Source organism: Miniopterus schreibersii (assembly GCF_964146895.1).
Source record: "Miniopterus schreibersii genome assembly, chromosome: 2".
Lineage (NCBI taxonomy): Eukaryota > Metazoa > Chordata > Mammalia > Chiroptera > Miniopteridae > Miniopterus > Miniopterus schreibersii.
In genome coordinates, this window is record NC_138102.1 from 144591678 (window position 1) to 144663766 (window position 72089).

The 72089-nt window shown below is 38.6% G+C and overlaps 1 protein-coding gene across 1 annotated transcript; it reads left to right on the forward strand.

The window, feature by feature from the left end:
• Nucleotides 1–327: 327 nt before the first annotated feature.
• Nucleotides 328–31047, forward strand: RPAP3 (RNA polymerase II associated protein 3). The gene is made up of 17 exons (XM_081129540.1): nt 328–416; nt 3538–3721; nt 4461–4601; nt 7403–7525; nt 8342–8469; nt 11877–11998; nt 12703–12773; nt 13779–13904; nt 14921–15048; nt 18365–18486; nt 19839–19909; nt 20025–20126; nt 24033–24271; nt 25487–25670; nt 26697–26794; nt 27252–27352; nt 29726–31047. Exons 2-17 carry the CDS (start codon nt 3569–3571, stop codon nt 29809–29811), a joined length of 1995 nt encoding a protein of 664 aa, XP_080985666.1. The 5' UTR covers nt 328–416; nt 3538–3568; the 3' UTR covers nt 29812–31047.
• The last annotated feature ends 41042 nt before the right edge of the window (nt 31048–72089 follow it).

The following is a 72089-nucleotide window of genomic DNA, read 5'->3' on the forward strand; positions in this document are numbered from 1 at the left end:
CACGTCAGAGAAACAGTAACATGATGATCATCCCGCAAAGATAGTGACACCCGCAAGGCAAATATTAGAGATTACATTGTTCGAGGGAAGTCCAAGGAAATATTCAAGGCGCTACTATTTTGGCAAAAAGTCAGGACGACCCTGCAGGTCTGGGGTTACTTTCTGTGAAGTTTAGTCATATTGGAAGGGGGGAAAGCGTCGGACTTGGCTTCCACACACTCGTCAATTCCCTCTTCTGTTTCTCCGGGGAGACGGCGCTTTGTATCTCCCCTTCTGCGCACGCTCCGGGGGCGGGGCGGGGCGGGCGGGGCGAGGGCGCGCGGGGCCTTGTGGGAAGGAAAGCCCAGGAAGGCGGGGTCGGGGCGAGTGGCTGCCGGCCGGACGCGGCGCAGTGTGAAGCATAACGGCCTCGTGAGGTGAGCCGGCTTTGCCATTATCGCCGAGGAGGTTTTTGGGGTCGCCTGGCCGGTGAAGGGAGCGCGTCCGCGCGCCCTGGGTAGGCGGAGCGGGAGAGGGCGAGGGCGGGCGGCGGGTTGGCGCGGCGGGGTCCTGGGTGGCCGCGAACCGGGGGGCGCGCTCCGGGAGGGGCTCGCCCCGCGCCGCCGGGGCCTGGACGTTCTACTTTGCTGACGGCCCCTCCACCCCGGCTGCCCCGGCATTGGGCGATTTGCGGTGGGCAGGACCGCAGGTCCACCCCGCGGAGAGGTCCGCGGTGGGGCCCGCCCCCTCTCGGCGTGAGTGCGCGGTGGCCGCCTGGATACTGGGTGGGAAAGTGCCCCCCCGCCCCAGCGCTGGAAGTTTCTGGTCCCCTGACTGGCCCTCACGCTGCCCCCTCGCAGGTTCCGCGCGAGTAGGTAGTTGGCCTGCAGGGGTAGCAGAGGTGATGGGCGAAGTGGAAACTGTGCTGACCCCCTGCAGCATCTCAGTGGCTTGCTGCACTTCTATTCCTATTTTTGAGTCCCCAGCAAAGCATTGTATTAGTTTTGTTTTTTAATGAGATATGCGATCAAACATTGGCACTGCCCGAAAGGAGCTTAAACTTAGTTTAGCTTCTGAGTCCAGGCTGGGGGTCAGAGGACCTATCTGCATTTGCAACCATCTCTTCCTTCCCTGAGGAATCCCTTTTCCAATCACTTCTCTCCCCCATCTTACTCCCCTTTTCCCCTCCTCCTTTAAGCTTTGAATCCTCTCCTATCACCCTTTGGTGACCTTGTACCATCACTTATCCTCCTTCTTATATCTCCTTTTACCGTGTTTCTTCCCAGACCCCTCCAGCAGTCATGCACCGCTTAATGATGATTCGTTCTGGGAAAAGTTGTTAGAAATTTGTGATTAAGCCATTTGTAGTCGTGGGGAAGTCATAGAGTGCGCTTGCACAAACTTGGTACAGCCCACTACACACCTAGGCTACATAGTATAGCTTATTGGTCTTAGGCTATGAGCCTGTACAACATGTTACTATACAAAACAACTTAGATTAAGTCAAGCACAAGAGAAAATGATGGAATGAAGAAACTTAGTAAACACGAGATGTATGAGGCTGCTGGTGTAACAGCATACTGTTTTGTAGCAGACTTTTTTTTTTTTAATAAGTAGAAAGAGTACAATAATGATAAAAAGTATAGTATAGTAAATTAATAAACCAGTAACATAGTCTTTTATTGTCAAATATTATGTCCTGTATAATTGTATGTGGTCTACTTCTATACAACTGGCAGTGCAGTAGGTTTACACCAGCATTACCACAAACACATGAGTAATGCATGTGTTACAATGGCTACAATGTCACTAGGTGATAGAAATTTTTCAGCTCCATTATTTTATGGGACCGTGGTTGTATGTGTGGGTTGTTGTTGATGCAAATGTGGTTATGTGGCACTTGAGCAATCTTATGTTATCAAAGACAAAATTATGTTAATTCTCTTGTAGTAATCTCATTTACTCAGCTCATTTTATTTCCATCCTTTTAAAAAATCCCATTAAAACTCTCAATAATCTTTGTAAGACTAAATATAAATATTATATTTTAATCTTTAAAATTTTCTTTCCCCTGTATGACCTCGGTGGCATTTGGCACTGCTAACCCATCCCACCTTCTTGAACTCTTGAAAATACTCTTCTGTGATGGTGCTCTCCAAGTTTTCCTCCCATCTCTCTAGGTGCTCCTGCCTGGTATTTCCTATGTCAGCATTTCTTCCTTGGTTTATTTAAGTATTAGTGTCCTCCAGCAACCTCCCTCCCACCCCCTAGTCACAGTTTCCACCTTTATGCCAGTGACACCCAAATTTATAACTCTAGCCCTGTGTAACTACCTACTAGATATGTCCTCCTGATGTCCCATAAGCACTCAAATAAAACATATCCCAAACTGAAATACCTGTCTTTTATTTGTCCTCCAATCCTGAAACCTCGTATCCTTTTAAAATTGTGATTCCTGACTCAAAATGTCACCACGAACCTTACCAGGCTCCCAAACAAGAAATCTAAGACACTGACTGAGTCTTCTGTGCTCTGCAGTTCCTCAGTCTAATCAGTCACCATGTCCCTTTTATTTTACCACCTTAGTACTTTCACATAGCTTTCTAACATATCAAGATCTGTTTCAATTCCACCTTGTTAGCCTTCTCTTTCATGGAAGAGTCCTTCATAGTTCCTCACTGTGCCTGCTGACTCCTACATGTAAATCACTTGGCTGGCCCCTTTTGAAACTCCCCTGAAGTTGCAGCACCTCTGGGATCTATTTTCTTGAACCTACCACTGGCAATGCAGTAGGTTTACACTGTCCTTTGTGGTCAGTCCCATAGCATTTGTATGTATCTCTAGCACAGTGCTTCTCAACCAGGGGTTATTATGCCTCTCAGGGGACATTTGACAATACCTGGAGACATTTTTGGTTGTCACAGTCTAGAGGGGAGGTTGTAACACTAGCACCTAGTGGGTAGAGGCCAGGGATGTTGCCAACTTTCCTACAATGCACAGGACAGTCCCCCTCCAAAAAAGAATGATTTTGGTCCACAATGTCAGTAGTTCCAAGGTTGAGAAACCCTGCCTAACATAATATTTTGCTACTCAGTATTTGATTGTTTTGTTTTTTTTCTCCACTAGACAAGGGACTTTGTCTTACTTGTTTTTGCATCCCTAAATTTTGATACAGGACTTATCACATTGCAGAAGTTCAGTAAATGTTGAAAGAAAAAAGAGGGAAGGAGTTAATTAGGATAATTTTATTATTTCTCGAGATGAGTAGCTAATCCGCTACAATGGTTACTTGCTAATTTCAGTGATTCCCTCCCCATTGCCTTTCATTCGTATTGCATTGTGGGGATGCCCAAACTTGTTTTTAATTTTTTAAATTTGTTTATTCAGCAAACATTGACCCATTTAAAAAATAACATACTGATACTTTCTTTCTTCAGTATCACTTTAGGCTGTTCTCTATCCATGTTTCTTAGCCATTTATGACAAGGTAAAAAGTAATTAATTAGTTATATTTTAAAAAAATAAGCCAAGCAAATAATTCAATTTAATTCTTGTTAGAGGTTGGTTGGTTAAAACTCAGCAGGCCATAATGACTTCAACTAATAAAGCAATTGAATTACAACTACAAGTGAAACAAAATGCAGAAGAATTACAAGACTTTATGAAGGATCTAGAAAACTGGGAAGAAGATATTAAACAAAAGGATATGGAATTAAGACGACAGAATGGTGTCCCTGAAGAGGTAAATTTCTTGATTAAATTCTGACTTCAGAATCCAGCAGAACTATTTATTTTAAAATAAAGCACCTTTTAAAATGGTTTGTGAAAATACTGAAATCGAAGTGATTTGCTTCCTGCCAACATTTTGGAAAATCCTGCTTTTAAAAGTTTTTGTATTAGTTGTATTAACTATAATAAGACATTTTAAGTCTTAGTGAATAGTTACTGAAAGGAGGACCATATGATAATCCTTAAAGTAAATGAATAGCATCATAAAATATATATGTATATCATGTATATCATATATAATTATATATTTAATGACATTCACGTAGACTATTGCCATAAAAATGTAGATAGTACCTAGGTTTAATCAAATGTTTTTCTAAAGACTGCATTTTTCATACTATATGTAATGATGTGGAGACAGTTCAGTTTGCCATTGTACTACTGCTAATTCATTGTATTAAGGCTGAAGTTTGAATTTAGGATTGCAAATCAAGTGTATAATTAAAATTATGAGTAATACTTTGCTTGTGACTGAACAGTGTTCAACATTTGTCAAAGGATGAATTAAACTTTTCAAATGTAAATTATCATTATAACTGAAGGTGGTAAATTGGTATTTTTAAGCACTTGAAAATTAAATTTAAAAATACTTCTTACATGAAATATAATTTAGTGATAATTTAAAACATCACTAGTTATACAAAAAATTAATAGGGTGGTGCTCAAAATGTGTTTTTTTCCCCCCTCCTTAGAATTTACCTCCTATTCGAAATAGGAATTTTAGGAAAAAGAAGAAAGGTAAAGTGAAAGAGTCTTCTAAAAAAACCAAAGATGAAAACACAAAAAACAGGATAAAGTCTTATGATTATGAGGCATGGGCAAAACTTGATGTGGTAAGTTAATCTAGTTATGTGCTTCTTAGTATTTGAGTAAAATTTTCTTGGCATTAGCTGAGCATCATGGATTAAATGTAAAGTAATGTCGAATTCTTACAACCTGTTTCTTTCTCTTACAAACATTTTATGTGGAATAAAAATAGCACATAGAGGTTCAGTGTACTTTTCACCTACTTTTCCCCAATGATTACATCTTAACTATAGTATAGTATCAAAACCAGGAAATTGACATTGGTACAATATATATATATTACATGGGGTGATTTGAGTAACCACCAATGTAATGAAGATACAGAAATATTGCATCACCACAAAGATCTCCCTTATGTTACCCATTTGTATTTGCACCCACTTCCCTCCTTCCCACCACCTTTAATCCCTAAACAGCCTGAATTCTAAGGTAGTAATATTCCCAGGAAAGAATGACTCTGCCATTACCTTTTTTAATAAACGGAAAGACCTATTGAATATTGGCTAAAAGAGAATGCCTTTGTGTCTAGTCTTAGGGCTGGGACTGTAAGACAATAAAAACAGATCTTTCTTGATCCCAAAAAGGTGGGAGACCAGGTATAGCAGAAGTGTAGTGCGCGCTTCCCATCTCCCACTGTGACACAGGTGTAACTGGAGAGCCAGTATTCCACCTCAGAACCGTCTATCAGTGCTCCAAGCAGCCACTGTCAAGTCAGGGAACCTGTTGGCCAGCCTTATTCTAGGGTCTGACCCATCTTAAGGGTTGATTTGGTTAGATTGATTTGTAATATACATTCCCTTTTATTCTTTTAAAATGTGTTTATTACGTAATATGTGATTCATACAAAAGAGCATGTGGAGATACATGTTCTAAATAATAAAATGAATACAGAGTGGGGCAAAAGTAGATTTACAGTTGAGAGTGCATGAAACACAGTTTATTTTTGTATTATTATTATACAAACAGCTGTAAACCTACTTTTGCCCTACCCTGTAAAGAAACAAACCTGATGCTGGGAAAGAAATTGAAAGGCAGAAGAGAAACCAGTCAGACTTCTGATGGTGAAGAGTCAGCTGATGGCTTAGAAGATTACTACATATTGATTTTCTGCCCCCCTGTGTGTCTAAAACCAGAAGTTCTTTTGGTGAATGTACAAACTGTAGCAATAATGTGGGCACCCATATTACACTGACCAAGACAAGTGCTATCTTAGTTACCAGCCTGAGAATAGCCCAGCTCAGCAAAAAAGTTCAGTGTACTATGTGAATGCACCATCCAATTTAAAGAAAAATTTTCTAATCCTGTTGAAGCGCCAGTTTGCTCCTTCCCTATTCCATCTTCTTTTCTCCTACTCCCAGATGTAACCCCTATTCTTATTTTTATGTTTATTATTTTCTTTGCCCTTCTTTGTTTAATTTTTTATTGAGATGTAACATACATCAAGTCCAAAAATTTTAAGTGTACAGCTGCCTGAATTTTTACGCAGGTATTCACCTGAGAAACCACCATCCAGATCAAGATACAGAACATTTCCAGCATCCCACCAGCCTCCCTTTTCAATTGATTACCTCCAAGGGTAGCCACTGTTGTGATCTTTAATATTATAGATCAGTTTTGCCAGTTTTGGAATTTCATGTACTGTAAATGTATCATACATATGTAGTCTTTTGTATTTGGTTTCTTTTGCCAGCATTGTCTGAGATTGATCCATATTGTCAGTAACGGTAGTTTGTTCTTTTTTAGCGCTGATCAGATTTTAACTGTGTGAATATATAACAATTTGTGTATCCATTTGGGTTTACAATTTTGGGCTATTATGATTAAACCTGTTATGAACATTTTTGTACGTGTCTTTTGATAGATATAAGCACCTGTGGTGGAATTTGCTGGGTCATAGTTTACATATACATTTAGCTTTAGAAGATACTGCCAAATGTTTTTCCAAATTAGTTGTATTTTTATTAATGATACCAAGCAAGGCTAATTGACTCAAGAGAGATCTGGCACTATTATTTAAGTACTCTGCCTTCTGTTTCAGTATTGTCCTGATGTAAGAGAAGTATGATTTGGGTCTTGAATTTATTGATGTTGAAAATGATACTTTCTGAACATATGATTTGTTCTCTGCTTAGTGTATTATATAGTTTGCTTGTATTTTTTGTAACTTTTCCCCTTCTTACATAGCCTTTTTCTTTTTTTTATACTACAAGACAATATAAAATAGTCATTGAGAGCTCTCTGGAGAGGGCAGACTACTGGTTTCAAACCCTGACTCGGCCACTTACTAGCTGAGAGACCTGGAGTGAGTTAACTAACTTCTATGTTTCAGTTTCTTTAACTGAAAATCAAGGATAATTATACCTACTTCATAGGTTATTTTGAGAATCAGGAGTTAATGGTGCTTTACAAGCAGTTATTGTTGTTTTAAAAATAAGAAAGGAAAAAGGCTTTTAGAAAAAACCCTTTCTTTTCTATTGGTTGTTATTAGGTTAGTTTGGGGTTATTTGCAAACTTTGATTCCATCAAACCATAGTACCTCACTGCTAATAGATTGTGATTTAGGGGTGGCTTGTAGACTCTATAGACTTAGCTTATTTTATGAGTTCAGAGTCATATTCTTTAAGTGGTTTGATCTTGGTTTTCTAAACAAGGGTAGCTTTTTCTCTGGCTCTAGTCTTAACAAAGAGATTATTTGCTTTGCTTTTATAGGTCTTTAGGTCCTTAGATAATAACAACTTAAGTTCTGTTGAGTGTACTTTTTATTGTATGCTTTTTAAAAAAAATGTTCATGTAATTATGAGCATTGTTCTTCTATTTATGATTTCAGGACAGTATCCTTGATGAACTTGACAAAGAAGAGAGTACCCATGATTCTGTGTCTCAAGAATCTGAGTCAGAAGAAGATGGAATTCGTGTAGATTCACAAATGGCCCTTGCTCTAAAAGAAAAGGTATTCTTTAGGTTAGCTTTAGGTTCCTTCAGGTAGGTAGGAAGTATAGAAAATCATGTAGATCCCAAGATTTCTTCAATGTAGTTGAGGGAGTGTTCACACTTTAAGTTGTTATTGGCTTTATCCCTATCGGAAGGCAGTATAGTTTAGTGGTTAGGAGTGTATGTTCTGAAACCAGATTACCTGGGTTCAGATGCTGTGACAAGTTCTTTAAATTGCCTATACTAAGTTTTCTCAACTGTAAAATAAGATTAGTATTATTAATAAACCTCAGTGGGTTGTTGTGAATATTAAATGAATTCTTGCATGCAGAAGTGCTTAGACCATTAGAGAGAGTTGTTTCGGGGTTTTAGTAGTAGACTGAATTAACTTAAGATCAGCGTGTGACTCTTGGCGTGAATATTCTGTTTCACTCCATATCTCAGGCCACTTGTGGTTCCTTCTGGAATGTTCATCTCTGAGGAGCGCAAACATCTAGATATACTGCCTTTGAAAGAGAGGGCACTCTTTTCAAATTAAACTTCATCTTGATACCTTTTTTTGGTCACATTTCTATGGATTATTGTCAGTAAAAAGCATATAATGTTCAGTATTTTACTCACTTTCCTGCCAGGACTCTGACTGTGACCAAACTATGACTGCATAGTGAATTTCAACCTTTGTAAAAAGACCATTTTGCTTTATTCTTTCTCGTTTCTTTCCTGTTAGCCTTGATCACACAGCTGGTGAATTACAAAGAAATGGATAATGCTGAATAAAGATTGGGCCTGTAATTCTGTGCCAGTGTATATATATCTGATGTATGCTTTTTTTCAGGGCAATAAGTACTTCAAACAGGGAAAATATGATGAAGCAATTGAATGCTACACCAAAGGCATGGATGCCGATCCATATAATCCCGTGTTGCCAACAAACAGAGCATCAGCATACTTTAGAATGAAAAAGTAAGGAATTTCCATAATGGGTGCATATTTTATGTGTATATGGAGACTGATATATATATATATTTTTAATGTTTTTATTGATTTCAGAGAGTGGGAGGAGAGAGAGAGAGAAACATCAATGGTGAGAGAGTCATTGATCGCTGTCTCCTGCCCCTTGGTGGGGATCGAACCCGAAACCACAACCGGGGCATGTACCCTGACTGGGAATCAAGCCTTGATCACTTGGATGATAGGTTGATGCTTGATCGCTGAGCCACACTGGCCGGGCTGGAGACTGTGATGTTTTTTAAAAAATTTATGATAAAATGGGTGGGAAAGATTGAAAAAGTACTACATTTCTTTTCAGCTGTAAATTCTTATAGCTCACTCCCTCTTACTGAGTTATTTTATTTAAGCTATTTTAAAACACTCAGGTGCTTAAACTATGCCCCGAAACTCACTTTACTGATATGTTCCTCCTCCATAAATCAAATAATGATGTTTTTTACCCAGTTCTCAAAAGTAAAAGGAAGTTAGCTCAGTAAAAATATTTAGAAATTAATTTTCTTCCATTATTTTGAAAAATTACTTATCCACTAATTAACCTAGAGAACTTTCATTATGGTAAACTTAAAATATGTTCCAACATTTTTATTTTAACTCACACTGACTCTAAATACATTCTTACTGTTGAAGAACATAAATGTGTTACGGTATTACCATATGCAGGGAACTAACCTATTAGAAGAATTTTTAAAAAGACAAATACCATCAAGGAAGACATTCTTACTATTTTAATTATCATTTGGAAATGTGAATTATATTGATGTCTTGAGTTTTTACTATTTTAAATAGCATATTTTTATTTATTTATTTATAAGCCTCACTGAGGATATGTTTTTATTGATTTGAGGGGGTGGGGAGAGAGAGAAAGAGAAGGGAAGGGAAGAGAAAGGAAGGGAAAGGGGAAGGGAAGGGAGGGAGGAAGACATTAATATCAAAGAGAAACCTTGATTGGTTGCCTCCCATAGGCGCCTGACCAGGGATCAAACCCAAAACCTAGGTATGTGCCCTGACCAGGAATTGAACCCCATGCTTTCTGGTGCATGGGATGATACTCCAACCATCTGAGCCACCCACCCAGGGCTAAGTGGCATATTTTTAGATGTTTGAAATTTATGTTATTAATATCCTGACAAATTAAGGGAATATTTATATTTGATAATATTTGATATCTACAATATATGTAAGTGATGAAGAATAATTTAAAATAATCTCACATGAACCCATCACACAATTTAAGAAGTAGAATGTTATTATTTTGAGGCTACTTTGGTACGCCTTTCTATATCCTGACCCTTTTTCCTCTCAGACAACCACTACCTTGAGTTGTATATTTATCATTCTTTTAAAAAAGTTCATTATATATGTATCCCTACATAATACATTGTATAACACTTATTTTTGAATTATAAAAGAATATTATACTGAATGTAATCTTAAATTTCTCTGAATATTAAATTTCTCAGATTTGTCGTGTTTTGCATGTAGTTGTAGATCTCTCATTTTCACTGTTACAGTTTCTTTTTAGGAATATACTGTTATGCACCCATTCTCCTGTTGCTGGATTGTTGGTTTATTTATTTCTAGCTCTCCTTCCTTTCCTTCTCCCCACTCTCTCTACCTCCCATTCTCCTTTCCTTCCTTATTTAAAAACAGTGATACTATGAACACTTTTGTACATGTTTCTTGGTGTTGGGTTATAGGGTGTGCACACGTTCAACTTTAAATGGTGATGAACAGTTGTTACGAAGGTAGTTGTACAAGGTTACAGTTCCCAGTAGCAGTGTATAAGAATGCCTGTTCTGTATATTTTTTTTTTCTTTTTACTTTTTTATTGAATTTATGGGGGTGACAGTGCTTAATACAATTATATAGATTTCAGGTGTACAGTTTTATAATACGTCATCTGTATATTGTGTGTTTACCATCCCAAGTCCTGTTCTGTATCTTTACCAATACTGGTATAATAGGGCTTCTTAATTGTTTTCAGTCAAGAGGTTGCGAAATGGTATTTCATTGTGGTCTTAATTTGCATTTCCCCAGTTTCTAATGAGGCTGAGCAGCTTATTATAGGATTATTCACCACTTGTATTTTCTGTGAAATGCTTTTTTTGTCTTTTGGCCATTTTTTTGTTAGGCTGTTTTAGTATTGATTTTTAAGAATTATTTTGTATACTAATCCTCTAGTGTTTGTTTATAGTAATTATCTTCTCCCAATTTGTAGCTTATCATCTTTCCTTTATGGAGTCTTGATAAGCAGAAATTCATAACTTTAATATGTTTTTAAAAAATGTTAGCACTTTTGAAACTATGATTTGTTAAAATAGTTTCCTTCCTTGAGCTCGTAATAGTCTCCTATATTCTAAAAGTTTTTATGTTTTACTTTTCACAATATCTTTTTATATATGCTAAAGATAGAATTCCAGTTTCATATCTTTTCATATGAATATTACAATTGTTCCAGCCCTATTTATTGAATATCCATGCTTTCCCCATGGATCTGCCCTGCCACTATGTCATATGTCAAGTTCGCATGGATCTCTTTGTCATCTCTCTGTTCTTTACATTGATTTGTTGCCTATTACTATACCCATTCCACACTGTCATTAATTACTGTAGCATAATTATAAGTCTTGGTATTTGTTGTAGGGCATGTTATCCTATCTCATTCTTCAGGAATGTCTTGGGTGTTCTTGGACTATTGCTTATCAATATAAATTTTAGAATCATCTTGTCAAATTCCTTGAAAAATTCTGTTGGGATTTTGATTTCAATTGCTTTGTATTTATAGATTAGTTTGGAGAGAATTATAGTTATGTTTTTGTGCCTTATAGATGAATGTGAAATATCTGCAGTTAAGTCTTTAATGTTTTTGAAGACAGTCTTGCAGCTTTCTGCATATGGGACTTGGATATCTTTTGTTAGATTTGTTTTTTGTTGCTGATCTCTAGTAAAGTAGCCACCTTGCTAAGTTTTGTTATTTCTAACACTGTCACTAGATTGTTTTGAGTTTTCTAGGTATACCATTGTATCATCTAAGAATGTCAGTTTTATTCCTTCCTTTCCAGTCTTTTTAGCTGTCTTTCTTTCTTATGGAACTATATTGACCAGGACTTACAGTACAATACTGAGAAAAAACAGTGATAGTGGGCATTCTTTTTCTTTGCTTTTAAAGGTACTGCTACTTAACATTTTATCATCAAAAATTACTGCTTTTAATAGGCTTAACTAAGTAAAAGGAGGTGGGAAACATCCCGTCAGTTGGGAAATTAATCCCCTTTTTGGGGATTTCAGAAACAAATTTTGAAGTTTTAGTTTAACAAATTATTTTTATTAACATAACTTTAAATTTTTTTAAATTGCAGGTTTGCTGTTGCTGAGTCTGATTGTAGTTTAGCAATTGCCTTGAATAGGAGTTATACAAAGGCTTATGCAAGACGAGGTGCTGCTCGATTTGCTTTGCAAAAATTAGAGGATGCCAAAAAAGGTATTAATATTTTCCAGGTCATCATTATCTAAAAAAATTAAATAGTTTAATAGATGTTATACAAAGGATATTGGATAATCAGAGTTACTACCTTCAGGGAGCTTCCTGTATTTGAATAAAGTTCATTTTTTGTAATTTAAAAGTTATCTTGATATTTTGGGAAAGATTGCATAATTTGCCACCAATTAGACTTTGGTTCAAATTCTCATTCCACCATGTATTAGCTGTGTCACCAGGGAAAGGTTATGTATCTTCTCTGATTTTCAGTTTATCATCTGTAGAATAGGGGTGAAAACATCCTGTTGGCTATTGTGAGGCTAGAGATAATGCATGTAAAGCTCTTAACACATTTTTATTTATTTGTCATTTGTAAGCATTTTATTATTCCATAAAATTGGTTTATGTAATATAAATTATAGTTTGAATAAATTTCACGTCTAAAAGATTCGGCTGCTTTTTGGTTTTATGATGTGCAACTTATGATAGCAAGAATCCTTCTTGGGGCTGGTGGAAGAAGGGGATCTGTCAGGATTTTGTCTGTCCTGGGGGAGAATGAGAGAGCCCAGTAGCCTAACGTTAGTTTCTCTTAATTTCTTAGTGTCTCTAAATTTTGCTATAGGACAGTTGCCTGTTTGTCACATGTTGCAACAAATGATTATTGTTTTTAAATATTTATCTTTCAAATACTCTTCTATTTTACTCAGATTATGAAAAAGTATTAGAACTGGAACCAAATAACTTCGAAGCAACAAATGAACTCAGGAAAATTAATCAGGTAAATTAGTTATTTAAATTAATTGCATTACTTATATTTGATGAAGTAAAGGTTTTAGCACAGACTTTGTACTACAGATTATTTAATACAGACATTTTTCTAATTTTAATTCTTTGTACTATAGAGCTTTACCAAACAGATTTGCAAACAAGAGGTAGTATAATGGTATTTAAAGATCCATAATTAATCTTCATTATAGAAAGTTGTCTGAGATCTTTAGAACTACTGTTACTTTGGTTTTTCCCAGGTGACAGAATTATTTTTCATTATCCCACTGATTTTATTTTTTTGTTTTGGCTTGAGCTTTGATTTCTGTACTAAACTTTTGCATATTTCTTTGATTTTGTAATTTTTAAGTTGCATCTTTGTAGTTTATATCTTAGCATATTTATATACTATTTCTTTAACAGTAAGGAAGTAGTTATTACTTAAATGTAAGATTTGCCATCAAACGATACTGAACAGTTACAGATTCCTTTCCCTTTGCTGTTGAATCAGTTATAATTATTTTGCCATCTTTTGAAACTGAGAAAAAAATGACAATGATTGGGGAAAATCTGCTTTTAAATATGGCCATTATTTATTGCACATAAAAATCTGTTGGTAAATATATCAACTTGATTATAATTGTGAACTGTATTGTATATTTTTGTATTTTGTCTTAAATCAAATAATGACTGTGAAAATTAAATTTGCGAAATTTGGTGATGTGGACTTAATTACCCATTTTATTTTTTAAAATAGTTCCTAGAACAGTACCAGGCCTGTGTAGAAATTCAATAAATATTTTATGAATAAATAAAAGAACACTTACTTTTAGTGGATACTACTTATTTTAATGGGAATAAGGTGCACATTTAACTTTATTATAGTCTGCTTTTTATTTTTATAAGTAGAAAGACTTTGACTTAGTAAAAATATTATTTTTTGAAATGTGGCAGAAATTCTAATATATTTGAATATGTATATATATTTAGTATATATATCAGCGTCTTTGTCTCCTAGGCTTTAACATCCAAAGAAAACTCACACCCAAAGGAAGCTGACACAGTGATTAAGTCAACCGAAGGAGAGAAAAAACAATTTGAAGAGCAGCAGAATAAGCAGCAGGCCATTTCAGAGAAAGATCGGGTAATCCAGAGGAATTCCACCATATGTATTTTGCTGAGTTTACTCTTAGTTTCTTACATATCAGTTAAGTTTTTGTCTTTTCTAATATTATAGTAAAATTTTATGTCAGTAGGAACTTAAATGTAATAAAACTTCTGGAGCCTACTAATTCAAAATTTGAAGCATCAATGACTTAATACATAATTTAAAAAAACAAAACTTTTCGGGAACAATTACTTTGAGCATTTTAACATATTTACATGTAGTTATAAATTTAACAGAAATAAATTATAATTCATTCTTATTTGTAATTTTTTAAATTAGTTACACTGGACTATTTCTGATAAAAATTCCAATAGGAATTCTGAGTTGAGATTTAATTTAGTATATTTATAGCTTTTCATGGACCCACAGAAGACTCCTAATAAATACTTATGGAATGATTATTGATTGTGATATACCTGACTTTGATTATAAATGTTACAGTGAAATCTAGCATATACGTTTTAATACAGCTTCATTTATCCTATATTTAGGTGTATGAATGTGACTGAAGAGTGAGTTGTACAGTTCTGGTACTCTGTTCTTTCACAAAAGTTATTTGAGTTATGAAATTCTTTTGTACAGCTTCAAGTATAACTAAAGAGTATAATATTTGGGCCTGTATTTATTGAAATGTGCTTTTAAATTTAAGCTTTGTTTAATACTTAACTAGTACAGTAATGGTTAGTGCTGCAGAGTAATAGAGTAGTTTATATATATACGTATATGTGTGTGTATATATATGTGTAAATATCTGTATATATATATATTTATTAAGTATCTAGTACTGAAGAGAGTAACACCATTCTATAAAAGAAACCAAACTAATGGATTCTAAAACATGTATCATGGACTAGATTTTTAACAATTAGAATATACTTTAATTATTTGTATAATAAATTGATGAATAGTATCCTTGCAGTGTTTAAGATTTTAATTTAACTAATTTTTTTTGCATATGTTTTCATTCTTCTCCATACTTTCCAAAATGATAGGGGAATGGATTTTTCAAAGAGGGAAAGTATGAAAGAGCAATTGAATGCTATACTCGAGGGATAGCAGCAGATGGCGATAATGCCCTTCTTCCAGCTAACAGAGCAATGGCCTATCTGAAGATTCAGAAGTAAGTATTGTGGTTTTTTTAATGTTTCCAAAGGCATTTTAATGACATGGAGAAATGCTTATGAGATAATGTCTGATGATGCTTTTCAGGATGAAAATGAAATTTACCTTAAATTGGCATATTGGCTAAATAAATTAAAGTTTATTTACTCTTAAGCATTAAAGTTAAAATGAGAGAAAGTGTTTCATAGTATATATTAAGTAAATTTAGCTCTTGTAAATGTTTTTACACTTAAGTAGTCTGGCATTATACAGTTTAGCACTTTTTAAATTGCTTTATGCATGTTATTCTGAATTAGTGATTTGAAAATTATTTTTAACCTTAGAATCCTTTGGGCAAAGTCTTATCTGAAAGTATTTTTTGTATATATATTTATAAATATGTTTATACATATACGTATATAACAAAAGGGAATTGCTGTTCATTGAGACTGCTAATTGATTATATATGGCATTAAGACTTGGTCCTGTGATATTCTCCAGCTATTTCTAGATACACTCTGGGGCTCCAGGTTGGGCAGTCAGCATAATATCTGATGGCAGAAACTATGTCTTACATTTCTTTGTATCTTTTGTAATAATACTTTACACACTAGTGACAGAATTAAAAAAAAATGTTATAAATATTATAAATAGGAATTTTAACGTTTTGTGCCAGTGACCCCTTTGACTGCCTTGTGAACCTTTCTCAGAATTATTAAGTATATACTTATACATTTAAGATTATAAAGGAAACCAATTATATTGAAATATAGTTTTAAAAATATTAAAATTTGTGATATCCTAGGATATATACGTTTTTAAACACACTGCATAATGAGAAACTACATTTAAAATATAGGCACATTAAAGTTAAAATTTTTTATAAGATATTAATGTGAAGGTTTGAATAAGGACACTAGAATTTGGGGGTGATCTTTGACACATACTGATTAATAAGTGTGGATTAGGACTACTCTGAAAGCAACATTGATGATTATGTTACTGGTATGATAACATATGACTTCACCCTTTGGCATTGAGTGACTACCAGGGATCGCATTGCCCAGTTGTTGGCTAGCTATTTCATAGAAGCATCTGTAAACAGGGATGCTATGATCACATTCAAACAAGTAGCAGGTTAAGTTGCTACTGTAATTCTGAAATGGCGATATCTGAAAACAATATTTTGGAATATCTGTAACAAATATAATGTGATATGAAAACATCTGTAATTTTACTGTGGATTGTTATCTACAGTTATAATCAAAAGAAAAGTGAAATTATATTTAAAAGTTAGTGAAAATAAGGATGTAATATTTTTCCTACCCAAATTTTCAGGTTCCTCAAAGGGCCTCAAGTTAGGAATCCCTGTTGAAGTACATTCTGGTTGTATATTTAACCTCACTGAAACTAATAGACATAACTTAGAGATATATTACTTTGATTAGTCAGAGTAAAGATCATTGCATGTCTTACTAGCTTATGAAAATTTTGGTGTTTTGCTATTCAAGAATTGCGCATGATTTAAAAATTGTAAGACCTGGATTCTTAGGTTTGACTAATGCCAAGAATAATACCTTCTGATAGGTGAGAGATTATATCTACATTTATGAGAGCTCTAATTTATTGTATTATTTTATTGTTTTAGTTGATAATCACATTAGTATATTATAGTAAGTTAACAATATATTTTAAATTAAGTTAGACTCTTACTTGTATTTTTTCTAGTGTATCTTTTAGATTCACACTTAATATAGAAGTTTTCTCTACCACATGGTGACTGTTGTCATACAATACAGACTAGATGAGGAATATAAAGAGAGGCAACTTTCCAAACAGGGATGCGAACTTGACTGAGATCTGAAGGGTTAGACTGGTGAAAAAGCAGGTCGAGTGTCCATGTGGAGTTCAGAGGCTTAGGAGAGGGAAATTTCATGGTAACTTCTCTTCTGGAAAGTGCAAGTCGTCCATATTATGGCTGTTATTCTGGGAATAATGGCAAGGATAATGCTGGAGAGTCAGGCAGGCCCCTGACTTTGTGTTCGGCAAAGGAGCTTGACTTTATCCTGCAGAGTGGGGGGGGCTGTGCAAGTATGGATGGGAGAATGATATGATCAGTCAGGTAGAAAACATATTGGTAGGGGCATGGATACTCACACACACAGGCACATTCTTTCTTGTTGAAAAATGAATTAAAGAATTCAGAGATGTTTAAGTTCATTAGAAAATTTGATTTTGTTCACATTAGATCTTGTTTTGAGGGTAGTATGATATTTACTTCGGTCTTGGGGAGAATGTAATCACAGGAGATTGTTTAAAAAATTTTTTTTTATTTTGAAACTTCTCAAACTTTCATGAAAGTAGTATAACAAGCTCCGTGTACCAAATCATCTGATTTCAAAAAGCCATACCTTTGTTTGTCATATTTGTTTCAGCTTTTTTTCCCTCCCAAATTGTGAATCGTTGCAGACATGACATTTCATCTCTAAAGGATAATTCATACGTAACTGCAATACCATTATGCCAAATAAATTCACAATAACTATTTTTTAAAAAAAATGTATCTTTATTGATTTCAGAGCGAGGAAAGGAGAGGGAGAGAAAGAGATAGAAACATCAATGATGAGAGAATAACTGATTGGCCGCCTCCCGCACGCCCCGGACTGGGGATCGAGCCCACAACCCCCGCATGTGCCCTGACCAGAAATCGAACCCCAATCGCCTGAATCCTAGGTCGACACTCAACCGCTAGCTACGCCCGGCCAGGCCACAATAACTGTTAACATCACTTTAATATATAGGAAGGTCTCAAGGTTTTTGTTTCAGCTCTTCGGTCCTTGTTATCGTAGAGCAGTACCCAGTCAGACTGAATTGATTGTTGGTTGCATGACTGAGTAGAATTCATGAAGTGCCAGATGGTATACTTTCACATGTATAATGTTTTGTGTGGGTTGTTTTTCCTTAGGTAATGTGTACTATAGGTAAATATTAATGACGTTTTATTGGAAAATCAATGGCAGGCATAATTGTTAACGTAATGTGCGCTTATTGAGGTTGGGGGTGGCAGACAACCAGCAGTGCTGTTCTTTCATCTGCTCTGCTCATTTACCATCCAAATTCCATCCTCTTCTGACTTTCCTTTAATCTGCTGCCTTCTCCCTCCCCGAGATTTGGTGAGAATATAAAACTTTACAATCGTTTTTTCTCTCAAACAGAGATTTGGGGGTTGGTAATTGAAATTATATGCATGCTTTTTTTTTATTAGAAACTCAGTTTATGTGAAGTTTTTCTATAGGCTGCATTTTCCCAGTTGGTAATTATATTATGTTTAATAGATATGAAGAGGCAGAAAAGGACTGCACACAAGCTATTTTGTTAGATGGCTCATATTCTAAAGCTTTTGCCAGAAGAGGAACTGCAAGAACATTTTTGGGAAAGTTAAATGAGGCCAAACAAGGTATGACTATTTTTATAACAACAGGCACTCACTCATCCTGATGAAACTCCCAACTTGTAGAAGCAGAGATTTTCGTAGCCTTCCCATGGTTCAAGGATACAGAACTTAGAGAAAGAAGTACATTTTCTTTCTCAGGTTAAATCATGAATAGGTTTGCAGATTTGAAGGAATGCAGCTTCTATATTAGACCTGATTATCTTTTGATAGCATACAATACAATCTGGCTTGTTGCCAATCAAAATTACTGAAGATTTGAATTCTAGGTGAGAAGAAAAAAGCAAGAAAAAGGCAAGAATGAAAAGGAAGGGAATCAGCCACTGGTGGGTAGAGGATAATGTGAGATCTGTAGTGATGTTCCCACTCCCTTTTTTTCTTGATACTAGTTATTTTATTTTTCCATGATCTGTCTTTTAAGTATTTGTTAGTTGTCTTAAAGAACCAACTTGTTTCTGTTGTGTATGTTTTCTGTTTCATTTATTTCTGCTCTTTATTTCCTTCCTTTAACTGTCTTTAGGTTTAATTTGCTGTTTTTCTCATTTTTTAACATTAATACCTAGATAATTGATTTTCAGTCTGTCTTCTTTCCTGATATATGTATTTAAATCTGTCAGTTTCTCTCTAAACCTGGCTTCAGCTGTAGCCCCTGCATTTTTTCATTATGGTAAAATACACATAACATAAAATTTACTGTTCTATTTTTAAGTTCAGTGGCATTGAATCCATTCACCTTGTGCAAACCATCACCATTATCCATCTCCAGAACTTTTTCATCATTTCATTCTGAAAACTCTACTCATTAAACAGTAACTCTCCATTCCTCTCTTTCTCCAGCCCCTGGTAACCACCATACTTTCTGTCCCTGAATATGACTATTCTAGGTACTTCATATAAGTAGATCCATACAGTATTTTGTCCTTTTGTGTCTGGCTTATTTCACTTAGCATAATGTCTTCAAGTTTCATCCATGTTGTAGCATGTATTACAATTAATTTCCTTTTTAAGTCTGAATAATATTCTACTACATGGAATTATTTTAGATTCTCTCCTAAGAGAATCTAGTTAGGAGTTACTTTGTCATTTGTTAGCAGTGTGAACTTTGGTAAGTTAGGTGACCTCTAGGCCTTAGTCGTATAATCTGTAAAGTGAGGTTGTAGTGAGGGAAACAGGAGAATTCATACAGAGAATAGCACTCAGTAAATGTTAGTCTTTGTTATTGCTCACCTGTTTCCTAGCATACTGAGTAAAACTTCTCGAGATATACATGGGGTTACTAAACTAACTAAATATATCATATTTTGAACTTTATAAAGTATTTTCACTAATTTATTATATTTCTAAAAAATTCAATTTAGATTTTGAAACTGTTTTACTTCTGGAACCTGGAAATAAGCAAGCGGTAACTGAACTTTCTAAGATTAAAAAGGTAATATATTCTCTTCACCAAAATATGCTTATATTTTCTGCAACATAAACACATTTATTTGTTGCATAATTAACGAGAATATTTTTATAGTCATGATTACAAATCTATTTTCAAGGAATTAATTGAGAAAGGACACTGGGATGATGTCTTTCTTGATTCTACTCAAAGGCAAAACGTGATAAAACCCGTTGATAATCCACTTCATCCTGGATCAACTGTAAGTAAAACACTTGTCTTTTTTTTTTTTTCTATTTAGGTATCAGTGTGGTATGAATAAAAGTTGAAAACAAACTGTTGAATTAATAATCTCTTAAAAGAAATCTCTTTTTAGAATATTTAAAAAATACTTTTAAATTTGTATAGGCAAGGTTATATTTTACAGTATGTACTGCACATTTTGGTATATCATATTGTTTTTCATTAAGTCTAACAAAGCCAAGTTTTTTTCCTGCAATACTGGAACAAAAAAAGTAGCTGTCATGAATTTAGCAGTTTGTTTTGTGCTAAGCTTTATTTATTTATTTATTATTTATTTTTATTAAATTTTTTTTTTAAAAATATATCTTTATTGATTTCAGAGAGAGGAAAAGAGATGGAGAGAGAGCGATAGAAACATCAATGATGAGAGAGTCATTGATCGAGCCCACAACTTGGGCATATGCCCTGACTGGGAATCGAACCCTGATCGCCTGGATCCGACACTCAACCACTGAGCCACACCCGGCCGGGCTATTTATTTATTTTTAAAATATAATTTTATTGAATTCAGAGAGAGGAAGGGAGAGGGGGAGAGAGACAGAAACATCAATGATGAGAGAGTCATTGATTGGCTGCCTCCTGCCTGCCCCCGACTGGGGATCGAGCTCAGAACCCCGGCATGTGCCTTGACTGGGAATGGAACCTCGATCTCCTGGTTCATAGGTCAGTGCTCAACTGCTGAGCCACACCAGCCAGGCTGTGCTAACCTTTTAAAATTGAATTCATTTAAGGCAAATAATACAATGTGACTCTGGGGAACTTTCCAAAATTGATATAGTTAAAATATATATGTAAATTTTTGAAAGATAAAATACGTACAGAAAAGTACACAAGATGTGTTGATTTAAAGAATAATTATAAAGTGAACACCCATGAAACCACCAACCAGTTCAAAAAATTGAAAGACATCAGCCCCTCCCCCCAAATTTCCCTGCCTCCCCCCTCACTGATCATGATCCTCACTCTGCCCTCTAGAATTAACTGTTACGCATGGACATTGCTTTGAGACAAATAACAATTTTATAAGAAGTCAGAGCAGATATTTTTATCTTCTTTTTTACAAAGAAAGAAAGTGAGGCAAAGAATGTTTAAGTTTTGCCAAGTTCATGTTTCAGATTAGTAGCAGATAGGGGAACCTTTGGCCTAATACTTTTCCAGTGCTCTTATTGTGACTTTATTCTTGAATTTTCTGCGATAGTACTTGTTTTATGTGCCAGGCATAAAGCTAGTTGCTTTTGTACATTATATTCATTTTCATTCATTATATTCATTTGCTATTTTATTCTTTTCAATAGGTGATTAAATATTTAATTAAATGTGATTTAAACTTTTAAACTTTGTAAACTTCTTCACAAAAACTAATTCAGGTTTTAAAAAAGACTTTGTCAGACTTTGCTGTCCATAATTAAACAGACATTGCCATTCCATAAATCAAATATCTGTATGTGTAATGTCCCATGGCCAAGATACCCTCAACAGCTTTTATAAATCTGTTGGGTTCTCTTCTGTCTCACTTTAAAAATCAGTTTATGTTAATGATTGTGAAGAGCAATATGAATTTAAGTCTCTTGTAGCTTAATCTCAAAACAGAACCCCTCTGTACAGTGAGATCTGGGAGTAAACCATTCTGTAAATGATCCAGCACAAACAAAATTATTCTAGTAGGAAAGGGGGGAAAAGGCTGTTTGTTTTTATAATAGGCCTCCATAATAAAAATGTGGACATTTATTTAAAAAATGGAAGGTGCAGTTTGGCATAATGCTTTTTAGAGTTGATTTGAACCCCACTTTATAAACTTTGAAGTCAGGCAAGTTACCCAATCCCTGTGTGATCCTTGCTTTTTCTTGAGTTTACCTCACAGTTTAGATTAAAGGAATAAATAAGGCAGTGTCAGGTGAGACAAATGTTAATTTCATTCTCAGTCACATATTTGTGAGTCTACCTGGTCACTGAGAAAATTGGTCTGGAAAGGAAGAAAGTCCAGAAAGTGGAGAGAGGGTTCTAGGGTTGTTTACTTTATTGAAATGAGAGGCTAGGCCAAGGTAGCCTGTGCGTCAAGGGCTAGCAGCCTGGGAGTACTTCAGGCCAATCTCCAGAGAGAGTGTGGGAGACCAGTGATGGACGTCAGCTAAGCAAGGGCATGGGGTTCCCTGATAGGGTGGTAGCAACTGAAAGTTTTCCTTGATCTCGTAGTCTCTGGTAAAATATGTATTTTATTTTCATTTTTCTGTTTTCCCATATCAAAGCTTCAAGATCTTTCTTTTGGTACTTCGCCTTTTCTTTCTCCCTTTCTGTTTATTCTTACTTCTCCTTTTTCTTGAAATGGCCGTAATAAAGAGCTAAATAAAACATCATGTTTCTAAATTTTAATTTTAAAAAATTAATGACTCGAACCTTTGATATCTTTTCATAAACCTTTCTATAATGGTATCTTTTGAGTTTTACATCTGTTACCTGCATACTGTCATTCCCCCATCTCTCCCAAGCATCATCAATAGCCTTTAGCAGCTCTCAGTACCTACAGGTCTGCAGTTAACAGAGATCATCTATTTGGAAATTTGTTAATTAGAATCATGCTTACACATCTATTGTCAATGAAAGGATTTGGTTTTAAGTGGTACTGTATAGATATAATTCAGTAATTATTGCCTGTCAGATTATAGTCTATTTGTTTAACACTAACAAAGCTCCATTCTTGGTCAATATCTTACTAGAAAACTGTTGCTGATGATAGTTCTCAGCAAAGCAAAGGCCTTAGCTTTACATGATTATCTTTTAAATAGAACTGCTAACAGGATTCTTTTAACAAACTTGCTAATAGCTTTCTTATGTGCATTTATCCAGTAACAATTGTTCCCATTAGGTCTTAGCTTAGCTATGCTAATATAAATGTCTGGTTTTAACATTGAGTTTAGTATATATGTCAAAGTTTTTATATGTATAACTTTTTGATTTAAAATTCAACTATACAATTGGATTGAACACTTAACAGCACACTGAAGAAAGTTTTTCATTAAAAATATGAGTACTACTGTATATGTAAACTTTAGAAGAAATTGAAAATGTTTGATACTTGTAATGATTGAAAGAGTGAATGCAATTTATTTTTTTAAATTAAGAACCATTATTATGGTCAAGTACTTACCTAGTGGGTGAATATTATTTGGCAAACCTTTAATCCTGGGCTGGTTTTGTCCAGCTGCCACTTATATAGAAAATGTATTCCGGTTTTAATGTTGGTCTGTTTCATACAGAATGCTGGTTAATCCTAGCCTTGCTCTTCTTGCCTTCAGTTAACCCACAATACTGCTCTCAGTTTGGTCATATTTTTTCTTGGCTTTATTGGCTCTAGGATAAATTCCAAACTCCTTAACATGGCACACAAGTCCTTTTATAAGCTGTTTTAACGAGCCTTTTAGGCTTTGTCTCCATCACTCCTCCCCTTGCACCAGCCCCATCGGACTTACCACCTTTTCACTGACCGACCATACCATAGTTAATCTTCCACATTGTCATTCTTGGGGAATTTTTCTGTGACATCTCCGCCAATGCCAATATTTATCTACCTTCCTCTGTGTTCTCTTACAGGTTTGTGCTTTCACCTTTCATGGTGTGTATCCCATTGCCTTGTAATTATTTATATATACATCTTCTTTCCCCTATTTAGGCCTATATATGGTAGGTGCTATGCATCTTTTTATTTGTGTTCTCAGACAGAGTATGACTCCTGCGTCTGTCTAGCCATCAAATGAATTCACTTATAACTGGCATATTGGCTGTAAGAACACTGCAACCTTTTAATTTATAATCCTAAAATAGGAAACCTTTATGTGTTGATTTAAGGAATTGATTTTAATTGTTTTAGAAACCACTCAAGAAGGTTATTATTGAAGAAACTGGTAATTTGATACAGACTATTGATGTACCAGAGAGCACTACCGCTGCTGCTCCAGAGAGTAATCCGATTAATGAAGCAAATGTAGCAGCAACCACAGGCGCTGCCAGTAAGAAGAATTCAGGTCAGGACGACCTTTTGCCCACAGGTGATATTCCAAAAGCAAAAGTATTGAAAATAGAAGAAATCAGTGAGACTTCAGCCCTGCAGTAAGTAGAAATACTCTCATTAGGTAATCTCTAGAATGGTAAAGCCAGACCCAGGATTTAATAATTCCACTAGAAAATGGATATTGCTGATGAAAGTTTTAGTTTGTACTCATCGCTGTAATTTTTTGAACTGCCCAAGCTCATGTTCTAGTTCTTCTTTTTCACTTGTTCTTACTCTTCAGAGACGTTTTTGCATAAGGAATGATCACTGTTCCTTTACCATAGTGGGGAATTTAGAGATTGTCTTTAACATTGATTTTGTTCATTCCCCCCCCCCCAGAACTTCAGTATATTGTTTCACTTTTAATTCAGCAAAATTTTTAAATTTTTTTAAAAGGAAGCTTATAAAAAATGTAGAATTCAGACATTATTCTAGCTATTCATATTTAAGATTATTTGTAGGCTGTTTAAATTTTGTTTGGAATTTTAAAAAATAGTCACTTGTTTCCTTAATGATGAGAATATAAAAGGTACAGACTAGGTTTGTTTTGGGGTCTTGACACTTTATTCATTTTTCTTGCGTTACACTCAACAATCCTATTAGATGTGTTTTTTTTAACATTAATTCTTTAAAATATATTTTTTATTGATTTCAGAGAGAGGAAGGGAGAGAGGGAAAGAGAGATAGAAACATCAATGATGAGGGATTCATTGATTGGTTGCCTCCTGCCTGCCCCCTACTGGGGATCGAGCCCGCAACCTGGGCATGTGCCGTGACTAGGAATTGAACCATGATCTCCTAGATCATGGATTGATGCTAATTGCTGAGCCATGCTTGCCAGGCAATTTCGAATAATACGGATTGTGGGAAAACACTAATTAGGTAGGTTTTGTTTTTTGAGGAGGAAGCATTTCTTCCTTCTCAGAATGTCTTTCTTGAAACTGATAATTCAGATTTCTGAAAGGCTGAGTTGTAAGTATATGTGATGTAGTGAATACAGTATATAGAAATGGTATACTCAAAAGGTGGCCAGGCTTATAGCCCTGCAGGTGAGAATAGTCATGTAGCATGTGCAGATTTGCAGAGGGATAATGTCTTGTGAAAAGTATACATATATTTTCAGCTGAAAAAGTTTAGTGTTTTTAGAATGAAATTAGATAATACAATATTAGCAAAATCAGAAATCTAAAAATCTCCATTGATGTTTTCTTATTAAGCTTTGACTAATTTTGGTTCTTTTCAGTTGTTTGACTGATGTCTCTGAAATATTTCAGACCTCAAGTTAATTTGAAACAGGATGTATGTCAGTCTTTCCGTGAGAAGATTTCTGTAGTAGACGAAACTCCTGCTCAGTTTATCACAACCGTTCTTCCTCCAGTTCCTACCAACTCATTCCAGCTTGAATCTGATTTCAGACAACTGAAAAGTTCTCCAGATATGTTATATCAGTATTTGACGGTAAGGAAGAGCTCAAAGAATGTCTTTGCCACTATATAATAATAGTGTTACATTTGCTTTTTGTGTAATATGATTGTAGAAAATGCTTTTATTATCCCTTGCCTGATACATGTACTACCCTGGCTGGACCATTTAAAATATTTGCAACCAGGGAACCTTTGGAAATAGGTTCTGTTTTGAATTCTCTTCTCTAAGAATAACTTAATCTGATTTCATATATCATAACTTCAGCTTAATTCTTCATCCTTCAAGATGGGGAAAGAAGCTAAAATACATTAAATGCCTTCTTTGTGTCAAGTAATGCTTGTAATATTTAGGCAGTCATTCTCCTGAAAATGAGCTTTCATTCGCTTCAAGAAAAAGAATCAAATCATATGAAATTTACCAAATTATAGATTAATATAGTTTTTCTCCAGTGCAATTATAGTAATAATTCCTTATAATTATGCAGTATAGTTACTTCCAAATACACTATCTCATGTAATTAAACTCTCTATTTTTATTGCTCCTTGAGAGCTCTCAAGTTTCCTGTCTCTCAGGGTGTTGTATATCTCTCTGTTCATGAGGTTTTTCTTTTTTTTTTTTTTTAATATATCTTTATTGATTTCAGAGAGAGGAAGGGAGAGGGAGAGAGATAGAAACATCAATGATGAGAAAGTGAGTCATAGGATTGGCTGCCTCCTGCATACCCCCGACTGGGGATCGATCCCGTAACCTAGTTATGTGCCCTGACTGGGGATCGAACTGGGATCTCCTGGATCATAAGTTGATGCTCAGCCTCTGAGCCACCCCCTGCCAGGCCATGAGGTTTTTCTTTGACTTGTACAGAGTGATTATTTTACAGTTCCTCTAACCTTTTCTCTTCTATCATTAACTACATTTTGGTGTGACCTCCCACCATTATTATTCATTATGTACTAATGCATAGTAGTTATTTTTGACTGTATTCACCTTGGCAATTATTATATGTTATTTATATCTGAATGTTACCATAATTTAATTTTCTAACTCTATATTTTTTCCAAGAAAATTGAACCATCCTTGTATCCTAAGTTGTTTCAGAAGAATCTAGATCCAGATGTATTCAACCAAATCATTAAAATTCTGCATGACTTTTATATTGAGTAAGTTGAATTTTTTTAGTTGTACTTTCATATTGTAGTGCGATGCTGTTTCTAGCGGTTTGGGAAATTCATTCATTTTGATATTATTACTACTTTTTATATGGCAAAATTAGCTCTAGTGAAATTTTACTATTGCAGAAGTTGTAAAGAGATGATAAGTGCAAGCAATAATAAGGGAAATGATTAAGTTTAATTTTTTTAGAGAAAAGTAGGATATGGAAGTGACAAGTGTTCTAACAGATAAATAACTTTTGTGCCAAGCCTCACATTTGAGAATATTATAATTTCTTCAGTTGATTTGATACATTTCTTCATTTGGGTACTTAAAATAAAGACAGTGTTCAGGGAAAAAGATAAATGAAGACCTTATTTATATATAGTTAGAAATATTGTGTTAGTAAAGAAGTAAATGAACTACTTTTAATGGATCGTTTGTTTTTTATTTGGCTTATTTCAGGAAAGAAAGGCCGTCACTCATCTTGGAAGTTTTACGAAGGCTTTCTGAGCTAAGAAGGTTTGATATGGCAGTGATGTTTATGTCAGAACCGGAGAAGAAAAGTGAGTTCTGCAAGCAAAGCCTTGCCATACTTCCTTATTCTCATATTGTTCTTTATTTTTTAAACAAATGATAGCAAACATTTATTGAATGCTTACTATGTTCAAGGTGCATACAATAAAATTAAAATTAATTATAATTAAGTAAAATTAAAAATTTTAATACTAATGACATTATGATTTGTTGGTATGATTATCATTCCTCTTTTACAAAGGAGGAAACTGAGGCATAGGGAGGTAAGGAATGCAATCAGGGTCATATAGCTAGAAATCAGACCCAGGATTTAAACTTAGGCAGTCCTCCTCTAGAGTCTAGTCTGTTCTACTTGAAAATTCAGTAATAACAGAATGGCTGAGTCCTGCTGTCTTGCAACATGTAAAGGTTCCCTGTCACAGGGGGCATGTGACTGGCTGTGGGTGCACTGACATCTCACCCATTCTGTGAGAGCTAATTTCCTTGAGTTTGTTTGATTTAAGCCAAATTCTCAAAGAATGACAGGATTCAATCAGATGAAGTGGGTAAGGAAGAGTTTTAGACTGAAGAAATGTGTTCTGAGACTCTGAGGCAGGAAAGAGCCAATTAAGTTTAGAAAAGTAAAAGAAGTACAGTGTGACTGGATTGTAGAGTTAGGGGGTGAAGAGTGGCAGGTGATGAGCCTGAAGGATTAGATCCCTTATTTGTTCAGCTCAGTCTTTGACAGAAAGTGTTCTCTTGGGAGACTCTAATTTAAATAAGATCAAACTCTGCAGAAACTTCAGTTACCTAGAAGTTTGGACTATACTGTAGTTTTAGGAAAGAGAAAAAAATCTTTAGAATACCAGAGTACCAGTGTTTTTAGTTTTAAAGATAGTGAAAACTCGTACCATTTTCAAACCTCCAAAGCTAAGTGTACTTTGGGCTCCTTTTCTTATTTCTTCTTTATGTATCTAGCAGTGACATTGAATGAGTCTCAGTCAGTAAGAAAAATACTCTTTATGTTGTATTTAGGGATGTGAATATGTAATTTAGAGAGATTTTAAAATAGAGTTTAAACCAAAAGAAATTTCTGCTTTATCTTCAGTTAAAGTATTATTCTTACTTATTACTCTCCAACGTCATCTTCCACCACTTTTTTCAGTCACTCTGCCCCACCACACTGCTTGATGTTTTTAATATACCAAAACTGCCAGACTTAATTTAGCCTCAGGGGCTTTACCTTCAGCTGTTCCCTTGGCCTAGAATATCTCCCCACATATCTTCACATTGCCAGCTCCCTCACTTCATTGAAGTTTCCCCCTGAAAGTCACCACCTCAGAGATACCTTTCCTCACCAGTCCTAGCTAAAGTAACTGCCTGCCTCCCCTCCCTCGTCACCTTCTGTATTCTTACCTTGCTGTATTTTCCTTCATAATATATATCTAGCTGGTGGTATTTCATGTATATGTTTATTATTTCTCTCCCTAGTAGAATTAAAGCTCCACGAAAGCAGGAATTTTGTCTCTACCCTGTTTTCTAGGCCTCAGGTGTAGAACAGTGCTTAGTATGTAATAATCTGTTAGTAGAAGCGTGTTGAATGAATGATTTTCTTGCCACTGTAATGTGATAAGTTCAAGTGTACTCGAAGAATGTGAGTTGGCTCTTCAGACTCGCCTTCAATCTTGGTTGGGTTACCAATGTCCACTAAGTTAAACATGGGAAGCACTTATAATGGTTCCTAGCATGTAACTAAACTTTCAATAAATGTTACCTGCTATTATCTTCCATTACTGCCATTATTATTAACAACTATTAGCTAGTTTTAATGTTGAGAAATAGATGAACTATAACAGTATTTTCCAAAGTGTTGAGTGTGGACCATTCAGTGGTGTGAAATAAAAAGATTTTACATGGTTCATAGGAAGATCTTTGAACTCTTAATAGTTATATATGTATTTTTAGTATATATTATAAAAATGTATAACTAGCCCATCAAACATGATTTCGTAGATGTTATTGCTAATTTTCAATTTAGAGTAGTGATATAAAATTTTCTTCTGAAATAAAATGATTTAAGTTTGAAAAACAGTTAGTTATAATATTAGGTAAAAATACGCTTGTTAAATAGAGTAAAAATTTTAGGAAGCTTAGAATGAGTTAAGTTTACTCTGTAAGATTAATGTCATTGAGGGTATAGGAGAAATTTTTTACTACTAGAGCAAAACATTTTGGTAAGAAACATTGGATTGCAGTATAATTTTCTATTCTTGGGTTGGCTTTTTAAATATCTGAATTAGAATTTATGAATAATCTTAATGAAATGTAAAAAGTTTTATTTAACAGATCAGATTACTCTAATTTTTATTTCACTAAATTTTTTAAAAATGGAGATTAACATGAATACTATTTTTCTTTTTCAGTTGCACATGTATTATTCAATCACATAGAGAAATCAGGATTGAAGGATAATTCTGTTGAGGAACTCAAGAAAAGATATGGTGGTTGATTTCCATTTTTACTGAAGTTATTGTCTTTGACTTTCACATGTAAATTTTTTTCTACTGAAATAAAGTGTTGTTTTGCTTTTAAGAAAATGAAATCATACAGAAAAGTACTGTCTTTGGATATAAGTTAATTAATTATAAAGTGAATTGTGATTTAACTAGTGAGACATGTATTCAGGTGAACTATTTATAAGTCTTTTTCTGAAAATAAAAATATAAATAATGAGGTATATTTGTAAAGATCAGTATTTTATAAATCATTTTAAATGTTAGATATAGACACATTCTTCAGTGCCCTGTAAGTGTAGCATGATTTCCACATGACAAGGCTGCTTCATTAGCATTATGAGTAAATTATGTTTGTATAGAGGGAGTTAAGTAGATAACTAGATTGTTTCTTTATAAGACTTTTTAATATCATTGTGCCAGTTCACTAACAGAATTACTTGCAGGATACGTATTTTTAGTATTTATGTTGAAAGAGACTTTTAACTAGACTTTTTATATTGGTTCATTGAGGAGCCACAACATCCTTAGATTTAATCCTTCAGGTTTTTTACTCAAGATATCCGCATCATATATTAACTAAAGGCACATAATCTAAAGCAAGGTGTAAAAAAGTTAAGAACTGGAAATGTTTGAATAGTAATTAGCATATAGCTTGCGTGCACGCGTGTGTGAGTGTTGTGTGTGTGGCGTCTATAAAAGCCTTTGAAAGCAGGGCTAATATTCCACTCATCCTTGTTCTGTACAGTACCTGTCACAGTCCTTTGCACCTAGTTAGGTGCTCAGTTGATATTTATACAATTTAATTTAACAGCAAGAATCAATTTTAGTAAATGTTTAAAAGTAGCAACCTAGCAAATTTTGGGGATCCTGTGAATGTTGTTAAGATCAACTTAATTTTAGAAGCTATCAAGTTGTTAAAAAAATACTAGGTCCCTATCCTATAGCTGTTACCAGCATTAATAATACAGTCAAATTTAAAACTTTATTTTACATTATTGGTAATTTTTGTTGCATCATACATTGTTATGCTTACAATTGCTTAAATAATCATAATCTATTTGCAGAGATAATTTTCCAGATATAAATTATTGAAATGATCATAATTTGTATAGCCTCAGTGTTTTGCAGTACACTTAGGACAGAATTTATTAATGCTATGCATTGCTAAATGTACTGTCTTTTTATGGTATAGGACAAACAATAAAATTTAGCCTTTTATGTATAGCTTATAGATTTGTATTGAATTTTGAATTACTTGAATTTTTTTCAAGTGATTAGTAAGAAGTTGATTTAGATGAATAGAAAAGTATTCCAAAAGCAAAAAAGTTCTTTCTCATATTTTCTTATGTGATCCTTAAAAGAAACTTAGAAGGTAGTCAGGGCAGGTAGTGTTATTGCCATTTTTAACATAAGAAAAGGAGATTCAGAGTCAATGTTTCCATGATTACAAGGCTAAAAAATAGCAGAGCAGTGCAGAACATGCTGCTTCTAACTCTTGAACTACTGCAGTTGCATTATTTATTTTGTGTTATCTGTATAGGGACCGGCCTGAAGAAGTATAAATCCCAAGATTTGCTTTAGAATTTGCATTAAAATTATTAAAAATGTTAACCTGTTTCCCATTATTATTAGTTTAAGTGCTCATTATTTCCTTCCGTTTAGTTCCTGCATTCCTACTGTATTCTTCTAATTAGTTCCTTGGGGGATGTCTTTCTTGACCCTATCAGCTGAGCTTTGTTTTTTTGTTGTGTTTGTGTGTTTTTTTCCTTAAAATATTACAGATGTCCCTTTTTCTCCCCAGTGACCCATTCCACCCCATCCCATCCTCGTCCCCAGTCCCTCTCCACACCATTGTCTGTGCCCTTGGGTTGTGCATATATGCATATACATTCTTTGGTTAATCTCTCCCCCTCCACCCACCCAGCCTCCTCCATCCCTCTGAGATTCATCAGTCTGATCCATGCTTCCATGTCATTGAATCTATTCTGTTCATCAGTTTATTAAGTTCTTTAGATTCCACATGTAAGTGAGATCATGTGATGTGTGTCTTTCTCTGCCTGGCTTATTTCACTTAGCATAATATTCTCCAGGCCCGTCCATACTGTCCCAAAGGGTACGAGATCCTTCTTCCTTACAGCTGCATAGTATTCCATGGTGTAAATGTCCCACAGCTTTTTATCCACTCATCTACTGATGGGCACTTGGGCTGTTTCCAGATCTTAGCTATTGTAAATTGCGCTGCTATGAACATAGAGGTGCATATATTCTTTCTGATTAGTGTTTCGGGATTCTTAGGATATATTCCTAGAAGTGGGATCACTGAGTCAAAAGGCAGCTCCATTTTTAATTTTTTTGAGGAACCTCCATACTGTTTTCCATAGTGGCTGCACCAGTCTGCATTCCCACCAGCAGTGTACTAGGGTTCCCCTTTCTCCACATCCTCGCCAGCACCTGTCATTTGTTGATTTGTTGATGGCAGCCATTCTGACAGGTGTGAAGTGATACCTCATTGTGGTTTTAATTTGCATCTCTCTGATGATTAGCGACGTTGAGCATTTTCTCATATGTCTCTTGGCCATCTGTATGTCCTCTTTGGAGAAGTGTCTATTCTATCAGATACATCCTTGACAAATATGTTTTCCCAGACCATGAGGTTCCTTTGTATTTTGAGGCTGTTTTTTTTTTTTTTTTTTCTGTGCAGAAGCTTTTTAGTTTGATGTAGTCCCATATGTATGTTTTTTCTTTTGTTTCTCTTGCCCTAGGAGATGTATCAGTGAGAATTCCACCATGTGAGATGTCTGTGACTTTACTGCTTATGTTTTCTTCAAGGATTTTTATAGTTTCGTGACTTACATTTAAGTCTTTTATCCATTTTGAGTTTACTTTTGTGTATGGTGAAAGTTGGTGGTCTACCTTCATTTTTTTGCATCTATCTCTCCAATTTTCCCAGCACCACTTATTGAAGAGACTGTCCTTACTTCATTGTATGCTCTTGCCTCCTTTGTCAAATATTAACTGACCATAATGGCTTGGGTCTATTTCTGGGGTCTCTGTTCTGTTCCATTGATCTATATGTCTGTTGTACCAATACCAGGCTGTTTTGATTACAATGGCTTTGTAGTTCAGTTTGATGTCTGGTAAAGTGATCCCTCCCACTCTGTTCTTTTTTTTCAAGATGGCTCCAGCTATTTGGGGTCTCTTTTGGTTCCATATAAATTTTTGAAATGTTTGTTCTAGAGCTGTGAAATATGCTGTTGGTATTTTAATAGGAATTGCATTGAATTTATAAATTGCTTTAGGCAGTGTGGACATTTTAATGATATTAATTCTTCCAATCCATGAGCATAGAATATTCTTCCACTTGTTTATATTTTCCTCTATTTCTTTTTTTAGTGTCCTGTAGTTTTCTGAGTACAGGTCTTTTGCATCCTTGGTTAAGTTTATTTCTGTTGGGTCCGTTGTTTTATCACCTCTTTCATTTCTGATTTTATGTATTTGGGTCATCTCTCTTTGTTTCTTAGTGAACCTGGCTAAAGGTGCATCAATCTTATTTATCTTTTCAAAGAACCAGCTATTGGTTTCATTGATTTTTTGTATTGTGTTTTTAGTCTCTATGTCATTAATTTCTGCTCTGATCTTTATTATTTCCTTCCTTTTATTTCCTTGAGTCTTTTCTTGTTGTTCTCATTCTAGTTCTTTTAGTTGTTGTGTTAGATGGTTTATTAGAGCTTTTTCTTATTCTTGAGATAGGCCTGTAATGCTATGAATTTTCCTCTCAGACTGCTTTCGCTGTGTCCCATAGATTTGGCGGTGTTGTCTGTTCATTTTCATTTTTTTCCAAGAAGTGTTTGATTTCTTCCTTGATCTCATTGGTAACCCATTCATTGTTTAATAGCATGCTATTTAGCCTCCATGTGTTTGAATATTTTTGAGTTTTTTTATAGTGGTTGATTTCTAGTTTCATGGCATTGTAATCCGAGAAGATGCTTAATATGATTTCAATCTTCTTGAATTTGTAGAGACTTGCCCTGTTCCCTAACATGTGGTCTATTTTTGAGAATGTTCCATGTGCACTTAAGAAGAATGTGTATTGTGCTGCTTTGGGATGAAATGTTCTGTAAATGTCAATGAAATCCATTATGTCTGGTGAGTCATTTAAGGTCTGTGTTTCCCTGTTGATTTTTTGATCTGTCCAATGCTGACAGTGGGGTGTTAAAGTCCCCCACTATGGTTGTGTTGCTGTCAGTCTCTCAGCTGAGCTTTGTGACCTGCATCTTGGGGTTCCATCATTGCATTTTTCACTCTTTAGGATAGTTGCTAATTCTTGCCTGATTCCCCTCTAGGCTCTGAGATTCTTTAAAGCAGAGGCTATAGCTTTGATTTTTTGTATTTGTGACAGCTCACACAGTGTCTGGTATATAATACATGTTGCTGAATTTAAAGTGAAATGCACAAATCAGAAAGACCTTTGTCAAACCATGTGCTCCAAGATTTTGTTGGAAAGGCCATCACTGTCCTACAAGAAGCGAATTGTCCTGAAGGCTGTGTGCATGGATGACATGATGAGTGTGGATTCATTGGGAACTAGAATTTGTCTTCATATCATTGGGATTACACACGTGCAGTGTCTTTTAAAGAGATGACTTTTTTCCAAAGAGTGTTACTTGACACATACTATGAAGTTAATAAATATTTGCTGAATATGTGAATGAATGAATTTAAGCACTGTAGAAAGAGATGAAGTATCCAGATGAAGAACCTTTTAAATTTGGCTCAGAGAATTTGCCTGGACATTGAAGACCTTTTCATCATCAGTGGGGATTAATTTTATTCTCTTTTACAGGATTGTGTTCAGATAGTTCCTCCCCCCGTCTTGAAACTGCTTTTAAAGGGAATAGAAATTTTCTGTTTCTCATGTGGAACTCTTGTTGGTCATAGCAGTTCAAACAGGCTTAGTGATTAATGTAGCTGCCATTTATATGTACTCTGTTGTGTGCTACACGCTGTACCAAGGGCTTTGCATATATCATCTCAGAAACTGGCTCTGAGAGATAGATAAATTGTTCTCTGAAGCTGGGAGTCAGGCAGACATTAGTCTGCCAGCTATCAGGCTCTTCCTTCTGCGCTATACAGTGTTGAACAAGTCACTTAACAGGAAAGGACAGCTGTCATTTCTTTGGTATTACTGCCACCCACTGGGTCTTTTGAAAATAGCACGTACATGGCTGAAAGCACACTGATAAGAATCAAAGTGAAAGTGAATTTTATTAGCAAGGTTCGATATCTGTAGAAGCCTTCCAGCACATTTAGCAAATGTGAAGGTGTAATTTTTGGTCGTGTTGTTCAATATTGAAACCTGGGGAGAAAAGATGGTGAGAGGAGGGAGTTGGCCAACAGTCCTGCATGAGTTCTGTAGTTTATTCAGCCAACCACAGATAGGTCCTGAAGGCCTACTCTGCCTGTCACTGTGGTGGTTGGATTGGGTAGGTGGCACATGGGAAAGGAATTAGTGTTTCTTTGGGTCCTGTTCTGAGCCTGATTTGCTCTGTCCTGCTATAGTTGCCTGATCTCTGTGCCTTGGTCACACAGGGAGGCCTGAGGTCACTGAGGGAGTGTCACCTCAAAAGCAGGGAGGACCCTCAAAGTCGGTGCCCAGCCATGGCCACGCCAGAAGCTCCATCTTCCTCCACCAAGCAGAGGCCCCTTTTCCAGTGTGTCACAGGGTCTTTTACTGGGTCTTTCTAGGGACTTGGAGGGTGTGTGTGCAGAAAGTTCTTTCTGCCTTCAGTATTTCAGTGTGGAACCTGGGTCTAAAATAAGTGTTAGACTTGACTTTGGAGAGGAAGAGATGTCACAAAAGTGCAGTCACAAAGGACTGTGCGGAAGTTCTTCCTTGGGAGAGAGGGAGGAGGTGTATGGTTGTATGTGTGTGTGTGTGTACATTGTATGTGCATGTGCGTGTGTGTGTGTGTATGTGTGGTGGGAAATGGCTAAGAGTCTGTATAGGATACTAGGGTCTGTTTTAACTACTGGCATACAGATAGCTGTTTCTCTTCTACCTTCCCTGCCTCCCCGTTTCCATTATGAATAAATTGTTTCGATGTTTACTTTATGGAGCCCATGTAAGTAATAAAATATGGTGACTTTGGTATTTATTCTCACTGGGATAATCGAATATGCATGTAACATCACAGCAAAAACTATGAAGTCAAGGCAGATCCTGAATTAGGGTGAAATGGTGCATTTGCAATGACAAGGCCAGGTCGAGACCAAGAAGTTGCCATAGTTCTGTGGTTATTGGTTTGCTATCCCAAAGATTATGCCATGTTCAACCCTCTCTTTTCTACTCTTTGTATCAAGCCTTTTGTGAGTGCTAAACGTCCTTGGGTTCTTTGTGATTAGTTACTGCTCATGGGGCAGGCGGTAGCTTATTAGGATGGCGAGAGGACCAAAGGAAAGGACTCATCTATTTATGACCCAGCAATAAATTGAAACAACTGATGTGCCAGTCTGGTTCTCTAGCTACTGACCTGATTTTAGCCCTAAGAGCCTTCAATTCAAAATGCAGGGCAGTATTATTCTGGGAGTCTGGCCGGGCTGGAAGCTCTGCTTGGTTACAGACTTGACTGTTCTCTTCTCCGACCCCGGATTAGACAGCCACCTTGAAGTGCCAGAGGGGGCACTTGCTAAATGCATCTCCCCTCTGGCATGCTGCAGGTTTACAGTGCCCAAAAACCTACCCTAGACCTCTTGGGGACACTTAACAGTTTTACTTTGGCCCAGGCAAGTTATTATTAAACAATATTATAATTTGAAAGAAGTAACATGAGCTCATTGGTCCATTAGCAGAGGTAATTTTATCTGATAATGCCTGTACCACTTCATGCCTTGGAGAGGATTGAAGGAGTCCAAAAGCAGCCAAGGGGGAGTTTAGAGTAATCCCGGAGTGAAAAGGGAGTGATCTGGGAAATGGAAGGAAGGTAAGAGAAGCCTGTTTACCTTCCACAGCCTTGAAGTTTTGCCTGAGCGGGGCCTGCAGAGGCTAAGGTCCCTGGTTCACAACCTGTGGGCCTCTCGGGTGAGCGTTCTGAATTGACTGTCAGGCTTAGAGCTCTGGTTATTGTTACCTCAGTAATGACTAGATAGAGATTATGGAGGGTGAGGCGGGATGCTGTAAGGAGGTCCTCATTGCCTTCAGCCCTTCTTTAAACCAAATTGCAAGGCTGCCTGAAGCCCCCTTTATGCAGACTCCAGAGAGAGCTCCAGATTCAGATGGATTTATATAACTGTCACCAGGTATCTTCAAGGGCTCCAGCTCTAGGGGAGTCATTCATCCCTTTGATAGCCCCAGATGGCCTGAGCCTTCTTCCTGTGTCCCTGGAAACCATCAGTTTACTGGGTCCCAGAAACGTTGAGCCCAGCAAGTGCTGACACATCCATCCTGACTGCCCCTAGTCAGCTCTCCTCTGGGCTGCTGCTGCTCCAGGCTTCCCTGCTGTGGCCACCTCATAGCCTCCTTTCCCTGTTTCTGCTCGTCCACAGGCCTGCTGAACCCCAAGCGGGGACATAGGCCCTGCCCTTAGCCTCCCACTCATAGGTTATATTAGAAGGCAGTTTGATACAACATAACACTTGAGGGTGCCTTCAGCATTATGGGAGAGAAGAGGAAAGAAGGCATCTATGCTCCTGGAGTCCACTGCTTCTTTGCACGTGGATCCCCCTCAAGTCCAGAATTCTCTACCAGCTGGCCTAAACCAGAGGAAGCAAAACCTAGCCACCATCCTGCCAAGGTTGAGGTCACAGCGCTCTGCAAAGCTCCTCATCTCAGTCCGCATCCTGTGCTCTTGCCCTTGGATCACTCCTGCTTTCAGGACTTTCCTGAAAGAAAGGGTAGGCGCACACTTCAAACATGCTTGACCAAAACTTAAATTGTGTTTCCAGAACAATGGAAGACTCTTCCCAAAGGAAAAAGTCCAGTAAACACAAGAATGCAGAAAATGCTGTGATTCCCCAAACTTTGGCTTTAATCTTTTGTTTGTTTCATGTCTATTATAATCGGTACCTAGGGTTTGACTTTGCTCTTTTTGCCCACCCCCTCCGCTTCTTTTCTGTCCAAGAAAGCCTGATTTGGAAAATCAAAGTCAGACAAATCTTCACTCTGAGTGTGTAGTCTGAGTGAATTCCAGCCCTGCAGTCTGAAATGTGACGAAGTAAGGCTGCGCTGCATGTTGTCTTCTCATTTTTCATCACACCTGATTTGTCACTGCATTTGATAGAGCAGAGCAGAACAAAGTTTTTACTAGCCATTCAAGCAAAAACATTGACCACCAGAGAATTTTGAATCCAGGCTTGAAGGAAAGTCAGAAAAATCACAGAAGGGACTGAGGCTCCTTAGATGAACTTGGAAGATCCCGTTAACAGGTCAATTTAACTTTCTGTAAATCACCTGAATTCAGGTCTAAACTTTTCATTACTATAGTTATCAATATTTATTTTAGTTACATGACCCCTAACATTTGTTAAAAGGAAAGCAGAGTCTCATATAATTTTCTTAGATCTGCTTTTGACTTAACTTGGAGCTGTAGTATTGTCCTTTAAGGGCTGTGTTACTAGCCTTGATCCAGGAGGTGGCAGTGTGCCTTCCATTTGGGGATTTGGGTATGAAATCTTGTACCTCCTGTCATGTGTAAGAAGGTGGTACATTGTGAAACCATGATGTAATGTGCTCATTGATCTACTTCATTAAGACATTAATAAAAATTGAATCTGAATGATAGGAATAGAGTCATAAATTTATAAAATTACTTATAATAGTTACTTATTTTATAAATAGTGAACACTTAACACTGTACTGGATATTCAGTGGGTAAAACAGAAATATGTGAACTCAAGGCTAATGAAAATGAAACAGAATACAGTTCTATGTTAAACAAATTAGCAGTTAAACAAAAGGAGAGCCTGGCCAGGCGTGGCTCAGTGGTTGAGCATTGGCCTAGGTTCCAGGAAATCGTGGTTCGATTCCCAGTCAGGGCACATGGCCGGGTTGCCGGCTCAATCCCCGGTTGGGAGTGTACAGGAGGCAGCCGATCAATGACGACTCTCTCATCATTGATATTTCTCTTTCTCTTTCTCTCTCTCCCTCTCCCTCTCTCCCTTGCCTTCTCTCTTGCCCTTCCTCTCTCAGAAATCAATGAAGATATATTTTTAAAAAAAGAAAGGAGAGACCACTATGGTCTGACGTTGGCAAGAGGACTTCTCAGAGGGAGGTGGTAAATTTAAGGGATGAGTAGGGACTCCTGATAAGATGAGGGATTAAGCCCATTCAGTTCTCTCTACCTCTCCAGATCCTACTAAAATACTAGTAAAGGATTAAAAATGAATAAATCATGAACAGCAAAAAGAAAGGCAACAAGGACATTAGGAAATGAGAGAACACATTTTGGAAAGATGAAGGTGGAGGGAGTTAGAGAATTTTCATGAAGGAGCATAAGGAAGGTGTTGCACGTTGAATTGTGCTCCACCCCCAAATTCATGTGTTGAGGTCTTAACCCCAGTACCACAGAATCTGTATTTAAAGATAGGGTTTTTTTTTTGTGTGTTTTTTTTAAAGATAGGGTTCTTAAAGATAATTAAGTGGACCCAAATCCAACATGATTGTTGTCCTTATAAGAAAGATTAGGACACACAGGGAAGACCATATGAAGACAAGGAAGAAGGGCCATCTGTAAGCCAAGGAGTCCAGAAGAAACCAACACTGCTGAACCGTGATCTCAGACTTCTAGCCTCCAGAACTGTGAAAAATAAACTATTGTCTAAGCCACACAGTCTGTGGTACGTAGCTATGGCAGCCCTAGCAAACCATTACAGAAGGTACTCTTCATTCTGGAACCCTTGAGAGGCTCTGGCCTAAGGGAAACCAGTACAATAGATAGATGTCTTTCATTAATTTGAGGAAATTCTCATTCATTATTGCATCAAATATTTCTTCCATTCTTTTCCTCCTTCTGGTATCCCTATTTCATGTGTGTTACACCTTTCATAATCTTCCCACTGTTTTTGAATATTCTATTCTGCCTTCAATTTTTTCCTCTTTGCATTTCAGTGTTGGAAGTTCTGTGTCCTACATTTAGATCTATGATTCATTTTGAGTTAATTTTTTTGAAAATTGCACTGGCCAGATCTTTCATATTATGCTGAATAAGAGTGGTGAGAGTGAGCATCCTTGCCTTGTCCCCAATCTCAGGGGGAAAGCAGTCTTTCACCATTAAGTATAATGCTGGTTGTAGTTTTGTTTGTTTGCTTTGTAGATGCTCTTTATCAGGTTGAGGAAATTTCCTTCTATTTTTCTGAGAGTTTTTAAAAAAAAAATCAAGAATGAGTGTTACCCTCCTGGCATGGCTCAGTGGTTGAGCATTGACCTATGATCCAGGAGATGGAGGTTCGATTCTCAGTCAGGGCACATGCCTGGGTTTTGGGCTCAGTCCCCAGTCAAGGGCGTGCAGGAGGCAGCAGATCAATGACTCTCTCATCATTGATGTTTCTATCTCTCTCTCCCTTTCTGAAATCAGTAAAGATATATTAAAAAAAAAAAAAAGCATGTTAAATGTTTCAAAAGCTTTTTCTGTACATGATAAGATTATGTGTGATTTTCTCCCCCCCATTAGCTTTTTAATACGGTGGATTACATTGATTGGTATTGAAATTTTAAACTAAGCTTGCATTCCCGGGATAAACCCTATTGGGTCATGGTATAGAATTTTTTTTTTATATAATGCTGACTTATGTTTGCTAATGTTTTGTTGAGGATTTTTTTACACCTGTATTCATGAGGGATACTGGTTTCTAGTTTTCTTCTTTGATAATGTCTTTGGTTTTGGTACCAGAGTAATACTGGCTTCATAAAATGAATTGGGAAATGTTATCTCCTATTTCCTGGAAGAGATTGTGTACGATTTGTACTAATTCTTCAAATATTAGATCAAGTTCTCCAGTGAAACAATTGGGCCTAGAGGTTTTTTTTTTCAATCCTCACCCAAGGATATGTTTTTATTGATTTGAGAGAGAGAGAGAGAGAGAGAGAGAGGGAAAGAGAGAGACAGAAACATCCATCAGTTGCCATCCCTACACACCCCAACTGGGGATCGAACCCACAACCTGGGTATGTGCCCTGACTGGGAATTGAACCTGCAACCTTTCAGTATATGGGCCGATGCTCCAACCAACTGAGCCACAGTGGCCAGGGCAAGGGCCTAGAGATTATTATTGGGGCAGGGCCACAGGCACAGTTTAAACATTTTTAAATATTATCAAATTATTTCATATTGAATAATGGTAGTTGGTATTTTTGTGAGGTCTTTTTTTTTTTTTTAATTTATTTTTATTGTTGAAATTATTACAGGTGTCCCATTCCCACCCCCCCCTTGTCCCTCTCCACCCTGCTTCCTCCTCCCCAGACCTTCACCCCATTATTGTCTGTGTCCATGGGTTATGCATATAAGTTCTTTGGTTAATCTCTTCCTACCCCCAGCCCCTCTTCCCTCTTCCCTCTTCCCTCTTCCCTCTTCCCTCTTCCCTCTTCCCTCTGAGATATGACTGTCTGTTGCATGCTTCAGTGTCTCTGGGTCTAATTTGTTTGTCAGTTTCTTTTGTTCGTTAGCTGCTTCTTAGAGAAGACCCTTCAACATTTCCTGTAGTGCTGGTCTGGTGGTGATGAATTCCTTTAGCTTTTCCTTGTCTGAGAAGCTCTTTATCTGACCTTCAATTCTAAATGATAGCTTTGCTGGGTAGAGTAATCTTGGTTGTAGTTCCATGTTTTTCATCACTTTGAATATTTCTTGCCACTTCCTTCTGGCCTGCAAAGTTTCTGTTGAGAAATCAGCTGACAGTCATATGGGGGCTCCCTTGTAGGTGACTAACTGCTTTTCTCCTGCTACTTTTAATATTCTCTCTTTGTCTTTAACCTTTGGCATTTTAATTATGATGTGTCTTGGTGTGGGCCTCTTTGTGTTCCTCTTGTTTGGGACCCTCTGTGCTTCCTGGACTTGTAAGTCTATTCCTTTCCCCAGCTAGGGGAAGTTTTCTGTCATTTTTTCAAATAGGTTTTCAATTTCTTCCTCTCTTTATTCTCCTTCTGGTGCTATCATAATGCTAATGTTGGTGCACCTGAAATTGTCCCAGAGACTCCTTACACTATCTTCATATTTCTGGATTCTTTTTTCTTTTTGCTGTTGATTAGGTGTTTTTTGCTTCCTCACATTCCAACTTGCTAATGTGATTCTTGGTGTCCTCTATTCTGTTGATTCCCTGTAAATTATTCTTCCTTTCAGTTAGTGTAGCCTTCATTTCTGACAGGTTCTTCATTATGTCATTGATGCTCTCACTAGTTTCCTTAAAAGTCTTACTAAGACCCTTTACATTCTCATTAAGTTCCTTGAGCATCCTTATAACCATTGTTTTGAACTCTGTATCTAGTAGCTTGCTTGGCTCCGTTCTTTTTCTGGAGATTTCTTATGTTCTTTCCTTTGTGACATGTTTCTTTGCTTCCACATTTAGCCTGCTTCCTGGTGTTTGTTTCTATGTATTAGGTAGAGCTGCTATGTCTCCTGGAATTTGTAGAGTGGCTTTGTGTCGTAGGTGTCCAATGGGGCCCAATGTCCTCAGTCTTCCCAGCCACCTGAACTGGGTCTTCTCGGTGCTCCCCTGTGTGGGCTGTGTGCACTGTCCTGTTGTAGGTGAGATTTGGTTGTTATTGGCATCACTGAGAGGAATTGACCGGCAGGCCAATCATCTGTGAGAACAAGCTGCACCTACAGCTGAAGAGCTGATGTGCTGGAGACACCCCTATAGAGCAGGATTTACTTCAGTGGAGCTTTGGTGTTCACTGAGTCCTCCCCTTGAGTATGTCACTCATGGATGTGGTAGGATTGTAATCCAGCATGGTTGAAGCTCACCACTGGGTGCACTGTCTCTGGTTCCTCCTGTGAGGTACAAAGTCAACCTCTGCCTGTGTTTCTCCCAGAGCCACCCAGCATGAGATACACAGCAACCTGTAGATGGCTGCTACTTGTGTTGGTCTCAGAGGTGCCCAAGAGAGGCCAAGCTATGAACCATTGCAGGCTGCCACTAGTGCCAGGCCTGGAGCCCCTTACCGAGAGGTATGGGGCATACTGAGGCCAAATGCTGCTTGTTTGAGATTTTAGGAAAATCCTAAGCCTGAGGCAAGAGAGGCCACTTGCATAGAAAAGCCACTGGAAATGGCTTGGATGAGCTTGCAAGTAGGGAGGGACAGAGCGAAAGGTGTGAGCCAGGTTGATGGAGATTCAGATATGGTGCCTGCCTGCCGACTCTGTGGGGGGAGGGCTTGTCAAAGGAACAATGGCCTTTTCCAGCTCTTCTCTCTTGGAGAAAGCTGCCCCTACAGCTCTTTCCTGGATTCCAGGCAAGTTAGTTTCTCCCTGAGTGTTGCAGGTTCCTTTCAAGCTGCTGTCTAGCGCTGGAGCTCAGAGGGGGTGCATCTGAGTAAGTCCATGTGCCAGCCCTTTAAGAGGAACTGCCTGGGGCTCCTGCAGCCACTGTGTCACTCAGCCACGACCCCCATTGGTTTTTACAGCCCAAAGTTGGGGGGGCCTGATGTGGGGCTGGGACCCCTCACTCTTGTGGGAGACCTCCACAGCTGGGGTATCCCTCTTGATTTTAAACCACTGCACCCATTTCCAAGGTTTCTGGTTTCTGTGATTCTGTCCAGTTCCACCCTGTGTCCGCCCCTCCTACCAGTCTTGATGTGCTTCTTCTTTAATTTCCTAGTTGTAGGACTTCTTCTGTTCAGCTAGATCTCAGGAGATTCTGAATGATGGCTATTCTGTATTTTAGTTGTAATTTTGATGTGGTTGTGGGAGGTGGCAGATACCACAGTTACCTATGCCGCCACCTTGTTGTCCTCTATTTTTGTGAGGTATTGATTCATTTCTTCTAAGTTGACAGATGTGAGTGTACAAATTTGTTTGTAGCATTTTCTTACCCTTGAAATAATCATTTTAATTATTTTAAATTTGTTGAGATTTGTTTTATGGCCTAGGATATGGTAATGTTTTGTGGGCTCTTGAAAAAACTATGGATTCTGCTGTTGTGGGTGGAGTATGTTATAAATACCAACCCATTGATGGTGTTGAGTCCATCTGTATTTTTGCTGATTTTTTTGGTCTAATTGTTCTATTGATTGTTGAGAGAGGAGTGCTGAAGTTAACTATACTTGTGGATTTGTCTGTTTCTCATTTCAGTGCTGTCAGTTTTTGCTTCCTATACTTTGCAGCTCTATTGTTTGTTCCATACACATTTAGGATTGCTATGTCTTCTTGGTGGACTGATCCCTTTATCATTATGTATTGTCCCTTCTTATTCTAATAATCTTTGTTCTGCAGTCTACTTTACTTAACATTAATATAGCCACTCCTGCTTTCCCTTGATTAATAATTGCATGATATGCTTTTTTCCATCATTTTACTTTCAACCTTGTATCATTATATTCAAAGTGAATTTCTTGTTCACAGCATATAGTTAGGTCATGTTTTGTAATCCAACCTGCAGATCTCTGTCTTTTAATTTGTATATTTAGACTATTTATATTTAATGTAATTATTGATATGTTAGGATAAGTCTACCATTTTCATTTGTCTTTTTCTCTTGCCTTTCTGTGTGTTACTGGAACAAATTATAAAATTCCATTTTGAGTAATCTTTTTTTAAAAGTTTCTCTTTTAATATAGCTTTTATATTGATTGTTCTTAGTATATACATAACTTATCACAGTCTATTGGTGGTGTCATTTTACCAGTTTGAGTGACGTATGAAACCTTACCTCTCTTTACCCTCCCCTATTTATAAATCTTAAACATTTTCTCTACATAAATCAAAACCATATCAGACAATGTTATAAAGTCCCTACTCTCCATTAGGCCTCCTTTGACACCACTCCATCAGGGAAGGATGGGCATCTCATTACTGTTGGGTAGGGGTAGAAGCCTAGTTGCCCCATGTGGTCTCCACTGATACCATGAGGGGTCTGAGTGCTAGTTATTGGCCAGTGGGGATAAAATTCCTGCCTCCCTACTTGTCTTCACTTATATCTGCCCCTCTAGGTGTTGGAGCCTCTTATTAGAGCCTTGTGTGTGGGGGAGCCTAGGCTTCCTACTTGACCTTTGCTGGTGTGAATGAATGAGGGTAGAGCTACAGATTCTTCTGTGATATTTGTCTAGAGTAGAATAGCTATTATCTGAAAGTTTCTGTCTTGCTCCTTTCCTGGTCCTTTGGCTAGAGAGAGCAGACTTTTGTTTTTTTTTATGGTATGTTCCCACTGGCATCTCCAGGTTGCTGGCCTCTTTAGCAACACATTTGGACTATATGAGGCAAAAAGACAGCCCAAAGTATTCACCACTGTGTTCTTTGGGTTCCAAAGTCCTTAGTGAATCTTTTCAGACTTCTTATATTTGATTTATAAATAATGTCCAGAGTTTTTCATTGTATTTAGCAGAGAAAAAAATATATGAAAAAGTACACCTACCACTAATTGTTTAAAAATATTTTATGTACTTTCAAACTTAACGTCACCCAGAAAATTAAGTAAAAAATCTCTGCATCATGCTTGGTCCCTCACTTTCCCTCATTTTCCATCAGTAAGTCTGCTTGGCACTTTCTTTGAAACATATTTAGATCCTCTCCTCTCTATTATCCATTAGCCAAGGTTGAGTCAGCATCTCCTTTATGCTATAGTTTGGAATACTGGTAGCTCTGCCTTCACCCTTGCTACTGCAACTCATTCTCTGCACAATTGTTAACTGTAAACTTTATTATTATTATTATTTTTAAATATATCTTTATTGATTTCAGAGAGAGGAAAGGAGAGGGAGAGAGAGAGATAGAAACATCAATGATGAGAGAGTCATTGATAGGCTGCAGCCCACAACCCGGGCATGTGCCCTGACCGGGAATCGAACCCTGATCGCCTGGATCCTAGGTCGATGCTCAACCGCTGAGCCACGCCCGGCTGGGCAACAGTAAACTTTAAAAAACAAATTACTTCATGTCACTACCCAGCTTAAGAACCTCTAAATAGTTTCTCATTATACTTTGAATAAAATATGAATTACCTATCCTAATCTATTAAGTCCCCAAATAATCTACCCTTTGCCTACATCTCCAACTGCATTTCCTCTATTCCCCCCTTAAACCAAAATCATACTTACCTCATTTTTCTCTCCTAAGTTCTTCTATCTTGTACCTGCCTCAGGGCCTTTGCACTTACTATTGCAGAACCCAGAGTGTGTTTCTCCCAGGTCCTCACAGGGTTGCTTTTGCTCATGTGAATTCCAGCTAAAATATGACCTCTTCTGAGAAGACTTCCCTACCACCCCCTTACTCAAATAACTTTCTATATCAGCACCCTGTTTAATTTTCTACAAAGTATTTATAACTAATATCTCTGGTCTATTTACTTACTAGCCATCAGCTGTCTTTTCCCTCTGATATATAAATTTCATGAGATCAGGGTCATTGCCTGAGATGCACTAGGGGCACAGTATCTAAATAATTTTTACTGAAAGGATGAATTTAATCAAATCCTAATGAGCTAATTATGTATAAGAGTCTGTGTTGGGTGCAAGACAGTATTTCACATCTGACATATTGAATATGAACACTGACCTTTTGTAATAAGTGAGATAGAGAGGTGGAGGGTGGGCTGCTCCAAATGAAGATGTCATTGAGGAGCCATATCCAGCCAGTTATGCCTATGACTCAAATCAACAAAGTACTTTGATGAGGGTCCTCACTGGCATCCTAGAGCTGGAAGGATCATACCCAAGTTTTCCTTGGATCTTGGTAGTTCTTGTCCATTCACCTACAGCCCAAGAATCAGGTTCTTCATCACAATGGAGGCCACAGCCCTCCAGCAGGGAACACTCTGTGGTTAGGGATGCTGATGTGTGACTAATAATCGGACGTGTTTGAGATCACTCTCATTTGGTTTCTGGGTCACGTGCTGGAAGAAATATACTAGCTCTTTATCTGCTGTCTATTCATATTTCATGCTTCCTTCTGCGCGTTTTATCTAAATTAAATCTCTCTTTCACTGGGGGAGACCTTCGGCTATCAGCTGCTATTTTTAGAATAGTAGTCAAGACTTGGATCTTCAAAACAGGAGGCCCCAGGGCTCCCCGCTGGCTGCTCTGCTTACTCAGCCAGACCACTGTGGCTCTGAAGGTTAGCATTTCTTTTTTTTCTGCCACTAGGAATTGTTCAGCCAGTGACACCAGTGGTACCTAAAAGTCAAGGCCTTCTCCACCAGTCCTTCCAGGATGTCCCCCATGGGCTCCAAAGTCACAACCCCAAGGACAGCATTGAGGTTCTGCCTCTCACGCTTGTCTGGCTCTTTTTTTTTCCATTTGAGTAGATAGACTCCCAAGGGAAAGGACATGTAATAGCAAGCTACAGATCTGCAGGGGGCAGACAAGGACCTGGAAGCTCAGATTTCTGCACTGCATCGAGAATGTTGCCGAAGGCCAGCTGTTAACAGTCTGGGCCCTGTTGCTCTTTTCTGTAACACTGTGGGTAGAGCTGGGGTGGGCAAGGGGTAACCAATGGCACTCCTGTGGGCCAGGTATGTGGAGGTCTCTCTTCCAGGGCTGAGGGACCTGTCAGATGGGGAAGTGTGGAGGGGCTAAGCTTGGTTTTCCCTTGGAGCACTTATACTAGAATGGCCACTGCTGCCACTGGGCCTGACTTCCAGGGTGGGGGATTAAACTTGAAAACTGAGGCCCCATGCAGATACAAACCCCCTTCTTTGGTTCCCCTCAGCAGAACTTGGACAAATTGGCATCTCCAAGGGGATTTTATCAAACTCTAAGGGAGAACATGGGCTATAAATGAAGATGATACTAGAGGCATAAAAAGTTTAGCTCACACAGTCCAGGACTCATGTCACCCTGCGTAGTCTGTGTCCTGTGTCCCCTGGTCTAGGCTCCTAGACTGCCTCCTTGTGGAGGACACCTTCTCTCCTCCCTGATGTCAGAATCTGTTTTCTCAGATGTTAGTGCTTGGTTTCCCTGACACTTGCAGTTCTTTAAGGTCAAGGCCAAGGAAAAATGCTAATTCTGCCTCTCATGTAGGGACTTCCCACTCAGTTTTAGATGCTGGTCCAAAGATGGCCTTTCTCCAGCCACCCAAAAAGACAGTGCATTTCAGGTGAGATCCTTTCTCTGCTTATAGAAAGCAGTTTTGTTCTTAACATGTCCAAGGGTGAAACAATTAAGAACATTCATTCAAGATCTTCCCACAATGCTTTGTGCAGGGATTTCCTGATAAATGGTGCTCCAATGAGGCAAATTTAAAGAGTGAAGGCTTAGAAAGATGCATTTTGGAAAACTTTCTCTTTTTCTCAATGCCTTTCTCAGAGCATCTCTGTTTTGGTGTCATTCATGACATTCACACATTTAATACATTTCTTGTCATTAGTTGTGTCTGAGAGCTTTTATAAGCTTCTTGGCAGGTAGGTTTTCCACGTTTTATGGCTTGTGAAGAATACCTCCTTCATTGTAGTGGGAGGAATCTAGCTCTGGGGCTAACAGGGGTGGGGAGGAATTTCCTCCACTGTGAGATGAAAGGTGTACTGGACTGGATAGTTTCCACATTTTCACTCCTAAAGGTGCTTTTTATACCTTTCATATCTCAGTGTTTGCTTTCTCACTTTTCTTTTTTTTAAATTTATTTTTCAATTATAGCTGACGTTCAATATTACTTTACATATGTTTCAGGTGACTTTCTCACTGTTTAAAAATTGAATTTTCTGGGGTGACATTGGTTAATAAGATCATATAGTTTTCAAGTGTACCTTTCTATGATATTTCCTTGTGTGCCCACCACCCACTGTCAAATCTACGAAGACATGGAGACAACCAAAGTGTCCTTTGATAGAGGATTGGGTAAAGAAGATGTGGTACATATATAATATGGAGTAGTACTCAGCTGTAAGAAAAAATGAAATACTACCATTTGTGACAACATGGGTGGACAACCGTATGGTCAACCATTTCACTGCAGAGTTCAAGTGCAAGCTTAAGAAAGATGTCAGTGAGAGCAAGGGGGCCGGCCGTCGCCTCCTTACTGCTTGCGCACGTGCTAAGCGAACTCTGTCTTCCGGCACCCAGGCCAGCATTGAGATTGATTTGCTCTGTGAAGGAATCGACTTCTGTACCTCTACCCCCCCTGCTGATTTGATGAATGTTGATCTTTTCTGTGGCACCCTGGACCCCGTAGAGAAAGCCCTTTAGGATGCCAAGCTCAACAAGTCCCAGATCCATGATATTGTCCTGGTGGGTGGTTCTACCCGTATCCCCAAGGTTCAGAACCCCCTACAGGACTTCCTCAGTGGGGAAGAGTGAATAAGAGCATCAACCCCGACGAGGCTGCTGCTCACGGTGCAGCTCTCCTGGCAGCCATCCCCTCTGGAGTCAAATCTGAAAATGTTCAAGATTTGCTGCTGTTGGATGTCACTGCTCTCTCCCTTGGCATTGAGACTGCTGGTGGAGTCATGACTGCTCATCAAGGCGATGCCACCATTCCTGCCAGCAGACACAGACCGTCACTGCCTGCTCTGCCAGCCAGCCCGGTGCGCTCATTCAGGTTCATGAAGGTGAGCGCGCCGTGACCACCGACGGCAACCTGCGTGGCAAGTTGGAACTCGCAGGCATACCTCCCGCGCCTCGAGGTGGTCCTCAGGTTGAAGTCACTTCTGATATTGATGCCAGTGGCATCCTCAGCACCTCTGCTGTGGATGAGTACAGGAAAAGGGAACAAGGTCACCATCTCTAACGACAGGGCCATCTGAGCAAGGATGAGGCTGAGCGCGTGGCCCAGGAAGCCGAGAAGCTCAGTGCTGATGAGAAGCTGGGCCGCGTGTCTTCCAAGAACTCACTTGGATCCCACGCATTCAACACGAAAGCAGCTATTGGAGATGAAAAACTTCAAGGTGAGATCAACGATGAGAACAGATAGAATGTTCTTGACAAGTGCAGTGAAATCATCAGCTGGCTTGATAAGAGCGAGCCTGCAGAAAGGAAGAGTTTGAACATCAGCAGAAAGAGTTGGGGAAATGTCTGCAACTCTGTCATCACCGAGCTGTACCAGAGTGCAGGAGGCCCACCAGGAGGAATGCCTGGGGCTTCCCTGTGGTGGACCCCCTCCGTCTGGTGGTGCCTCCTCTGGGCCCACCGTTGAAAAGGTCGATGAGGCCAACCTTACCATAGACTTAGCATTGTTCCACACAAAATCTTGAAGGACCCAAATTTGTAACACATTCCATGGCAGTTTTAAAAGTTGAGCTGCTGTATAGTAAATAACTGGGCATTCTTAATACTTGAATATGGACTGTGTGCACAGGGAAAGGAAATAATGCACTTTATAAGCATTGTATTGTAAAGTGGAAAACGTGATGTCTTAAATAAAACTATTTAAAATTGGCATCATAAAAAAAATAAAGTGCTTAGCCCTGAGCATGGTACATTGTAAGTGCTCAATAAATCCTTCTTAGTTACTACTGCAGTTGTGCAAATATGACATAACATTATCAGAGCGAGTGGAGGAGACTTGGAAATGAGTCATCGAGCCAAGAATGGTTTATTGAGTGCCATCTCTACACTCAGCGAGAATGGGCTATATCTTCTTCCATCAGTTATCCGAAAGGGACAGAAATTGCCGAGTGTATCTGGGGAAAAACTTTACAAGTTTTCCTGAGTATGTTAAGAGACAAAGATAACACCTTTGTGAGCATTTTTGAAAACACTAGAAAGTTTTCCTGGAACTCGGTCCATTCTCCAGACTCATAAGAACTCAATAGCTGGTGCCTATGTTTCACCCCAGGCAAAAACATCCCTCATAAACAAGTGAGGTTTCACTGCAGCCTGAGATGTGTTGCTAGCCTGAGGCTAAAGCTATGCCTGCTTATTACATTAAACAGACCCGATCTGGGTCATGGAATTAGCGAATGGTGAGCCTGCCTCGTCTGATTTCTCTACATCCCTGAACACTAAGGGATTAAAAATGAATTAATCAAGCAGAGTCCCATCAGGGGAGGCTCTGGTACCTTTTATTACATGAAAACATTAAGATGTAACCACGCAGAAATGTAGAAATAAAAGCTAGATAATAGTAGCAGCTGCAACAATTTAAAACATTTTAAAATTCATGTTTTTAAAAAACCAAATGTGAATATTAGTTTAGCTGCATCTTATGTGCTATCAGTGTTGACTTTCAGGGACTTTAGAGGTTAATGGAAAAATGAGCGAGTGAGTAAGCCGTAGACTGTGCAGCCACCAGGCAGATGGAAACCCCTCCTTCCTCCCCAACTTGGGCTGCAGGTTTCTTTAAGCTACTCTCCCTCTTTTCTCTCTCTCAGTCTTTCTCTCTGGTGTTTTCTTTACCAAGTCCTTCTGTTCCAAAGGTTTTACAATCCAATCTCCATGTTGTCACTTTGTGTCATTTTAAACATTTGGTTGGTTTAATTGCTCAAATAATTCCTTTCCCTGAAGCAATGTGCTGGGGTGTGGAGTGGAGTGAAGAAGTGAATATGTATCTGTTTGTAGCACTTGAAGGGTGATAAACAGATTTATATCCATCAAGCTACCTGGTCTGAACTGACATATAAGATGCCCCTTGGGTGTACTGTGATTTTTTTTTTTTCCTTTTCCCCCCCTTCACTTGAGGACCTTTTGAAGATTTTGAATATTGCAGGCTGTAATGTTAAAGAATGTTGCTTGATTTGGGTTTGTCTGATGTCTCCTCATGATTACATTCAAGACTGTAGTTGTGGCAGGAATATAAAAACGATAGTGTTCTCATTACATCTGATCAGATGCTGCATAATTCAGAGTGGCTGCGTTACTGATACGCTGACTTGATTAAGGTGGCCCGCTATAGTTACTCCTTTTTCCTTTGTGATTAATAACTATTCGTGGGAAGGAATGTTGAAACTATATAAATATTGTTTCTCAACAAATTTTTGATTAATTAAGAAATAACACAATTTCCTGTTTTTTTCATGGATTATAATTTCTCACTATGATTATTTATTTGGAGACCCCAGTTGTCCCACATTGAATTAGTGGAAGTGTCTTCAGGCTGGTTTCTGTGCCCTTTCGAGTTGGCTTCTTTATTCCCTGAGTACTGCCTTGCTTTCGGGCACAAGTGTTGGATTTTCCCTGCGACAGCCCTGGAGCTGAGTTCTCCAAGGATCCCAGGTTCCTTTAGTGGAGAATGGTGTTTAGAAATGAAGACTTACGTGCTAGCTGTGCTCACTACTGTTGGGGTGTGGCTGCCCTCAGATCTCAGTGGACAGATGAATATATGTATGTGTTTGTGTGTATGTAAGTTGACATCTATATTTACTCCTATGTCTAGCATATATTTCAAAAACTGAGTTCACCTTGATATCTCCAATTCCTACTTAACATCACAGGATTCATTCCTATTTTCTCCCTTCCCATGATTTGGAACCCCTTCTCTGACACTGAGAAACCTGGCTCCCATTCTCCTTAGTATAGTCACTTATTTGTTCCCCCCTCCCTGTATGGAACCAACCTCTCATCGCTGCCTGTGCCCCGTGCCCCATGCAGATGCTCTCCTCACTCCATCTGATGCTTGCGTCAGTCCTAACCTTGCTGGGGCTCCCGGTAGCCCTCCTAGGTGACCCTCCTCGCCCTTCTCGGGTTCTGACTGCCGGCGCCAGCTGCTGCCCCTGTGAATCCCCTCCTTGCTGAGCTTGGGCTCTGGCTCCCTACTTTGACCCACCACAGCGTTCCTGCCTTCTGCCAGAGCCATTTACTTTCCCTCTGACCTGCTTAAGAGCCTTAGGACTGAATAGTTCAGAAAGGCAGGGAGGAAGGTGAAAAAGTGGAAGCATGTAAACATTTTTAAAAATTGCAAGATGGAGAAGACAGAGATGGAATCAAAACTCATGTACATTTTTATATAATTTTGATTTTTTGACAAATACATACTTTAGTATTTAAAAAGAGAGTTCCTAAAATTGAAAACAAATATGTATAATTATATATCAAATTGGTAACAAACACACCAAGAAAATCATTATTTCAAATGCTTTAGAAGGCAACATTTCAACATGCTTAATGGAATATGTTCTCAAGATAAAAAAAATTCTAATTTAATTCAGGAGTTTAAAGCAAGTTGAAATTGTGATATTTTATTTTGAAACTAATATACAGGGGTGGCCAAAAGTAGGTTTATAGTTATAAGGATGAGAAACACAGAGTTAATGAAATTATTGTAATAATCATAACGCATGTGTCTTTTTCCATACGAACAACTGCAAACCTACTTTTGCCCACCCTGGTATATTGCGAGATAAAACAAATACATGCTATTTTAATGTTCTTAGCAACTAAGTTATTAGTGTAAGAGAAAAACAATCTAAGTATAAAAATTAAAAAATGTTATAGTAAAACCTTTGTATTGTTCAATTTGAATTGGAAATTTCAATATGAATGTATGTTTTAAAAATATATACATGTATATTTCTCCCCAACTCTGTCCATTGGAAGGGCCTAGAAGCGTTGACAACCCAGTAGTGGTGAGTACCCCTAGCACCCAGATTTTGGTCTCTAAGTACCATTCCCACTAAAAGGAATCAGGGCTCATTAGAGGAATGGCTGATTCTGGGTCTGGTTGAGGGAGTATACAAGGTGAACTGGGACATCCTGCTGTGCTTGAAAAAGAGACAGTATGAAGGGACACTTATTGGCCAAAGATGGGACAATTTGAGTTTCAGAAAGGATGACTGCAATGCAACGAAACACACTGAACACATAAATATCTGCAAATCTATAAAATAATACTCAGAAAAGAGAAAACCAAAGACAAACAACAACAACAACAAAACCCACACCATATTACTTACTCCTTACTCTGAAGAGTGATGATTCAAAATAATTATTTACCTTGCTTATCCAGTAGCAGTTGATGAGGTAAATCTGTCTTGCTCTTTCCCTTTCTCTTATAAAGATTGTCAGTTAATAAATATAGAATGAATGATAGAAAAGTCACCGTTTTTCAACCCCTAATGAAGTAGCTGATTGAAGCAAGACTAGTTAGTAGATGATAAAACTATTTAGTAATGGAAAATTGGATACTCTAGAGCTGCTGAAATAGAATTCTACAGATTATCTGATGGTTTAAAAAGAAAAATGGAACTTTACAGTGGTGGAATGGAGCCGTCTCTGGCTTACTGAATTAGATATGATGTACCTTGTGACATGTTGCAATATCATACAATCTCAGTAATCATATTTTGCCTGGCCAGCGTGGCTCAGTAGTTGAGCATCGACCTATGATCCAGGAGATAGCGGTTTGATTCTCAGTCAGGACACATGCCCGGGTTGCGGGCTCTATCCCCAGTTGGGGGCGTGCAGGAGGCAGCCGATCAGTGACTCTCTCATCATTGATGTTTCTCTCTCTCCCTCTCCCTTCCTCTCTCTGAAATCAATGACATATTTTTTAAAAATCATATCTTACCTAGAACGTTTTACCTGAACGTAATCCAGCCTCTAGATCCAAGCTCTAGTTTACTGAGGATGCGTGGGTGAGTGCAACAAGTTAAATCACCACAAATTTAGTAGTGGGACAAATTCAGAAAGAAGGCCATTCTTTTATTTTTTTAATTTGCAAAACAGGTCATTTAATGAACGAATTTTAATTGAACCTCAAATATAATAGACATAATTAAAGCACAATAACATGATTTCCAGTAGGTTAAATATGTGATTTTTAAAAAATGTGTTAAAGCAGGATTCTGCCAGGTATATCAGAATTAATGACTCATATAATTGATTGAAATTATGGTATTTTCATTCTTAATTTCTTTTTTACAGTATTTCTAGAATATGTACCACTTACCAAAAAATGTTTTCCTATGGGGAATACCAAGGTAATTTATTTATTTATTTATTTATTTATTTATTTATTTAATTTTATTTTTGTTCAAAATATTACAGATGTCCCTTTTTCTCCCCAGTGACCCGTTCCACCCCACCCCACCCCACCCTGCCCCCCAGTCCCTCTCCACAGCATTGTCCATGTCCTTGGGTTGTGCATATATGCATATAAGTTCTTTGGTTAATCTCTCTCCCTCCACCCACCCACCCTCCTCCATCCCTCTGAGATTCGTCAGTCTGATCCATGCTTCCATGTCATTGAATCTATTCTGTTCATCAGTTTATTAAGTTCTTTAGATTCCACATATAAGTGAGATCATGTGATGTTTATATTTCTCTGCCTGGCTTATTTTGCTTAGTGTAATGTTCTCCAGGTCCTTCCATACTGTCTCAAATGGTGTGAGATCCTTCTTCTTTACAGCTGCGTAGTATTCCGTGGTGTAAATGTCCCACAGCTTTTTATCCACTCATCTACTGATGGGCACTTGGGCTGTTTCCATATCTTAGCTATTGTAAATCGCATTGCTATTAACATAGGGATGCACATATTATTTCTGGTTGGTGTTTCAGGATTCTTAGGATATATTCCTGGAAGTGGAATCACTGGGTCAAAAGGCAGCTCCATTTTTAATTTTTTGAGGAACCTCCATACTGTTTTCCATAGTTGCTGCGCCAGTCTGCATTCCCACCAGCAGTGTACTAGGGTTCCCCTTTCTCCACATCCTCACCAGCATGAGTCTTTCATTGTTTTGTTGATGGAGCCATTCTGACAGGTGTGAAGTGATACCACATTATGGTTTTAATTTGCATCTCTCTGATGATTAATGATGTTGAGCATTTTCTCATATGTCTCTTGGCCATCTGTATGTCCTCTTTGGAGAAGTGTCTATTCAGGTCCTTTGCCCATTTTCTAATTGGGTTGTTTGTCTTCCTCTTGCTGAGTAGCATGAGTTCTTTATACACTTTGTAAATTAGCCCCTTATCAGATACATCCTTGGCAAATATGTTTCCCCAGACCATGGGGTTCCTGTGTATTCTGAGGCTGTTTTCTTTTGCTGTGCAGAAGCTTTTTAGTTTGATGTAGTCCCATATGTATGTTTTTTCTTTTGTTTCTCTTGCCCTAGGAGATGTATCAGTGAGAATTCCACTATGTGAGATGTCCATGACTTTACTGTTTATGTTTTCTTCCAAGATTTTTATGGTTTCGTGACTTACATTTAAGTCTTTTATCCATTTTGAGTTTACTTTTGTGTATGGTGAAATTTGGTGGTCTAGTTTCATTTTTTTGCATGTACCTGTTCAATTTTCCCAACACCATTTATTGAAGAGGCTGTATTTTCTCCATTGTATGCTCTTGCCTCCTTTGTCAAATATTAACTGACCATAATGGCTTGGGTCTATTTCTGGGGTTTCTGTTTTGTTCCATTGGTCTATATGTCTGGTGTTGTACCACTACCAGGCCGTTTTGATTACAGTGGCTTTATAGTACAGTTTGATGTCTGGTAAAGTAATCCCTCCCACTTTGTTCTTTTTTTTCAAGATGGCTGCAGCTATTTGGGGTCTTTTTTGGTTCCATATAAATTTTTGAAATGTTTGTTCTAGATCTGTGAAATATGCTGTTGGTATTTCAATAGGAATTGCATTGAATTTATAAATTGCTTTAGGCAGTGTGGACATTTTAATGATATTAATTCTTCCAATTCATGAGCATGGAATATTCTTCCACTTGTTTATATCTTCCTCTATTTCTCTTTTTAGTGTCCTGCAGTTTTCTGAGTGCAGGTCTTTTACATCCTTGGTTAAGTTTATTCCTAGGTATCTTATTTTTTTAGTTGCAATGGTAAATGATATTGATTTTTTAGTTTCTCTTTCTGAGAGTTCATTGTTGGTGTATAAGAATGCCACTGATTTCTGGATGTTGGTTTTGTATCCAGCTACCTTGCCAAATTCTTTTATCAAATCTAGTAGTACTCTGATGGAGTCTTTAGGGTTTTCTATGTACAATATCATGTCATCTGCAAATAATGACAGTTTTACTTCCTCCTTTCCAATTTGGATACCTTTTATGTTTTCTTCCTGTCTGATGGCTGTGGCGAGGACTTCCAGTACTATGTTGAATAAGAGTGGTGAAAGTGGACATCCCTGTCTTGTTCTGGTTTTTAAGGGAAATGGTTTTAGTTTTTGCCCATTGAGTATGATGTTGGCTGTAGGTTTGTCATATATGGCCTTTATTATGTTGAGGTATGTTCCCTCTATTCCCACTTTGCTAAGAGTTATTATCAGAAATGGGTGCTGGATTTTGTCAAGTGTTTTTTCTGCATTTATTGATATAATCATATGATTTTTTGTCCTTCATTTTGTTTATGTGATATATCACATTTATTGATTTGCGAATGTTATACCAGCCTTGCATCCCCAGAGTAAATCCCACTTGGTCATGGTGTATCATCTTTTTAATGTATTGCTGGATCCAGTTTGCTAGTATTTTAGTGAGGATTTTAGCATCTATGTTCATCAGGGATATTGGCTTGTAATTTTCTTTCTTTGTAGTGTCTTTATCTGGTTTTGGGATTAGGGTGATGCTGTCCTCATAAAAGAGTTTGGGAGTTTTCCCTCCTCTTGAATTTTTTGGAGTAGTTTAAGTAGAATAGGTGTTAATTCTTCTTTGAATGTTTGGTAAAACTCACCTGTAAATCCATCTGGTCCAGGACTTTTGTTTGCTGGGAGTTTATTGATTACTGCTTCAATTTCATTAGTTGTTATTGGTCTATTCAGGCTTTCTGCCTCTTCTTGATTCAGCTTTGGAAGGTTGTATGCTTCTAGGAATTTGTACATTTCACCCATGTTGTCCAGTTTGTTGGCATATAGTTGCTCATAGTATTTTCTCACAATCCTTTATATTTCTGTTGGGTTGGTTGTTATATCACCTCTTTCATTTCTGATTTTATGTATTTGGGTCCTTTCTCTTTGTTTCTTGGTGAGTCTGGCTAAAGATGCATCAATCTTGTTTATCTTTTCAAAGAACCAGCTCTTGGTTTCATTGATTTTTTGGGTATTTTTTTTAGTCTCTATGTCGTTAATTTCTGTTCTGATCTTTATTATTTCCTTCCTTCTACTTGCTCAGGGCTTTTCTTGCTGTTCTCATTCTAGTTCTTTTAGTTGTTTTGTTAGATAGTTTATTAGAGCTTTTCCTTGTTTCTTAAGATAGGCCTGTAATGCTATGAATTTTCCTCTCAAGACTGCTTTCACTGTGTCCCATAGATTTGGGGTTGTTGTCTGTTCATTTTCATTTTTTCCCAAGAAGTGTTTGATTTCTTCCTTGATCTCATTGGTAACCCATTCATTGTTTAATAACATGCTATTTAGCCTCCATGTGTTTGAATATTTTTGAGTTTTTTTATAGTGGTTGATTTCTAGCTTCATGGCATTGTGATCCGAGAAGATGCTTAATATGATTTCAGTCTTCTTGAATTTGTAGAGACTTGTCCTATTCCCTAACATGTGGTCTATTTTTGAGAATGTTCCATGTGCACTTGAGAAGAATGTGTATTGTGCTGCCTTGGGATGAAATGTTCTGTAAATGTCAATTAAATCCATTAGATCTAGTGAGTCATTTAAGGTCTGTGTTTCCCTGTTGATTTTTTGTCTTGATGATCTGTCCAGTGCTGATGGTGGGGTGTTAAAGTCCCCCACTACGATTGTGTTGCTGTCAATATCCCCCTTAAAGCCCACCAAGACACTTTTTATATATTTAGGTGCTCCTATATTGGGTGCATATGTGTTTATAAGGGTTATTTCCTCCTGTTGGATTGATCCCTTTAGTATTATGTAGTGACCATTTTTGTCTCTTGTTATGGTCTTTATTTTGAAATCTATTTTGTCAGAAATAAGTATTGCTACTCCAGCTTTTTTTCCCCCTTCCATTTGCATGGAATATTTTACTCCATCCCTTCACTTTTAGCCTGTGTGAACCTTTTGCTCTCAGTTGGGTCTCTTGTAGACAGCATATATTTGGGTCCTGTTTTCTTATCCATTCAGCTACTCTATGTCTCTTGATTGGACCATTTATTCTGTTTATATTTAAGGTTACTATTGACACATACTTATTTAATGCCATTTTTCCCTTTATGCTGATGTACCTTTCTCTCACTATTCTTTCTTTTTCTTAGAGCAGTCCTTTTAGCATTTCTTGCAATGCTGTTTTCATGGTACTGAACTCCTTTAGCCTTTTTTTGTCTGGAAAGCTGTTTATTTCACCTTCAATTTTAAATGATAGCCTGGCTGGATAAAGCAATCTTAGTTGCATGTTCTTGCTTTTCATTACTTTGAGAACTTCATACCACTCCCTTCTGGCCAGAAGAATTTCTGTTAAGAGATCTGATGTCAGCCTTATGAGGGTTCCCTTGTAGGTCACTGCTTATCTCTCTCTTGTAGCCCTTAATATTCTCTCTTTGTCCTTGACACTTGCTATTTTAATTATGATGTGTCTTGGAGTGGATCTCTCTGGGTCCCTCTTGTTTGGAATTCTCTGTGCTTCCTGAACTTGTGTGGCTTTCTCCCTCACCAGCCTAGGAAATTTTTCTGTCGTTATTTTCTCCACCAAGTTCTCTATCCCTTGCTCTCTTTCCTCCCCCTTTGGTACTCCTATAATGCGAATGTTGTTTCACTTCATATTGTCCCAAAGCTCCCTTAGACTGTCCTCATGCTTTTTAAGTGTTTTTTCTTTTTGCTGCTCTGATTGTTTTTTTCTACCTTATCTTCTAAGTCACTTATTCTATCCTCTGATTCATTGAGCCTACTTTTAATTCCTCTCAGTGTATTCTTGATATCAGATATAGTATTCTTTATTTCTGCCTGATTCTTGTTTATGATATTTATCTCTTTTTTCATGTTTTCACTAAGTTCCTCGACCTTACCATCAAGTTTCTTGTTCTCATTAATTTCCTTGAGCATATTTATAACCATTTCTCTGAACTCTATTGCTGGCATCAAAGTCTTTTTCTGGTGAGTTTTCATTTTCTTTAGTTTGGGGGTTGTTTCTTTGTCTCCCCATTTTGGTGGATCTTAGTGTTTGTATCTATATCTTAGATATATTCTGTCTTATGAGCTATCTCCCAGTCTTATGGGATGAGATTTTGTAGTGTGAGTCCAGTGGAGCCCAGAGGTGTGTTTTCCTTATACTTCTGAGCTCTTTGCTCTAGGCACGTCCCTTTTGTGGATGTCCTTTTTGTGGGTTCTTTTGGCTCTCCTATTGTGACTGGATCTAGATTGTTGTTCACCAGTCCTTGGGAAGACTCTTCTCTCAGCTTGGCTAACTGTGTGTCTCAGCCCCAACCACATCACGTGAGCTTTTGTACAGGTTTTGGCAAAGATGGACAATACACAACTAAACTTCCAGGAAACAAGAGGTATCTTACAAAATATTTTGACAATCACAATGAAAACAACCCAAGTGAAAATAGAACTAGGAGAGTGAAGGGAGAACACAAATGCTAAAGGAAAAAAAAAAAAAGTTAAAAAAAAGAGAGAAAGAAAAGTAAAGCTAGAGAGAGAAAAGTATATTGCTGTTAATAGTGACAAAAATTTTAAAAATAATAATAAACTAAACTAAAATGTAAAAAATAGAGAAGCTACTGGGAGATAAGAGGGGCTGAGAAAAGACTCTGAAAGAAGGACAAGCAAAAAATTAAGGGAGAGAATAGGAATAGAATAATAGTTGAAAATGAGAAAATAAAAATACAATAAAGAGAATAACAGAAACTAACAATCAAACAAAAAGACAGGAGGTCAGAAGGGAGAAAAACAAAAGAAAGAAAGAAAAGAAGAAGAAAAAAAAGTTCTGCCAATGGATTGAGAGGAGAGAGAGATAAAGCCACGGCAAGAAGGGAGTCCAATAAGAGATATGGGGGAAACTATAGAGAAAATCAGTAAACTTGGTTATAATGATAAAGTCCCAGCAATTAAGCAGGAATATCAAGAAAGTCTTGATATTAGAAGCAAGGATAAAACAAAACAAAGCAAAAAGAAACAAAACAAAAAACAAGCTAAGCAAAACAAAATCCTTTTTAAAAAAATTAATTAAATATATTTAAAAATTAAAAATATATATAAAATTTAAAAAGAAGGAAAAACAAATTTTTTCCTCCTTTCTCTTTTTCCTAAGGGGGGAAAAAAAAGAAAAAGAAAAAAAGAAAGTCAATCAGGTGAGTTTCTTCTGGACAGCTTATGTTGCCTGTGGTTCAGTTTTGCTGATTTCCATTCTCCTGGGAGGTACTTGTGTCTCAGCCAATGTGAGGAGCCATCTAGGTTTGGCTCTGGTGTCCTTCGGTAGATGGTTGATCTGAGGCTCTCTGAAGACCACCTCCTCTTGTCAGCTATTTTGCAACCTTGTAGTTGCCTGGTCTTACTCCAGAGTCTTCTGTAGAGTCTTTAGGGTGCAGGATGGTTAGTGTAGATCAGGGTATTGTTCCCCTTACTTAGAGGTTTCACTGTCAGGCACTCACTGTGAGGGAGTTAGTTTCTGCTGCACCGCCAGCTCTTCAGTCCCTACCCTGTCCTCTGATTCTAGTTCCCCATGCACTGGCCTGCTGCAGTTTCAGATTGATTTCAGCCTGTTGCCTTTTCTGTCTGGGCAGTTTTAGCAGCCTGGGCTCAGTGGGTTTGATCAAAAACATTCCAGTGAGCCCTCTGCCTGCCCGGCCCCCAGCAGGGGTTTTCAGCTTTTCCTCCAGTTCCCAAACAACAGTCCCTGAGAGTCTTATTCTTGAAAAGTCCTCCTGTGAGCTGCTCTCCCTTCCCCCTTAGGACTGTGACCTGTGGGGTATCTGGGGCCTCAGTGAGCGGGACCCGCCCCTTTCCTGTTGGGGGCGGTGCTCCTGGCTGCGGGAGAGGCCAGCGGGCTCTGCCCCTCCCTGCTCAGCTCTGGTTGGCTGGTCACACCAGGCCCGCCCCTCAGACCGTCTACTGCGCAGACCCCAATCCCAGCCTCTGCTGCTCTGTCCGCCCAGTGCACGCCGGGAAGGTGGGATCCATTTCCAGGATCAGACTCACAAACCCACAAAGCAACACACAGGCAGAGAGTCTGCCCTGCAGGGTCCTGCCTCCTGTGCGCCAAGGCCCCCAGCGGGAGGGGACCCAGAGTCAGCTTCATGCAGCTCCCTGCCCGCTGGTCCCGGCAAAGCTGGGGCGGCTTCACGCGCCACCGCGGCGCCCCTCAGGGCTGGTCGCAGATCCCAGACTCTCCACACCAGGAGCTCAGGGCGGGGGGCTCCTCCCCTCCCCCACGCCACGCAGATCAAATGCTTTCCGGGGCTCAACACATGCCCTACAGGGAGGCAGAGGGTCCCTGTGTGTGGCTGCTCAGTGCAGTGATCTGGTCCCTTACTACTCGGGTGCCACACACTTTGGGACTGCCTTTCCTATGGTCAGCCCCAAGCTTTAGACACCGGTCACCTCCGCCACTAGAAGCTTTGTTTCTTAGGAAGGCGCCGATCCCTCCAGGACTCACTGCTCCCCTGGGTCCCTCGGGGCTCGGAGCCTAACACAGGCTTCAGGGGGACTCTCCCTTCTTACGCCCCCCCTCTTACTGAACTCTATGATGTTTCTTCAGTGCTCCCTGCTCGCAGTGTGTCCACTCAGGTATCTTCCTCTGGTTTTTCCAAGCTGGCTATGTAGTATTTTAGGAGTAAGTCGAGCCTGTGGCTGGGAGCAGGGGTGCTCTGCTGCTTCCTACAGGGCCACCATCTTCCCTTCCAAGGGGGCCATTCTGAGGGACAGCTGGACTGGTCTCTTCACCTAGTTAATGTCATGCCAAAGAAAGGGGTGGGGGGGACACTGTTCTCGGTTGTAAGTGACTTAAGAGATATACTGTAACAACGAAATGTGGACTGGATCCTGGTAAGGCTAAACTGTGAGTAGAATACATTTTGGGAGCAGTTGGTTAAATTTCAATATAGACCAGGCATTAGGCGATGATAAAATATTATTAATTTTGTTAGGTCTATAATGGTATTGATTTTAAGGAGGAAAATGTTCTTATTTTCATGGTGTCCATATAATTTACTTAAAAACTTTAGCAAAAAAAAATTGATGAGGCAAACATAGTAAAAATGTTAACTATTTTTTTCCCTTTTTATTGAATTTATTGGGGTGACATTATTTAACAAAATTATACAGGTTTCAGGTGCACAATTCTACAACACATCATCTGTACACTGTATTGTGTGTGTCCCTCCCCTGAAAATGTTTAAAAGTATTAATCTAGTTAATGGGTATATGGGTGGCCATTATACTCTATTTTTCTATAGGGTGTCCCAGAAAATGTATATACACACTTTGAATAATCATAAAGGCAGTGTTTATTAAAATACATTTCATTTTCAAAACTGAGCTATCAGCTGTTAAAAATAATTCTGACTCCTAGGCCCCAACCCAGACCTGCCAAATGAGCCTAAACCCTAGTTGGAACCTGTATTTTGTTGAGTATCCCGGTGGGGTGAGAGAATAGATGAATGAGTGTCTTTTTCATCTGTGTATCTTCAGCAAGTGTTTATCAGGTGCCTACTATGGGGCCAAGCGCTGTTCTAGGTGCTGAATTCCAACAATGAACAAAACAGTTACAAGGGACCTTAAACCCATGGAGTTGGCACCTGCCTTGTCCATAGCAGGTCTCTTTAAAACAAACTAACATTTAAAAATTGTTATATATAACACAAACACAGAAAACTGCATAATACAGATGGGCAGCTTAATTGTTAGTAGTAACCCTGCCTCCCCACAGGCCCCTGCCAGTCAGCAGGAGTCTTCTTTCCTTGCTCCCCTAAGTCACATCCTCCCCCTCCCCTCAAGAGTGTATTTTAGAGCTATGGTAAGAGTCAAAGACAAAGTTCAGAGCCCTACCTTTAATATTCTTCTGGGTATTACTCTGCCCACCAAAAGTGAGATTTTACATTTTTCTTTGTTTCAAAAGGTTTTTAGTCTCCAAGCTGTACAAAGCAGTACCACTCAGACACGCAGTATTAGACATGTGATTTTCACTTTGTAATATCAAGTCAACGGAGCAGCTCTGGGGCCAACTCATTCCCAATTCTCAGCTAATTCTGAGAACATTATGTCATAAAGGATCTTCAGATGCAAACGCATAATTCTATCCCGGTGGGGTGAAGAAATTAAAGCGTTATTTACGATCACCTCAGTGTCGGCCTCCCACGGGTAGAGCTGGTCTCGAGAGACTGAGAATCATTTGCTGAAGCGGTGTTCAAGGTGGCCAGAGGCACCACTTGTTACCTGGGCTGGTTGAATCGAATGAGAAATAAGCTTTCTTCTTCTTTCTTTTTTTAGCAAAAGCACTCAGAGAACTTTAATCTTCTTCCATTTTATATGATTTTTTCTCTTCTAATTTAGATCTTTCAGACCCAGAGCTGAAATATTGCAAAAGGATGATGTGTTCCCTGCCTGACGATTGTCTGAATGTTCAAATCTTTGTAACAATATGAGGATTGAAAAGTAAAGATATACACATTTCAACTGAAAGTCTCAAAGCTCTAATACTAGGTTACTTTTAATGCAAAATGATACACTGCCTTCACCAGGCTGTTGTGTGCACTGAATAAAATAATAAGCAGCTGGTGTAGTTTGGGGCACACTCCAGAGTGAGGGCAGGTGGGTGGAAAGAGTTCCAGGCTGGGTGGGAATTTGGGCTCTTTCCAGCAGCTCTATTTCCTGCCTAGATGGCCTGTCTCAATTTGGCCAAACCTCAGTCCCCTCATGGGTAAGTGGGGGAAGACATCAGTTTCTCACATCAGTTTCTCACAGGGGTGCTGTGACGGTTAATGACACCTACCATTGGCCTGGTGTTTGCTGTGGGCCACTGTGTCTCCTCACATCATCATCTCCTGTATTCTTCTCAACATGTCTACCCTCTCCATGTCTCTCATGTGCAAACAGGAAATCTGGGAGACATAATTTTGTTTTAAAAGGTTCCTTGTGCCATTTCCACACCCACCCTCTTCCTCCAAAACAGGAGGCATCTCCATTGTATCCTGGGTCCTCATTTAATCATTTTAATCTCTTTCCATTTACTTAATCTCTCAAAACCTTAATTTCCTCATGTATAAAATGGAGATTAAAATAGTGCCTTTCCACCCTAGCTGGTTTGGCTCAGTGGTTAGAGTGTCGGCCCATGGATTGAAGGGTCCCAGGTTTGATTGCAGCCAAAGGCATGTGCCTCAGTTGCAGGCTCGATCCCCAGCCCTGGTCAGGGTGCATGTGGGAGGCAACCAATTGATGTATCTCTCTCACATCAATGTTTCTCTCCCTCTTCCTCTCTCTCTCTCTCTCCCTCCCCCCCTCCCTCCCTTGCATTCTCTCTGAAAAGCAATAGAAAAAATATGCTCAGGTGAGGATTTAAAAAAATAAAATAGTACCTTTCCATTGGGTTGTAGTAGGGATTAAATGAGATAATTCATCTTTGTTTTTGTCAGAGCCTGGAATGTTAGGGAGTCAGGAGTCTGAGGCCTCTGCTGTGCTGAGAGGACTCCTACCTCATCCTGCCTGGTGTGAATGAGGCTGAGATGTCTCAGAGGCAGCAGCTGGGGCAAGAGGACTGCAAATGTGGCTGCGGCATGTGATGGAAACTGCCCACAGTGAGACTCTGAACCTAGCAGAGAGAGACGGGGAAATTGTATTACCCTCTTCTTTCATCTGTCGCTTCCTTTCTCCAGTCAATACATGTCTCCCAGCTATTGCCCCTCAGCAGCTTCCTCGGGGTTTAGAGCTTTCTGCTCTAAGTTTTAATGAGGAGTAATAGCCATATTTGGCTTTCTTTCTTCCTTGTGCAAAGCCTTACAATTGTTTGCTTTCTGGAAGAAACATAAAAGTGTATCATGTTGTTGGCCGTAGGCTGGACATTAAAGAAAAACAGTCAGATCAAAACGGAATGTCAGCAGTAAGGTTTAGCTTTGGCTCTGGGTGTTCAGAGCGGAGCTTCCTGGCCCCTGAGGCACTGGGAAGAGCAGCTCCTCACAGGAGATGCTAAAGGCACAGGTTGTTTCTTTCTGGAAGTTTCTAAAAGGGCCTGTTGTATCAAAAAGACTGCATTCAACTACATTTTGTTTCTTTTCCTGGTGCTCATTTGAATGCAGGACATGTACCCAAGGACATGGGGGAATTGGGCTGCTCTGAGGACCTTCATGTCCCCAAATATCTTCTTTGCCCACTAGCCTAAAATTCTGTCACTAGCCATTATCTCCGGAAGGCTGCTGTTTACATGCTACATGGGAGATGGGTGTTCTGTTCCACAGGCTCAGTTCCTTTCCTTGCAGACAGCAGTGTGGGCACAGGGGCCTCCTTGCTGCCTCAGACTCTTTCCTCCAGGCTCTGGGGCTTCGGCCTCTGTGGCCTTAGTGCTCTTGGTCCACAGTCCCAATTCCCCTTACTTCCTCTCCCTCCCCGCTCAGGTGTACTGCATCCACAGAGCACTTACTGTTGAGTCTGGCAACTTTTTATTTCCCTGAGAAAAGAATATATACTTTTGTGAAATACATTTTATGGATTAATTTCTTCTTTCATTGTAAAGTTCCTTGGCATGCCAAACATGTTGAAAACTACAAAGTTTTTTATCTCCCTTCTGTCCCAGGGAATTAAGATTCCCAGCAGACAGCAGGCTCCTTTCCTAAGGGCTCTTTGCTTTGGCAAAAACAAATGAGCAAATCAAACAAAAAACAAAACAAAACATTTTCTCAATGAGTGTAATGTATTCGTATTAGGAATTCTCACAGAAAATGACACAAAATATTTCCCCTTTGCTTTACAAATATGATAAAGTTACTTTGAAACTATCCTTCTCTCTTTCTTTAGGTGAAATTAGAATGAGTGTCATAAAGTTTACTTGTATGTTTCTAACTACTGATAACTAAAGTATTTACTTTATGTGTATATCCACATGACCCAACACATTTAATTGGGTTCTTGTCCTTTCCCTGGGGATTCCTATTACTCATTCATTCATTCATTCATTCATTCATTCATTCATTACTCTTTCATTAATTCACTCAATAAATATTTTCAAATGCCTCCTATCTATTAGACATTGTGCAAAACCTACTATGGGGATATTATGGCATACGTATGGCCACCAAATAAAATACATTTATCAGCCATCTGAGTAGCTGGGTGTGGCCACATGTGGCAGATTGTGTTATCTAGAAGTAGACTTTGAGATGGAGTTCAGTATGCACAGAGTTTTTTTGTTTTTATTTTTTTTAATCCCTACCCGAGGATATTTTTTCCATTGATTTTTTTTAGAAGGAGGCAGTGGAGAAAGAGAGAGAGAGAGAGAGAGCACACCAACATCAACATGAGAGAGATACATTGATCAGTTGCCTTCCGCACATACCCCAACCAGAGCTAGGGATTGAACCTGCAACCCAGGCATGTGCCCTTGACCCTTCGGTGCATGGGCTGATGCTCTAACCACTTAGCAGCACCAGCCTGGGCATGCACAGAGTATTTAGGGCTTGGTTCCTCATCTTGCCTGGGGCCCCGTGGTGTCTGCAATGCTCTCAGAATCAGGAGACTGAATTCTAATATTAGCTCTGTCCCTAACAACTGTGTGATCTTGAACAGGTTGTGTTGCCTCTCTGGACTCAGTTTTATGACTGCAAAATCTAGAGGAGAGGTTCCATGTTCTATAAGGTTCTTTCTCATCTTAGAGGTTTTAGCAGTACCTGCCATTTCATCTGAAGAGCGTATAATAATTATGCTACTGCTTGTACTTGAATAGATATGTCATTATTTATAGAAACAGAAAATCTCAGTCTTTATGACACCCATATAAAGTAGGCAGACAAGGAGACATTATTCCAGTTTTACAAGTAAGAAAACGGATTTAGAGAGCTTAAGCAGCTTACTTAGGAATACATGGTGGTCAGTTTTATCTCAGCAAAATCACCAGGTCAGGAGTGTAAAATAGTTCCTTACTTCACCCTGAATCCAGTGGCTTTGGAAATGGAGTCTCTGCTTGGAAGGAAGGGGACTGATATTTACTGAGTGTTCACTGTGTCCCATGCACCAATGGTAAGTCATATTCCCTGTATTCTTTCATTGTGTGTGACCACGTTCCTATGCTACGTATTGTCCCCAGTTTACAGAGGAGAGAGCTGAAGTTCAGAAAGTTTACATGGCTTGCTCTAGTAAGAGGTGACAATGTATTTAAACTTCTTCTTCTTACTCCAAAGCCCAGAACTGCCAGGGATCAAGGAGCACACCCTCTGACTAGGCTGCTCCAGTGGGGGTCTTTCTGACTAGGGTGGTCTTGGCTGGGGTGGCTGTGCAGTCTCCACCTGATTATTCCAATATCTACCAGCTGTCCCCGTGAACCACTCAGTCTTCACGGAGGTTCATGGAAACCCTGTGTGAATGTTCCTGTTGACAATTTAATGTATCTGTGCTCCAGGCCTTGTTCTTTACATGGTAGTCAAATCATTTTAAAAAGGGCAGTTAAGGGCCTACTTATTAGTTTGGCTTCCTCTGACTGATAAACACAATCTGTTAGACTGGCTCCAACTAAAATTTATTTATGATTGAAACATTACTGAAATATAACCAATTTCCTGGTTTCTAGGATTTACATGAAATCTCATGGTGTTGAGATGTTAATGTATTTGAATGTTTGCTTAGGTTCAAAATAAATCATTTTGTCCTCTTCCTAACTCTTACTTTGACATAAAGTTTGGCTTAATGGCTGGTTAGATATCCCCATAGCAAACCCTTGTATAACTCCATTTTTGTTCCCCAAGAGAGGATGGGAGGTTATGAATATGCGCAGAGCAGCAGGGTGTGGGAAAAAGCAATTTAAAGCTCTCCGTAACCTTGGGCGAACCACACAGCATCAGAGAACTGAGAAAAGTTCAGTCTTGTGGGCAAATGCTTATTGGAAAATCACACTGGATGTAAAAGTCCAATATATGTGTGTTTTTAAAATTCCCACTGAATAGTTCCTCTTCAAATTTTTGAACTGCCTGATTCACCAAGGAAATATTATATTTAGGTAGTTGCAGCTGAATCAGAAAAACAGCAGACTCTTACCTAAAGTTTATTTCCTCCTTAAGGAATTTTGAGCTTAGGAAGAACCTCAGAGGAAATTTAGTTCTGTCCTTCTGATAGAGGTCCCAAAGGTGATGTGACTTGCTGAGGGCATGCAGCAGGTTGGGTCACAGGTGAGAGTAGACGTGACCTATTGCTCCTGCTCCAAATGCAGGTGAGCTCTCCTGTGTAAGAAACAGAATATTCACACGTGGGCTCACGGAAAGTTAGCACATATTGGGTGACTGATTTATATACTTTTATAATGTTACATACTTGTACAAAATTCAAACAATATGAATGTGTATAAAGGTATATCACGACGAGAGCCCACCACTTCCTGGCCTCCTCCCGGCTCACGCCTAAGAGCTCCCTACCACCAAGGCTGGTCTGTAGCATCTGGATTCTTCTGTGCATGTTTAAAACTCTTCTCTCTTTGCCCAAACATACAAAATTTACATCTTAAATTAAAATTTCAATTAGTTATATGTACACGATCTTCTGTAATTTTTTTTTTTTAGTAAAAAAGTAGACCATGGGCTTCTTTTCATGTCCAAACATACATACAGCCCTACCTCCTGCCATGTGCTGCTTCTGTGGGTAGAACAGAATGTTTCATCAGATTCCTATTGTTATAAAACTAGCTGTATTCTATTGATAATTTTTAAAAATTACAAATCATGACCGTGAAACATATCAGTGGATCACACGCCATTGAGTCTGCCTCTCCCCCTTCCCCTGCAGTTGGAGTTTCTTTTCCCATCTCCAAAGGTCATTCAGTCTTCTGGCTGATGTCTCCAGTGGGGCACTGAAGTCACCGCCTGTTCTAAAATCCCACTGAACGTAATGTTGCTCCTGTAGTGACTCAGAGTCTGCAGAGCTGCGGACTATTAAGCATATGAACAACTATTAAGCATACGAACAACCATTCTCCCGTAGAAGCCAGGCAGTGCTAGGTGTTAGAAGCTTGGCCCGAGAGAATGTGAAAGTCATCAGCAAATGTTCTGCTGAAACATGCTGCTGCTATTTCATTCTTTTCTTTAAAAACAAAAGTAAAGGAACTTAGTATCTGAAATTTATAAACTTAAAAAAGTCGCACATATCATCCCTTAGGCCATTCCTGATTCCACAGCCATTTGCCAAGCGCCTGCTGCAAGCCAGGCGCTGTATCAGAGCTGAGGCCGCCCGAGATGCGGGACACGGTAGAGGCGTCGCTGCTTGAAAAGGCAGCGAGCGTGTCCTTTGGCAGGTGCCGGTGCCTTGCTAACAGAAAGAAAAAAGGAAAGAAAGGAAGGAAAGAGAGAAAATGTGAAGGTGGAGAAAGAGGAGGAGGTAGGGAAGCAGGAGGGGGAGGAGGAGAGGAGCTCTCTTCTGGGCCCTGCGTTAAAAATGAGTAAAAAGACAACTTAGGCCATGCAAGCCCTTTATGAAGCAGGCAGTCGGTCTCGTTTTCGAGGTTCCCGAGAACTGCAAAATGGGGTGGAAGGAAGATGCTTTTACAGGAAAAAGGAGGAACAAGGGAGAGAAAATAGAAAGTGCATAGGAGCGAGGAAGTGAGCAGAGCCCAGAGCTTCTCGGCGGCTGGGGACTGGCCGGCTGGGGACACGGCGTTTCTGGCCAAGCCGCCCAGTTACAGGGACACAAAAGTTATCCAAGTTTCAGTTTCTTCAAGCGGCGCTCCTTGCAGGGGCAGCTCCATCTTCGGCCTAGAAATTTATTTCGGCGCCTTAGGTCCAAGAGCAGTGGTTTTCACATTTTAGCGAGTGTCAGAAGGGCTGGCGTGCTTGTATTCAAGTCCCCATCGCTTCTGCCTAAGTTATTAAGAAGGAAGGAATGAAGGAGAGAAGGGAGGCAGGAAGGAAACAAGCGAGCAAACAGCTCCCAGCAATCTCCCTTTTGTCTCCTGTGTCTCTCCTTTCACAACCCCCCACTCGCCAGCTTTCACTCACAAATCCCCTGCTCTAACTCAGAGGCTGCACGGCCGGGCGAAGGCCATCTTCCCGGACCCCCCATGACTAACGCCCAGCCACTCTGCAGCGGAGAGAAGGGCCACATCTGCAGGGGTTCAGCTCTGGGCTCTGCCCCTAGTCTGCACTGTTTGTTGGACTTCCTGTGTAATTCTTCATTTTATCAAAGGAGTCCCACTGCTTTAGCAGGACGAAACAAACTGAGTTTGAAAGTTTACCGTTCATCTGTTGGTAGACACTTAGGTTGTTTCCGGTTTATCTTTATATACTTCAGCTAACTGTTCAGTGGCATAAAGCAGGGCTCTGTTCTGCACCCCCTTTTGTAAAAGTTAAATATTAATGATTTGAAATTGGCTTTGGTTAATGTGGATGCCTATCTATTGGCCAAAGAAAATAGAGGAATGAGTTTCTTCCTGCACAACCTGCAAGTGGCCTCTGTGGGGGGCGCATCCTGGGATCAGACCACTGACAGAAAGAGCTGTCTTAGATGAACTATTTCACAATTAAAGTAAGTATAATGCGGGTGTTCTCCTATTGCAGTGATTCTAGGTTTAGTAATTCCATTCAACCAACTAATCTCTTTAGTTATTGATAGCAGTGGTATCCCAACTGTTTTAATTACATACCTCATTAGTGAAAAAATATGTCAGCATGCTTTCCCAATCTGTACAGATTTATTTATAAATTATATATAATTTATTACATTTTAGTAAAAATTGATACATGTGCTATTATATCAGCATGCTAGCTATATTAGAAAGCATACATACAATAGCAATTTAAAAGGGTGACATAAAGATGAAATAAGTGACTCTTTTTCTTATTTTATTTATTAATAGAATAATATCACTCAGCTATGACAATGAATGTTCTGGCTGCTTTTGTTAAAAATTTCTTGCTAATCCTGCTACCTTCATGCTCCTGTTAGCCAATATCAAAGGAACACTACAAACTCAAGGCAAAGTTCATAAGGAGCAAGAGAAGCAGTAAATCCATATTTTAAGTCTTTTTATGCATTTTAAATGTGGAGTTTGCCTTTTTGTCAGATGCAGTCAGATGCTGTTTTACGTCCTAAGGTGGCGGATAACAAGCTCGTGTGTTCCAAGGCTCAGAGAAGCTCGGCTCTGCCACTGTCCTTTTGCTCGTGTGTGTTACTGAGGTTGTCTTCAGTCCTCTGTTTTATGAGTTAGTTTAGCTAAAACTAGATGCTACGTTTCATTCCACACATCTG

Coding starts and splice junctions, on each gene's coding strand:
- RPAP3 (XM_081129540.1), top strand. CDS start 3,569: ATGACTTCAACTAATAAAGCAATTGAATTACAACTACAAGTGAAACAA. Junction 25,671..26,696: donor TGTTATATCAGTATTTGACG/GTAAGGAAGAGC, acceptor ATTTTTTCCAAG/AAAATTGAACCATCCTTGTA. Junction 27,353..29,725: donor GTCAGAACCGGAGAAGAAAA/GTGAGTTCTGCA, acceptor TTTCTTTTTCAG/TTGCACATGTATTATTCAAT.